The 70,607-nt window shown below is 55.7% G+C and overlaps 4 protein-coding genes across 4 annotated transcripts; all 4 read left to right on the forward strand.

The window, feature by feature from the left end:
- Positions 1-1,951: 1,951 nt before the first annotated feature.
- LOC121834291 (gastrula zinc finger protein XlCGF17.1-like) lies at positions 1,952-4,111 on the forward strand. Its single transcript, XM_042288064.1, has one exon. It carries the CDS (start codon positions 1,971-1,973, stop codon positions 3,042-3,044), a length of 1,074 nt encoding a protein of 357 aa, XP_042143998.1. The 5' UTR covers positions 1,952-1,970; the 3' UTR covers positions 3,045-4,111.
- A 32,437-nt stretch (positions 4,112-36,548) lies between these two features.
- On the forward strand, positions 36,549-37,915 carry LOC115330107 (the record flags this gene model as incomplete). Its single annotated transcript, XM_040207826.2, has 3 exons — positions 36,549-36,657; positions 36,726-36,904; positions 37,445-37,915. Coding segments are annotated over 3 exons (561 nt in total), but the record flags the coding sequence as incomplete, so codon positions are not given.
- Positions 37,916-37,997: 82 nt separating this feature from the next.
- LOC120838075 lies at positions 37,998-39,207 on the forward strand. Its single transcript, XM_042288063.1, has 2 exons — positions 37,998-38,011; positions 38,179-39,207. Exons 1-2 carry the CDS (start codon positions 37,998-38,000, stop codon positions 39,188-39,190), a joined length of 1,026 nt encoding a protein of 341 aa, XP_042143997.1. The 3' UTR covers positions 39,191-39,207.
- A 1,812-nt stretch (positions 39,208-41,019) lies between these two features.
- On the forward strand, positions 41,020-42,198 carry LOC120838076. Its single transcript, XM_040207828.2, has 2 exons — positions 41,020-41,030; positions 41,165-42,198. The coding sequence occupies exons 1-2, from the start codon at positions 41,020-41,022 to the stop codon at positions 41,829-41,831; spliced, it is 678 nt and encodes a 225-aa protein (XP_040063762.1). The 3' UTR covers positions 41,832-42,198.
- Positions 42,199-70,607: the final 28,409 nt, after the last annotated feature.

Consider the following 70,607-nt stretch of genomic DNA (forward strand, 5'->3'; position numbering starts at 1 on the left):
TTATTCTTTCCGATTGTTTATGCACATTCTCGCAGCCCGCTCTCCACTCCTCAGTTTTATCTGCCTCTAGGTTGTACAGCATGTTTCAAAAGCCACACGCTCCAGCAACTTCAGCTGGTGCTGTTTATGATAGTACTTATTATCTCGTAGCATATTCGGTCAACTTGTGTCGGAATTGCCCCGAAACGGTGTGCAGCGCTCGGAGTCGGTGACATTTCAAAGAGAAAATGCACTTCGCCGGGACGTCTTTTTTTGCACGCCGGTATGGGGCAGTCGCATGATAAGAGATTATGTGACCATCTACCTAGCCCTTTCCTCGGTTTTTGTATTTCTTTTCATTGTGTTTTTTTTCTCTTGCTCCAGGATTTCTCCCTGCATTTTTTGTTTGTTTTTCCTTTATTATTTGTGCTGAGATCTGGGCAGTGCGCACTAATGATGTGCTTCATGCTCTTGTGCTACAGCACAGCCCAAGCAGAGTCGTATTTCTCTTACCTGCTTCGGTTCTCATAAAAGCAGAACATCCGGCGCATATATGCGGAGCAAGATTTCACGTGTTTGTGTGGACAGCTTAAAAATTTGAGCGTAATCGCAATACGAGCGAAAGAGGGATAGGGTACGCAGCACGGCGGAGGCTGGCAGTGGCGCTTCGGCAACGGGTGTAATGCGGACGCTACAAGAGCTTCGGCTGTCTATACAATGCCGCGTCGTCCGCTCTGCAACATGGCCAACATGGCGACATCGGCATCGTCGATCGGTTTTAGGCGAGTAGTGTGTCGCACTTTACGCAAACAGCAACGTCAACGAGACAGTTTGCTTCCGTTTTTTTCCCGTGCATAACAAATATGAAGTATTTATTTTCTGGCATTTTTCCCAGAAACCCAAATTTGAGTATGACAAATGCACTGCCTAAAGACTCCTTTGTGGTAAGATTCTGTGCATTGCATTCATTGGCTTATTTATGAGGCATTTTTACAACCGGATAGCATTTGGGAATGCCCTGTAATCCTGGTGTATGGTGTGCACATGGCCTTTGAATTTTCTTTGGGTTAGTCACCTGTGGCCGGGACACATAGGGGGAAGAGGGCAGGTGACCTATTTGCCTGGGAAGCCCCGAAAAATTACATCATTGTTCGGTGCCCAGGTCTTATTCCTTTTCGAAGGAAGGGCAACCAAGAGCAGAAAGTGGCGAAACTCGCAGCATATATTTTCCCAGTTTGTTTCCAAAACTAGCTGTCCGTAGTCCAGACCATGAGTTTCTACGTTGAGACAGAATTGCATGGGGGGTGATCGGCCCCCTCCAATTTTGTCAATTTTGTCTGTATAGCGGGGCATCGATGTTAGCAAGACAAGATGGCATCTCATGCTGGAATTCTTTGAATGATAACTAGAAGGAAGTCAATAAGTTATTGTCTACTATAAAACCTCTTATCTAACCGTCTATTGAAATCTTGTTCTTGTTTCGCTCGCTGATTAATGAGGTATCCAGCCCCCAAAATATATTCAGATCCAAGTCCTATGTGCAAAACTACAGTAAAAATATATTGTCACGAAAAAAAAGAATAATTCTAAGAAATCAGGAAGAAGTTTTAAAGAACAAGCTTCTAAGCACCATGGCTATCAAAATTCTGATAGACATAACTAAATAATGACACGCATTCTGTGTGCAGTAAACAGAATATATGAAAACTATGACTTAGGGATAAAATTATAAGAAGGTTTAAAAATCAAATTTTCCTTGGATTTTCTTTTTTAAAGACTAGGAACTCCCCTTAATTAATGGAAACAGTTGTATTTGAATGCTTCTGGAAACTTAAATTCAAAGGGCAGCAACATATACTGCATAGCTTTAGGAAGACTGCATTAGTCACTACTATTGTCCAAACTAAGTGGCTATCTTGGTTGGCCATTTCTTGTGTATGCTAATACACATGAGCTTTTTCCTTGTAGGTGATGGAGCTGTGCAGTTGGGGATGACCAGCAGCCCATTGAAAGTCACCGAGGTCATCTCATTCAGATGCTGTTCCTGCACCTATGTCACCAGAGATCAGCGTGGAATCGTGAGCCACCTGGTGGCCCATGGCAATGAGCAATTCAACAGCCAGCGTTCTCCCGTGTCCCCTGAATCTAGATCCAAAGTGCCAAGCAACACCCAAAAGCACAAGAGTGATAAGTTTTTCAAGTGCAAACTGTGTCCTGAAGCCTTTGCTTGTAATTCAGATCTGAGAGGCCATAACCAAACACACACAGGTGAGAAGCCATTTAAGTGCAAGCTTTGCCCCCAAGCCTTTGCTTGGAATGCACATCTGAAAGTTCATAATCAAACGGACACTGGTAAAAAGCCATTTAAATGCAAGCTTTGCCCAAAATCATTTACTGTGCATTCATCTCTGATAAGGCATAATGCAATACACACTGGTAAGAAGCCATTTAAATGCAGGCTTTGCCCAAAAGCCTTCGCTTGGAATGCAGATCTGAAAATGCATAACCAAACACACACTCGTGAAAAGCCATTTAAGTGCAAGCTTTGCCCAAAATCATATGCTCTGAATTCTTCTCTGTCAAGACATAAGTCAAGACACACTGGTGAAAAGCCATTTAAGTGCAGGCTTTGCCCAAAAGCCTTTGATGAGAATGCAGACCTGAAAGTCCATAATCAAACACATACTGATGAGAAGTCATTTAGGTGCAAGTTTTGCCCAAAAGCCTTTGTCTGTAATTCAGTTCTGAGAGTACATACCCGAACACACACTGGTGAAAAGCCATATAGGTGCAAGCTTTGCCAAATAGCCTTTGCTCGGAATCCAGATCTGAGAAGGCATAACCAAATACACACTGGTGAAAAGCCATTTAAGTGCAAGCTTTGCCCCCAAGCCTTTTCTCTGAATTCCTATCTGACCTCCCATAGTCGAACACACAGTGGAAAACAATTCAAGTGCAAGCACTGCTTTAAAACCTTTTTTCATAATTCCAGTCGGAACCGCCATTATCAGACACATTGTTCAAAAACCTTACAGATGCGCACGTGCCGAGTGCTTTGCGGTTAACCTATAAGTTGAGCGTGCTATGCTTTGTAAGGTGTGTTATAATTTCACTCATGCACACTTGTATGCCATTTTCATTTAAATGTACATATACCCGAGTGCAAGATAAATCTCAAGGCATTGCTCAAATTAATGGTTAAGGTCGCCACACTGAGGCGCCTGTGCGTGAGAAGCCTTACATAGGCCAACTCCACCCGACGCCACTTTCTAAACGGTGTTCCCTAATCAGGCGCATGCCAACAGATGATGTTTTAAAAGCCAAATGGCATTTTCATAAAAACACTGGCAGCAACTAGCCCTTTCAAATGCCAGCAATATCTGAGAAGGTTTAGTTTTGAATTCCGGTGTGGCGGTTCACAAAGATTGTTCACACAGAACTAGACTGTCTGGCGTGATGAAATATGATGGAAATAATCCCTGGAGAAGGGGAACAAGAGGAACAAAGAACGAACACAAATTTCCATCATTCTTGTCCAGCTCGCTTGCACCTTTGCATTTAATTGCATTATTGTAATAACTGTCTGGCGTATTGCTGCCAAGTCTTTCTTCAAAATGCCACGGTTTGTCATCACACAAATGTATTGGGGAGTAGGGAATGATTCCTTGCCAGCTGCAATCTAGAGGCTGGGCAGTGTAATGGGTAACTTTGCTTAACGTGTTTTAGAGCAGTATACTCTTATGTTCTGCGTTTGAATGCACAGTGGGTCATGCTTTAGCTTTTGTTCCAAGTTCCTTTGCACTCTCGAGGTGTACTGCTTTGAGGTGAGTTCCATTATGTTCGTGCAAATGTCTTTATTGTTGTTTGATAGAGCTCCTGTTTATCTGAAAGAAACAAACCTGCAGAAAGTAAACTCCATAAGAAAGAAATTGAAATTCAGTTTTGCTGCAAAAATAAAGAAAACTTAAACTTGAGGAAGAAAACGAGAAGGGACGGACAGATACAAACTTCCAACTGGCAACAACATTTATTGACACCAAGAGTTTGCTTATATACACGAAAAGGAAGGGGGTGAAAAAAAAAGGGTGGAAAGGAAGAGCACTATGCCGTCAAGGGTACGTCGCTGTCGGAAACGGGGGGGGGGGGGGGGGGGGGGGGGGGGGAGAGGAGAGGAGAGGAGGGAGGGAGGGAGGGAGGGAGGGAGGGAGAGAAAAGGCCCTGAACTAAGAAATCTTATCTCTTTCCCCGAAAGGGCGATGGAGGGGGAACCCATGTTGTCATTGGATCGACACATGACGAAGGCTTCTAGTATCTCCCGATCATACCTCGAGGTGTGACCCCCGATTCTTGTAGTAAAGGGAAGCTAGGACGGCCGAGCAGGAAGTACATTCCGATGCGGATTAAAAGGTACTTTGTACTCGTCCGTCCCTTCGTGTTTTCTTCCTCAAGTTTAATTATCCCTACCAACCCGCTCGTTCTGTCCTTAAATAAAACACTGGCATTTTCAATTCTGAAGCTGTTGCTTCTTCCATCATTTGTAGCTTTGAGTGCTCAAGTAAGTGTGAAGGAACTTTTTCCGAGATTTTGTTTTGTTTTGGGGTCCTGTACCATGCGAATACCTTTCTGTGGCCTTTCTTTCCCTTGGTGGCGGACCGATTTTCAAGTGCGTGCTGTCACGCTGCACTTTCCGCTGCCAATTGGGACTTCGCTAGTTGAATTCCCGCACAACCCAGCAGGGCCCGTTTGCCTGAAGCCGGTTAACTTTAACCGTGTCAAAAAGTGTACTCCCAATTCTTGCTAGGTGCGTACAAGTACCTAGCCGAGCTTGACGAGGTTTTGATGTGTAATAGCTTCGTATATTATATTGCGGGTTGGTAGTGTTATGTACCAGACTATGTTTATTTAGAGCATAGTCTAGAACATAGAAATGAGATGCTGCTTCTGGTCAGTCGTCGATGGAATGTTCGAGAGCGCGCATCCTCGGCAGGTTGCCACGAGAGCACCGGAGCCAGGGAGCGCTGGCTGTTAGTCAACATACATAACACGCCCCTTTAAAAAACAAAAAAACAAAACAAAACAAATGAACTTAACACAAAAATTAAAAATTCCAAAGCCCTCGAGTTCTTCATTGTATGAATCTTTGCGGTTTCATCACTTTTCTACCTGCTCGGGTGTAGTAGTGCTGGTACGAGTCTGCTGCGAGTGGAGGGGGAGGGGGGGGGGGGGCGGCAGTGACTGTGAACTGGCTACAAGTGGAGAAGGAGCTGCGGCATAGTAATCCTCGGTTGTAACAGTCGCTGTTGGCGGCTGACTGTTAGCGGTTCGGATGTGATACCTGTTGCGCTTATACGTGGTGCCTTCCGGTGTCATCCCAGCGTATGAGCGGTGCTGGGGTCCCACAGAATTAATGTAGCCTGGTGTCCACTTGCCACAGTGCTGAAACCGCCTGAAGTGCGACCAGGGGCTTGGTTCTCTTATCCCCATGCCGATGCTGCCGTTCCTGACGAAAATGTAGACGAGATCGGGCCTCGGTGCAGCTGTAGTGGGGTTGCAGTTGAGTTGGATTAATCGGGATTAGTGTGCAGATTTTTTTGCCCATTAGGAGCTCTGCAGGCGACTTCAGTCCATCCATGGGAGTGCTTCTAGCATCCATAAGCACAACCAAAGAGGTATTTTCCATCTTCTACAGCTTTCTGAAGTGCGTGCTTTATGGTCTGAATGGATCTTTCAGCAAGTCCATTCGATCTGGCATAGTAGGGTAAGCTGGGATTGTAGGTGATGTCCCAGCTGGTGAGGAACTCTTTGAATTTTGCTGCATTAAATGGCGGTCCATTGTAACAGACTAGTTCCTCAGGTACTCCAAATCTGGCGCACACAGCTTTCATAGCGGCGATGACAGCTTCAGTGCAGGCGGACGCCATGAGTTGTAGTTCCACATACTTGCTAAAGTAATCCACGATGAGTAAGTCGATCTGTTAAAGTAGAAACGATCAGCTGCGATATTTTGCCACGGGCGGTCAGGCAAGTCACGATCAGCAAGTGGTTCATGTTGGTTTTGTCGCTGGTAGCGCTGGCAATGCTCGCACCGCTGGACCATCTGCTCAATATCTTTGTTCATTGAGGGCCAGTAAAGAGCCTCTCGTGCCTTTTTCTTACATGACACAATGCCACGGTGTGCTCCATGTAGTTTCTCTAGGGCGTCCTGCTGACATGATGTAGGTAGAACCAGTCGCTGCCCACGGCATATTAGGTCTTCACATATGTGCAGTTCATCTTTGCAATGCAAAAAAGGTTTTGCTGTCACATGAACTGAGCGCTGTTCCTTCCAACCTTCTCTTTGTACCTGGAGACTTGCTGCAGCATCTGATCTGCAGCTGTTGCCTGACGAATCTGTTCCAGTTTTGTCGTCGATGCGTTGACTAGTGTACAGATCCCCAGACTTTCTCCGGGCTCAGAGTCTCGGCATGAGCTTGTGTTGGCAGGTGCTCGAGAAAGCGCGTCTGCGACGGTGAGCTCTTTTCCTGGGACGTATGTCAGACGGACATCGTATCGCTGAAGCCGGAGAAGAAGACGCTGTAGCCGTGGTGTGATCTTCTCGAAGTCTTTTTGTTGTAGACCAATCAAAGGCTTATGGTCAGTCTGAACGGTTACGATTCTACCGTAGGTGTAATAATGGAAGTGCTCACATGCAAAAACTGTGGCGAGTAGTTCTTTTTCAATTTGTGCGTACTTCTGTTGAGTAGGGGTCAGAACGGCTGAGGCATAGGCAACTGGATGGCCTTCTTGCAGGAGAACACCACCAACTCCATATGAGCACGCATCTTCTGAAACTACAATGTCCCTTGTCTTGTCAAAGAAGGGCAGGACAGGTGTCTCGGTGATCATACGCTTGATTTTGATGAACTCTAACGTCAGGTTCTCATCACAGTGCCATGAGACGTCGGTCCTATTAGCTGTCTCAGGCGTGCCATTTCACTTGAGGCATTTGGTATGAATTTGGTAAGGTAAGTGACCATACCAAGAAATCTGAGCAGCTCTACCTTATTTTCGGGCACCGGCATAGCAATGAGGCCTCTATTTTCGCAGCGTCAGCTTGATTTCCGTCTGTCGTTAGCTGATGTCCCAGGTAGGAGATGGTGGACACTGCTACTTGCATTTTTTTTCGCATTGAGCTGGAGGTTGTACTTGCGTGCTGTCAGCAGAACTAGATGTAGCTGCTTAATGTGTTCGTTCATTGTTTTTGATGCGATGAGAATGTCGTCAAAGTAGGGGTAAACGCCATTGATCCTGGCGAAGATGTCATCCATGCCACGTTGTAGGAGTTCGGGTGCATTTTTTAGTCCGAATGGTAGCCGCAAGAAGCGAAACCGGCCCCAAGGAGTTGCAAAAGTGCAAATGTACGAACTCTCCTCAGACAGTGTCAGCTGCCAAAAAGCTGATTTTGCATGAAAGAGAGTGAACACAGTGCATTCACCCAAGTGAGCGAACAGTTCCTCCTGCATCGGAATGCGATAATGCGGACGTTTGATGGCGTTATTCGGCTGTCTGGCGTCAAGACAGATCAGTAGGCTGCCACCTTTTTTCGGTACGACTACTAATTAGGGGTTCACCCAATCTGTTAGCGCGGTGACCTTTGTGATGATGTTGTCATGTCCCATCTTGTCAAGCTCCGCCTTCATTCTCTCTATGATAGCTAGTGGAATCTTGCGGGGAGCAGCGATAGAACGTACTGCTCCGTCTTGGAGCGTGATTGCCTCAGTTCTCGGAAGCTGACCAATTCCAGTAAACACATCCTGAAAGTCCTTGATGATGTCAGTCGCGGCCAAATACTTGGCAGTAGGTGCTACAGCGTCGGTTGATTCGCTTGACGAGTCCAGGTGCCGAAGTCGCTGTATCAGCTGAAGATCCTGGCATGCCTCAGCACCAAGAATCGGGATAACATTAAGGTCCACAACCAGGTATCTCAAATTGCGGCTAAGGTCTCTTGTCTTTGTTTGCAGGATGCACTTGCCACTGATCGGCAGATAACCGCCAGTGTAGGTGGAGACCCTGACACAGGTGGGTTCTACCTTTGGTGGTTGATTCCATTCCTAAGAACATGCCTGGGAAGGACGTTTACGTCAGCCCCTGTGTTCAGTTTGAAGGTGACCTTGTTGTGAACATCAACTGTGGCCGTCCAAGAGGTTGTCTGAACGTTGTCCACTGTCAGCTGTCCCAGAAAGAAACCGTCGTTGTCAAGACTGGATATGTGGCTCGCTGGGCCAGATCTTGTTTGTCGACATGCAGATGCAAAGTGTCCAAATTTCCCGCACCGAAAGCAGCTGCTCCCATAGGCAGGGCAATTTTTAGGGGCATGCACCATACCACACCTCGAACATGGCCGGGTTGTAGGCGGGTGCTGTGTATGCTGTTGCGGTTGTGGCGGACGTTGTTGCTGTAGCGGCGGTTGCGTCGGGTAATTGTACCGGCGCCGTTGTTCGCGGTCAAAATTGCCATCTCGCCAATTCTTTCGATGCATCTCGTCCACCACTGTCTTAGGTGCAGTTGCCTGGAGATCCTTGACATGTTTTTTTTTTATATTTCTGCGGCTTTGCAGGTTGATATTATTCTCTCAAGAGTAAGGTTCTGCTCGGGGAAAAGCCGTTCGCGAAGTGCCGAGTCTTGGATTCCAACGATAATCCTGTCACCAATGAGCCAACCCCCCGTCCTGCCGAAGTCGCAACGTTGAGCCTGAAGTCGGAGCTCAGTGACGAAATCATCAATGGACTGGCCCGCCTGCTGTGCCATCGAGTTAAAGATTGCAGTTGCTTGGGTTACGTTCTTGTACGGTTGGTAGAGCGCGTCAAACTGCTCTGAGATATAATCGACCTTGTTGAAGGGGGCTGCGGCTTCTGCGGGTATACCCGCAGAAGCCGCAGCCACCGCCTCCAGCCTTATAAGGCTGGAGGCGGTGGAAAAGTCTGGTATATCCGAAGTGCCTGTGGTTCAAGTACATGGAGAAGGAGCGCTTTCCGTGCTGCTTTTGGTTTCTTGGCGTACTCGCAGGCTGTCTCGTAGATGAGGTAAGAGGATCGCCATTCCTCCCACGAGATCGCTGGGTTTTCCGTGTTGGGCTCGAACGCCGATGGCGGCTGGGTGAAGACACCTGCCATGTTGCGGCTGGTGCGTCGTTGTTGCGTTGCGTCGCTCGTGCGTCGTTGGTGGCTAGTGCGTCGGTGCGTCTACCGGTTCACTTCTGACACCATGTTATGTACCAGACTATGTTTATTTAGAGCATAGTCTAGAACATAGAAATGAGATGTTGCTTCTGGTAAGTCATCGATGGAATGTTCGAGAGCGCGCGCCACATCACTTCATCCTCGGCAGGTTGCCTCGAGAGCACCGGAGCCAGGGAGCGCTGGCGGTTAGTCAACATACATAACAGGTAGCTCGTGTCGCCTACTGGTTATAGCGAATATAAGTGGCTTTTGTGGAAAGCGTTTTGAAAAGGGGGTACCCGAATACGCACACTGTCGGGTTTTCGCGACGCAACAGGGCCACGCTTTAGCTTTAGAAACTGTTTTTGTTGCTCGTGGTGCAAATAATGAGTAAGGTAAGCCAAATCAACTCATCTGTGACAAATTGTTCAACGTTTGACTCTGAAGTCTAGACAAGCTTCGTTGAAATGTCCTTTCTGTGCGAAAGAGGACAACGAAGTTCAGTGTTAGAAACGATGAAAAATAGAGAGAATAAACTTTATTACACCACTCAAGTCCAAGTCATGAAAAAGAAGTGAGCAGTGATAGGTGACCGGTACACCGGCTGCACGGTTGGCAGCAGCTAAGAACTGTTCATAGAACCTTCTTTATGAAGCGAAAATTGCGTGCTTCGGCTCCAGTGGAAATTGGTATGCGGTCTGCCGATTGAGTCAAGACATTCCACTAAAATGCCAAGCCGTTACCATGTCGACATATACCGTGTCCTTTTAGGTTTAGGAATGACCAGAATCGAAAGAGAATCTAAAAAATGGGGCACAATCACTGCTCATACTAAAAGCCTTCAGCAACATTCATTGCTGACGAACTAACTCATAGTGTAGCGACTACGACATAATAGTTCCAAAGCGAGTGACGCTCGCTGAGGGTGGGGGGCACCACCATGCTTCCCTGTCGTCCCTGCCCTGACAGTCACGCAACCCAAAATTCCCCCTCATGGGGAAATGCGGTTGACTTTCTGCTACGGTTAAACTTAACCAGCTTCGAGCAAACGGCCTGGGTTTTGCTACAAGTTGAGATTGTACCCGTTTTCGATATTGTGTAATGCCTCTTGAGAACTGCGTTGATTAAAAGTGTAGAGAGCCTTGAACTTTCACGTCCGCACTCATTCCCCTTTCTTCACGACACTGGCTCTCGGAATCGTGTAGTATTTGTACGACACCTGCTTTGAGATATCACTCTCTCTATTGTTTGGGTTCTCGCAGTATTTTATTGCTTCGTGTTCTTGTTCCTGGCGGTTGTTTCTATGTTATAAATGTTAGACAGCTAATAGAAAAAAAGCCGGGAGTGCCGCAAAACAATTTGTAATTAACTAGTACTCCTACATATCCCCGCACGCAACCCTGCATGCTTTGCATTATGGGACCTCTTAGGTCATGAAGAGACGTGGCTTCAGTTTCAATTGCCCGATGGATGAAGTAATGAATGAAAAGAACGTTGGCGCCCACTTGCATTGCACCCATCCGTATTTGTGAGGGCTCCGTTGAAACACAGGCCTTGGCGAGGAGTAGCTCTCTGGCGGTCTGGCTTTCACTCCAGAGTGCGGCATGACCCTCCCTGCTTACGGGCCATTTAAGAAGCTTGGGCCATTCAGGAGACAATGGAACGGATTATCGGTCCAGTGCACTTCTTCAATGTGCTATCGTGGTTCCGTGTTTACCTGCGCACAAACTTTGACTCATTGGGAACCCCTACAAATGTGCTCCTGCATTCGATCTGTATTGGTAGGCAACTCCAACAGTATTCTAAAATTAAGAAAAGCAGTCGTGGGCATTTTACTGTATTGGTAGGCAACTCCAACAGTATTCTAAAATTAAGAAAAGCAGTCGTGGGCATTTTACTGTTAGTATGTAGCAGTGTTACAGTTACTGGGGCAAAAAAAAAGTAACCCAGTTACAGTTATAATCTTGGAAGAGTAACCTGTTACAGTTACATTTACTTTGCTAAAGTAATGCCGTTACTTCGTAGCTCACAAAAAATATAGGAAAACCTTCAGAAAGAATCTTCCTTAATATGCCTTTAAAGTAGCATAGATTTTTAATAAGACATTGTGTTGTTCACAGTAGTGAATCTGATCATCTTAAAGGGGCACTGACAGATCAAAATAATTTTTTACTGTTTCAAACGAGTGAAAACGATGCCTGGACATGACCCTCAAAATTCGAAACTTGGGAATTCAATAATTGTGAAGTAAAAAAAAAAAAAATTCCAAATGCCGAGTTTGAAGTTCGCGCACTCTCCGCGCCAGTGGAGTGGCGTCACATATTGAGGGCTCCTGCGAGTCGAGTGTTTTTCGCGCCTCCGCTCCGAAACGTGTCTCCGCGACCCAAAGTGAGGAGGTGAGGAGCGGAAGAGAAGGGCGCCGGCGTCATGGAAACTACCGTACCGGGAAACCGGTTTCCTGCGTGAGTGCCGTGCTGCCATCGCTTCTGTTGTGCCCCGGCGGTGTCACAACCGAAACTACGATACACAGACACCAAACCCAGTTGCTTTGCCCGTCGATGATTTCCTTTTCGAAGTCTGAGAGGTCGTCGGGCGTCTAAAAAAGAGCACTTCGTCCCATTCCCCGACTCACCGATCACCCTCGGCTACATGCGTCGAGCGCCGCCATGTTTTCCGAGGGAGGATAAAAATCCAGGAGGCGACATCACGACGGACTCCGATTTGTGATATTTCAAAAAGAAGGGCCGTAGTGCATTCGCTATTGCGCTACGAAACATGTGTTACGATTGCCGTTATTGAATCTTATAGAAATGTCGCCTGCAAAGCTTCTAAATTTCATGACTTTTGATGTCAGAAATCAATAGAAGCGAGGAGGTGAGGAGCGGGAGGGAGAAACGCATAAAAGAAAAAAGGCGCGCGCGCGTGGGAAATATATATTTTTTTTTTGCGATGCTGTTTTTTCGTGTTTATGGCTTGCATTGTTTTAGACAATAAAAACAAAAATACGACCTTTGGGGTGTCAGTGCCCCTTTAAGAAACTAAAATATTTTTAATAATCAATATTTACATGTTTTGTTCTTCCTTTTTCATTTTTTACCATGAATAGCTCTTTGAACAAGACCATAATTTAAGTAAGTATCTGAGTAAATCTACTTTATGATAAAGAATTTATATTTTCTCCTTTTACAAAATTACAGGCGACTTTAGTGTTTGCAAATTTTAACACAGCAGATACCTGCTGATGATCCATGAAGAAATTTAATATAATCGCGACTACCATAAGGTATGCACGAAAAGAACAGCACGCGTCTAGATCTTAACTATTTATCCAATCATAGTGCAAATTTACAATCGGTCAATTCTAATTTTAGATTGATTTGGTGAGGCGGAGTGGGACGGAAGCAATAGAAATCAAGCAAACGTGAAGTCAATCATAACATAAGTCATACCTTGCAATCAGCTTTGTAAATGTTTTCTTATCCTTGTTTCCTATGCCCCACGTCGGTCGAATCGTTTTTTACTGCTTGCGCAATATCTTTGATGACACACGAAGCTTGTTTTGAAAACTTGGAGAGCAATGTGCGGCAACATTTCTCCGTCAAACTTGCTGAACACGGCAGCGGTGCAAAATAAGCACTAATCTAGGTACGAACGACCACTGCGTGTAAATCCCAAATGGCTATTGCTATATTTTTTCCGCCACCTCTTAACCAGATCAAACACGTTTGTGCTCCTCCATCTCACCATCCGAAATAGAAGAGACCACCTGGAAAACCCTCGACGTGAATATCTATGAATCAACTGATGCCAAGTGTCCCTGATCCCGGCTAAGGGCGGTCTTTCAATTTCAAGAAAACAAACAAGCATAACGACACAGACGTTTCTAGTGAATACTCTTTCTCCAGTGATGGGACCCGAGAAAGGACAACAGTGGGTGACGGGAGCATGGCCGGGCTTGCAGAAAAAGGGAAGGAGAGAAAATGGGGCCTAAAGTTGAGAGCCCTTGAGAGCGCATCTGGAAGTTGGACAATTCGAATTAGAGGGAAAGGAAACGTATGATTGGCGGCAAGAAGACGAAATTCGGAAAATCGGTAGTGCCGTAAGCCTGTGGGTGTTTGTGGCCACAATCACACAAAAAAAAAAAAGAAAGAAACTACCCCTGCAAAGAGCACTGGCTCCCTCCGTTGGACGAAGAAAAGAAAAACGTTTTAGAGATGCCGCTCTCTGTTACATCTGCGTGCGCTGTGGGCGATGTACCGTACATTGCGGGTACGGACACCAAAGTCCCCATCCCCCCTGTTGGCGGAACCAGTTTGGCCAATCAGGGTAACCCAAAATTTATTTTATTTTTATTTTTTCCCCTCGTGCTTCAGACGGTTACTGCAGCAGTTTTTGCTGTGTCCTTATCGTACCAGGACTTGGGACTCTCTCACGATGTTGCGAGGCGGGTTGGTGGTCGTGTTTGCAATATTCTTGCACGTAAATCTGAGAAGTAACCGTATCGGCGTTACTCTTTATAGTTACTTTCGAAAAATAGTAACCTTGTTACACTTACAAATTGTGTTCACTAAGCAGTAACGAGTTACATTTACAAGTAACCTAAAAACTACCTAGTTACCGGTAAAACGGTGCTAGTAACCAGTTACCGCCCAAGCCTGAGGGAAAGTCACATATCCGAAAATGCAAGCACTATCTTTGGTCGTGACGGGATATCGCAAAGGGCGATTGGAAAATTGAAACCGAAATTGCTGCCCATGGGATCCCAAGATGCTTCCTGCAGCACTACGCCGCTATAGGATCGCTTCGATTTTGTGAAAGGTGTGCTCCGTCAAAAATGTTGCGCATGCAAATGAAATGTGAGAGGAAGCCACGTGCTGTTGAAGCATTGAAGATCTGCACTTTGGAAGCTTCGCTAGCCTTAACAACGTTACCAAGACTCAGAGTAATAGCTCCGACGATTAGGTTTCGTAAATACTGAACGCTCGACTATTTACCTTCGGTGTTGATGTCGCTGGCCTGAAATAAGGCGAAGCTTCCTCCGCAGGCGGTGCTTGGGGAGCTCTCTCAATGGAGCGACGGTCGGCGCCGAGCGTGGAAAGGTCGATCTTCTTTCTAGCATGTTCTGAGCCCTCGTAGGTACTGAGGAGGTTATACTTCATTTTTTAGAGCGAGGTGTGACCTTGCGAAGTACGGTCTGCTCGACTGCCTGGCTTGCTGACCGTTTCCTGTTTGGAAGCCTATGGCTAATTGAAACAGTCTGGAAGCTAGACTGTCAAACGGACCGCACGCTCTGCGAAAGTGAAATGTGATTTGAGACTCGAGCTTGCACTAAGCCTGGTCAGAACCACCGAGGGCTCGCAGCATGCCAGAGGCCGAGGGACCGTTTCTCGCCAAGCGTGGACCGCCGCTCCCTTGGTGCGGCCTGCTGCTCCGACGAAGAAGCTTCCCAAGCCCCGCCCGTGGAGGAGTTTCTGCCAATTTGCAGGCCAGCGACGTCAATGCTCATTCCTTTATCATATGTTTCGTACTAGTTTTTGTTCACTATTTCAGATCAGAGAAGAAACAAATGCAGTTTAGAAAGTGCGGAAACAAGAAATGTCCCGTCGACATACCCGCCACCGAGCGGTGGAAAAGGCGGCGCATACTAGAAATGGGTAGTGGGCTCAGGCCCCGACGAGCGGCGAGCGCAGAAAGGTCACGGATGTACGCGGCGGTGCCGCGGTCGTATGGACTGGGGGATCCGACCGATTCCGAGCGTTCCCAAGGCCTTCGGCGAGCAGTTTTGGTTTGCGGTTTGGCCCTTTGGCGGTGTGGCAGCGCGAAGTGGCTCCCGTTCTGAACTGATCTTTACCCCGTATTTGCTGCCGTTTCTGGCCAATCAAGTGTCATGCTGAATTGGTGTTTAATCGCGCAGCAAATGCAATGCGTGCCGCCCTGGCTGCCCGCTTCATACAGCCTAGCCAGAACGTGCTTTAGTGGCGCTCTTTTAAGCCGTCGACACGGAGTGCGGCAGCCGTGAGCGCTCGCTAAGTTCACTACCCCTCCTCTAGTTCACGGCCCCTCAAGCAACCAAGGACGTCATGAAGAGGTTATTTTTTGCTTGTTTTTGTCATTTTAATTTGCCTATAATTTTAAAAATAAAGCGAAATTCGAGAAAAGAAAAGTTTTATTAAGTTACTACGTTCAGTGCGCTCAGGTTCGGTGCAAATTAAAAACCAGTAAAAAAGCCCTTGCAGGGCCTCTTTAAGGGTCCTGTCCACCAAGCTGATTTACAGGAAGACGACACCAAGTCATCAACCCTTCTCCTGGCTGAAGACGACATCGCTCGTCTTACGAACACGAATAGGTGAGAGTTTGAAAAAAGCGCAAACTTCACCGTGGAGGTGATCGCCAGGAACACCTTTTGGACATCGGGCAAAAATAATTAAAAACACCACCTCCCTCCTCCTCCCCCTCTTTTGGGCCGGAACCACGCAGGAGGGAGTCCCAAATTGTCTCCCACTGTTGCCAGACTCTCCCTAGCTAGAAGAGCGCGACACCTCTATTTATTCGTCTGTTTCAGACAGCAGATAGCGCGCGTCTCGTTATGTCGTTGAACGCGCAACTTCTAGATGGCGCCAGTATCGAAGTGTGAAAGGGCTCGCATTATCCGCTGCGTGAAATAGATTCCCCAAAGGGGTCGCGTGACGCTGTTCGGGTGGAGTAAGTTTCTCCCCCTCTCGAGCGCGTTTCGTATGGCTCTGGTTATTCAGCTCAGTTGGCATCGCATCGGACTTAATTGATAATACGCGATGATCGGGTCCGGCCTCCGCGCTGTGCGATGCAGTAGGTGGCGCTGGTATCTGTTCGGAGGTAGAGTGCCTTCATGCACACACACTCACGTGCGTTGCTAGAGTGATGACATCTCAGCCATTTTGGTCCCCATAATTTTTTTTTAAAGTTTTCGTAAAATGCACATGCCGGCACGCGCAGTTACATTCCTTGGCGTGAGCACCGACACTCTTAGAAAAAAGGGTCAGTATAGTCCTCCCTAAAGGGAGGAACTCTCTTGCTACATATGTTCCTTCAGAAAGGGAGAAACTTTCGTCCCTAAAGCAGGGGAGCGAAAGTTCCTCCGTCGCCTGCACCTCATTGTGGCGGCCACGAATCGAGCAAATCAAGCTCAATAAGGCTTAACGAGAACACTAAGTCTGTTGTACGGAGCGAGAGGAGCAGAAAATAAAAACGTAACACGAGCTTTCCGCGAACTGTATTTATTTCCGAAGCCGGCTTCCCCCTGCAGGTAAAGAAACTTACGTTTCGAAAGCATGCAGTCACTCAGTCTTCTCATCGTCAGCACTGGGATGTTCAACGGAGACAACCGGCACCTAGTTCGCGCACTTTATGTCTTACCTTTGCTATTCCTCGAGCCACAATTCCTTCGTCAACCGTTGCGTCAACCGCACATCACGGAGGAGTGAAAAACATTCGCCCGCAAAACCAAAAACCGCTCTGAAAAAAAAAAAAAAAAAGCAAATCCCAAGCAACCTTTTGGCTTACCTCAGCACGGTAACACGAAATTATGGCGTAGCCGCGTAGCGTTATAGGATGTTAAATCGCTTGCCACCAGATGGCAGGGTCAAGGAGAGTAATCGCAAGAAGCTAGGCTAGGTGGCGCTAGGTACCGACCAATTCATGTTTTTACAAAATGTTTTTTTTTTTTTTTTATTTTCTTACGCCACATTAGCGTTTCCTTTTCTTCGGGAACCTCTAACACATGTATACATGTTACGCACACTACAAGCATCAGGTGCACATATTGAGCGCATACACATGCATGGCACATACAAACATCAATACAACAGCACAGTAACCCGCTCACTACTCCCGAGCTCTGCGTTTCCGTCTTTTATACTGGTCGTTTTGAACGTACGGAATTTTTCGGTAACTCCGTAAGCAATAAAAAATGTTCCGAGCATGTTCATTTTTTCTCCAGCAATGTCATACGTCTGAGACTATTTTTAATGGCTCAGGGGATGAATCTCTTATTAAAAAGAAAACGCTCCATCATGCCGTAATTATTTGAAAGCCAATAAATCAAGCCGCTCCAATGTGGTTCCAAGCCATGAGTTTGTTTTCCCGCACGGCCCTTCGTAGCCAGCATTTCTATTGCAGTGTTTGTTTTTCTATTTGTGCTGTTCGCGCACGGCTGCAATTGCCGTCTTGAATTAATCTTTGTAGTGTGGATATTCACTCAGCTGGAAGTGATGCTTCACGGGCAGAGAAATCGCTTTTCGATCAACTTGAATGCAGTCAAAGCCGCGACTTGCGGCAGGTGTTAAGTGTACGGAGCTACGCCGTTGCGAGCTCGAAACCTTCTAGCGCTCATCTCAGCGCGCCACTTGGAGGGCAGTTTCTACAGGAACCGTAGTATATTTAAACAGTAAAATAAAGGATAGCGTTTTTTTTTCTATTTTACCTGTTTTTTTTTTAATGCTAAACTTCCATTGTAAATATACGTACTTTCCGTCATAATTTCGTACTGTTCAGTCTTCTCCCCAGAGCGCAATCGCTCTTGGGGACCAACAGTCACACTGGTCACTGTACGATAGGAGCTTACCGTTCAAACTGACGTTCCAATATCACTATTCAAACGTCGATCGACTGCACCTAATCCCCTCAAGTGGTCTTAGACTCTTTAACGTAAAGCGGAATGTGATCCTGCGACACACCGCCCCCTCCGATCACGGCCCGAGCTGTGGCATCAATGCCCGACAGTTTACGTCATCTCATCTTGTTGTTAGACCACTGATACGCGAACACACGGTCACATCAGCGATAATTCCAGTCTTCTGTTCACAACCCACAACAATGCCATCACGATGTTGCTGACACGCAGAAATACAGAACCACGTTGACGATGTTGCTGACAAGCAGAAATCCAGAATCACGTTGAACGCCGGTTGGCACTCGTCACGGGACAACAGAACCGAACTCAGCACGGAAGGCACCCCGGCAGCCGGCAGGAAAACCTGCCTGCCTTGGACGCAGTTCTTGCGATTTCCATAACGTCGAAAACGTCGACACAGTTCCTTGTGGTTTCGCTACTGTAGTTCCGCGTGTGTCCCGCAAATCGGAGACGGCCGTCTTACCCAGTGTATGTAGCGCTGCTGGCATTGCTCCGGAACTTCGCTGTTTCTAGCGGCTTCGTTTGCTTGTTTGATAAAATTAGTGGTAAAAACGTCAATGCAACCGAAATGTTCTGCACGTTTGGACTAGAAGACGGAATTACAGGCGGCCTTCGCTGCCGCTGAAGCTCAATCAACTCAACATTAATTTATTAAACAACGTGCGCGATGTGCTCGAAAAACGAAACCGAAAGATGAGTCGGGAGGGCGAAAGCTTTCTCCCGTCTGCCTAGAGAAGGAGGAAAGCGTCTCGTACCTCCCATCTTGTGTCCGCTTGGGGGCGCGTCAGTAGAAGGGAGGAAGACGCGCCGTTGCTACCTTTTTCCTCCATTTTTTCTTATAGTGTAGCTCTTACTAGTGCTTTGACGGCACTTTGGTTCCCACCGTTTACTTATATGTTACAATTAGCACGCGCCGTCGGCATCGGGATTCTTCACCCTGAAACAGACGCACATCGAGGCACCCCTTGTCATAGGCGGAACGCCTGGTTCGCTGCCTGTGTTAGGGTGGAGCCATATTATCTAGAGTCACATAGCAGATACCAGAATCGAGCAGTAAGATGTGACCACTCCAGACAGTCGCGTGTGTATCATGACGCTATTGGAAGGCTTTGCTATTTACCGACTGATCGCGCCCGATCTGTGTTTTTATATATTACATGCACTCTAAGAAAAAAGTTGGCCTCAAGGGACTAACGGCAGCATTTGGTCCTCTGAACCTCCACTTGCCCCCCGTAAGGACCATCTGGTTCAAGCTAGGTACCGCGCGCAAAAGCTGGGGACTAACAGCGCTCGACTGGGACTAACCAATAGGCGTGCGCGAGCAAAAGCAGCCATTAGTCCCCCTCAGTCAGGGGGCATCTGTAGGATTTAGTCCCCGAAGGCAAACGCAATGTTCGCCGGGAGGCCGGATGATATTTCGCTCGTCTTGGGGATCGGCGAGACTCTGCCCAGCACGGCTGAAAGTGTTGACAAAATTTGGACGAAATTGGCGAATTTGTTTAATGTGCCACGAACGTTCAGACATTACATGGTAGAGCTTCACGCGTTGTTCGAATGCGAGTTAACGAAAATGTTGACTCTACTTCACCCTACTATCTCGTCAAAAATGATCTGTTGACATTTCACAAGTCCCATTCACGTAATTTGCCTTCGCGCAAAAAAAAAAAAAAAAAATGAGCATTAATCCAAACGCAACACCTCCGAATACTAACACTTTTTTTTTTTTTTCTTAAATGAAAATTAAGAGTTTGCAGAAGACGCGCTTTCAACACCGGAGGCTCGCAGTCAGAATAAATGGCCACTTCACTCGCTAAAACTGAGTTACTGAGAACAGGTCGAGCCTCGTCTGTGCGTCTCCCCGTAACCAACCTTTTTGGTAGTCCAATGTCGAACTCAAAATCCGCACTGACACACTTGATGCACGGCACGTTCCACTCAAAAAGCACATTCAGGGGCAGTATCCAGACGCCTTCATGCCATCGTCGTCGATGGTTCTGATAACATTCCAGATGAACAGCGGAGAACGAACCGCGCCCGGACGTCATTCATGGCAACACCCTGCTAATACAAAACAAATGCGAAAAAAAAAAAAAAGTCCCCCGAGAAAATTGAAGAGAGAGAGAGAAAGAAAAACAAAAGCGTGCTTGCTCGTAGGTCACTTGACCGACATGTTGAAAATGGCGACCTTCGACGTTCTCCCGTGTCCGTGTGTAGTGGGAGAGGGAAATTCGGGGAAAAGAGATTTCCCTTTCCCCTCCCACCAACTCTTTACCCCGCATTCCTCGCTCTCGTGGGGGGTTGGCAGATGGAGGGCAGAGAGGGCCGTCGGGAAAATGGGAAGGGGTCTTTGTTTGAAAAGAACCTGTTTTTAGAATAGCCTTCGTCAGGACTTAGAAGCTGGTCGTCTCCGATCATTGCGGGATCCGGTTTGGAATCGCGGTGCTGCAACACTGCACTTGATCTGTTCTGAATTCACAAGACAAAGGAACTCGATTAAGGTATGTCAAAGTACTTCAGTTTATGGTATATTCATTAACTGCGGCGTCAGAAAGTGTTTTATTTTGAGCGCGTTCTCTAGCTTCCAAAGCACGCGCCATGCTCTATTCTTTTTGGCACCATGGTTGCTTATTTTGTTACGCAGCACAGAGACCTGATATTCAATCGTATTGAGCAAAACGCCAGTTCTACCCATCGCTTATTTTTTGTGCTTTGCAGACCTTGGCAGGATCGCTTTACCATAAAGGCCTCTTTACACATGCAGCTGAGAGCTACAAGCATAGCGCTGACCTAGCGCTAAACGCGTGCTGACGGGAGCTTTCACCAGCTGTGTATCGCACCGTCAAAACTGTTGCTCATGGCAGACGAAAAGCAGCTCAAGACACGTGAGCAGCGCTACTTCAGCGCTTCGCTGCGTGTGAGAACCGGCTTTAATGGAGACATTAATTCGATTGTACAGACTTTTGCGTTGATGGCGGGAGCTCGTTCCGTCACTTTGAAGCATAGTTTGAGCACGCACACGCTGGGTCTGTAATTCGCAGCGAACGGTCTACTAAAAATATAATATTGCGCTGGTCTGCTGTCAACAGATCGCATGTTAGATGTGAACCATTGTAGCACCTTTGTAGACTATTTGTTATTTCAATATGTGTGTGTTATATCTCATACTTTTGCTGAGCGATCGGGTATTTCACGCTGCCCCTGTTGCTAATAATCCAAATTCCTCGCAAACAGGCGAGAAGCTGCAGGTGCCCCAATAAACGGTGCTTGGACCACGACCGGTTTGGACAGCCGTCCGAGTGTTCAAGCCATCGTCGACGCAAGTGCACCTCTTCGGAATCTGGCCTTATCGTGGAGTCTACCGCTCAGGAACTTTGACTTCAGTCATCCTTGAATGCGATGTGTATTTACGAGGCAATAAAGCTACGTTTAACCTGAACTGCACGATTTCGTTTTGGAAATTTGTGGCTCGGGACCAAATGCAAAGGATAAACCTTTAGTCCCAAGGGTCTAAATCCAACGGCGCAACGTTTAGACCCAGGGGTTCAAGTGCAAGGGCCTAACAGTTGGTCCTTAGGGTTCATTTGAAACGGTGTAACAGTTAGTCCTTGGGGTCCAAGTGCAAGGGCCTAACAGTTCGTCCTCGGGGTTCAATTGAAACGGTGTAACAGTTGGTCCCAGGAGACCAAGTGTAAGGGCCTAACAGTTGGTCCTCGAGGTGCAATTGAAACGGTGTAACAGTTAGTCCTAACGGTGCTAGTGCGAGAGACTAATGGAGGGGCGCAACTGTTACTCCCCTTCCCGTTAGTCCCCGAGGGGACTAATGGTTGTGGCAACGCACTTGCTCCCTTCGGGGACTAAGTCGCGCTCCCCTTTTTCTTAGAGTGCATGGTCTGGACATAGGCTTTGCTGCATTGGAGAGTTACTAGAGCAATATCATGCTATAATAACTGTAGCGTGATATCCCTGGAAATAAAATAAAAATGTTGGTCTCCTTTCTACGACGCTCTTTCTATAGACATGGGTTTTTATCTCAAGTGACGTACAGTACCGCCTTTTCAAAATCGTACTTTGCGGCGAGCGATTGAGAGTCAGCTTAACATTTTATTTTGGTCAGCACTACACGTTCAATGAAGACCTCGGGCGGCGAAGTAAATATGTGTTGCTCCCCAAAGTGTGTCCAAGGTGCGCGGTGACAATTGAAAATTGTATAGAAGGCGCACGACCGTCGGTTGGTACAATATGTGCATTAGATTCAGTTCTTGAATCTAATAATTTTTGCCAATGTCTTTTATCTGTATCGACAAATGACATTATCGAGTCCGTTGATAACCGTAGGTGGACTGAACCTACGGAGTGTGCGGTCTTTAGATAAATTTGCTTCGTTTACGTGAATTAAAAAAAAAAAAAAAAACGCAATTATTGACGTTAGCGCGATTGCGGCTTATCACTTCGAAATTGAGTGATTGCTTCGTCTCTGCGGAATCATCTAATATTCTGCCTCTGTTGAATTGTTTAATGTTCAAGCTCTTTCCCCACCATCAATGCAGCTTCGTGTATGTGTCGTGTCCTGTATTCTAGCTGTTTCACCACCATCATTAACCATGTACAGCCTCCAGATTTTTTAACGATATCGCCCGAAGGCCGGCCGGCCGGCAGATCGGCGCCTTATCGCGGCGTGAAATAGAAGGCCAACGAGACTACGCTCGTGCGGCTGGAGGCACACGCCTAGCCTCGCTGACTTGCTTTTTCACGCCGCGATAGGGCGCTGATCTGGCGGCCAGTCGGCCATCGCGCGATATTGTTAAAAAATCTGGAGGCTGTACCTACTAGCTCAAATGTGAATGTGTGCGCACTGCCGCTCCGTGTATGCGCGGCGCGGGTTTATTTGCTTGCTAGGACGACGTCGATGAAAACGTTCTAGAGGGCGACGTCAGGGACAATCTCTAGGACGAATTTTAGGGATTTCTCAAGGGCGACCTCTAGAACAACCTCCAGAACGACGTCTAGAACGACGTCCTAGAGGACATCTAGGACGACCTCTAGTCTAGGATGACCTCTAAAACGAGCTCAAAGACAACCTCTAGAATGACGTCAAGGATGACGTGAATGACGTCAGGTCCTTCGAAGAGAGTGCGAGTCTGAAGGAGTGCGTACTGCAGCCCCGCCTACGCGCGGCGCCTTCGTATGTGCGATGTTCACGCTCGCCGCGCGTACTCACAGCGTATTCGAGGCCAGATCCCGAATCGCGAAAACCGGGTGAAGTAGATAAAGAATGCTATCGCATTAAAAGAGCGCCATTCAAAAATGGTTTTTCTCCGTTGCCCATGAAAGCCTTGCCACTGGTGGTGCTATAGGAACGCTATGCTTCCGTACTGCTCGTCTGCAGGCAACCGTGGAGGCCACCGACGCCCCTATATCAATCAGTTGACAAGTTCCGCGGAACAGCGTCGTTCGAAAACAGTTGTTGTCTGTTGAGTATATACACGAGAGCAGGTACGCGTGTTTAGCGTTCCTAGCGCCACAAGCGGCAACGCTTCCAAAAAAAATTGGGTTGTGTGTGTGTTTATACAGCCTAGAACTTGGTCTGCCTCACAGGGGCGACGAGTCTCCCAGCTGTAGATGAGAAATTTAGCCAGTGCGGTACAGCCGCTAGCCTGGGGTCTTTAACGTGCATCACGCAGTAGTGATACACGACCGCACGCCGGTACGATGCTCATCCAGATCGAAACGGGCAGGGGTGGGGCTCGAACCCAGGGTCCCTGGGTTCTGCAACGCGAGCTTTCGCTCCACGTGCTCCGAGCTGGTGTGCGCTGGACCACTCGGCCACCGATACCCCCGGCAACGCTTCCACGGGCAACGGAGAAAGACTATATTCAAAAGACGCTCTTTCGAACGGATACTTCAACGAAATTTAAAATATACCCGTCGTGTTCAGAACTAGACTGAATATGATCCACAATATCTGTAAATGGCAATCGCACGTGTGTATTTTGCGCCTGATGCTGTATTTATCGTTTAAACGGCCCAGTCTGGCAAGCGCTGGGAGAGCAGCTAGCGGAGAGCACGTCATATCTCGCGCAATCCTGACGTTGTTTGTCTCGGGACGTGCAACGCTGCGGCGAGGCTAGTCGTTCCAGCCACCTAAGCGGTCGAAGCACGCCAGCGATCGGGCCACCGCAACTAGCACCAAAGCTGCTTTTGTGTGAATTTTGATTGACATGCTAATCTTCTATAATCTTGTAGAGGTAGAATAGCGACGTGTGGGACCACAAAAGAGAGTCCCGTTGAGTGTGGAGTTCCTCCCTCCCCTCTTTTCTTGTGCTAACCGTAAAGCAGTCGGGATGAGTCAGGCTCAACGGATGTCTAATTCTATGTGAGACAGTTTTCGTCACTGCCTGTCGAGGTTCCTAGACAGGCATTACAAACGAGGCTTTTGCGACATTCACCAGGTGCTCTTTACTAATCGTTTTATTTGGTTTAAAATTTTTTTTCGTGTCTTTTTTAACAAGTTATTGGTGTTCTCGATGTGATACTGTTCCTTTGAACACGTATAGACCAAAAAATAAGGACCGAAATTTCGCTGTAGCATCCGTTTTATTAGAAAGCATTAACTGTCCCATGGAGTGAACCGGCGTTATCAGCTCTTCAAGCCGACCCAAAGGGCACCTAAAGTCCCCTGTCCCATGGAGCGAAGCCTGTAGTCTGTAGCAGCGAAAGGGAGAATAACTTCCCCTTCCCTGGCGCGCGCCCTAGTTTCAAGAAACGCCACTCCATGGCGCTGCGGTCCCACACGCCAGGAAAAGGAACACGGTGGCGCACGCTCGGCCGATTCGGCTCCTATGGGCGCCGACGAACATGGCGCCGCCTAAAGCACGTACATCGTCGGCGGCCGGAAACCTCCGCAGAGCATTCCACGGCGTTCAATTGGACGTTTCTGCTTTCGCATTCGCAAGTCATAAGAAGTCCTTAATTTATCCTTGTCAATCAGAGCTGGGCAGTATCGAAGATACATGTATCTTCGATACTATCTTTCGATACAGTTGAGTATCTTGTATCTGGTATCGCTTGCCAGAAAAACATGTATCGAAGTATCGGTATCGAAGATACTTTTTGAAAGTATCGTGTATTGTAAAAATACCCGATACTTGCAAAAGTGCGCTTCTAAATCTAAGCTGCGTTTTCTTTCACTTGTGGACATCGCACGTCTAGTTTCGGTTTCGCCACACGTTTAGTTTCGGTTTCGCCTCCGGCGTCTGGCAACTAGAGCCTGCTGAGGTATGCCGCCGGAGGGCGCGGGCGTTTGAGTAAACAGTTTCGAGTTACACTTTCGGGATCGGAGAGACACGCCCGCACCGGGGCCAACGCGCTCATGTATTGCTGTACCTTGTGTAGTCAAGTATAATAAATAGTTTTATGTACCGGACATCTCCACTACATAATTGGTGACCCGGAGTTCCGGATAGCACACCTCGGTCACTCGACCCCAAGCAACCACCGGTGAGCAAACATGACTTCCACCAACGGTTCCGCGGCTGACACGGCCGCCCAGGCACCGCTTTCCCCCACCGTCTCCACCGTCGCTCTCAAACTTCCGTGCTTCTGGCCGGCGGACCCAGCCCTCTGGTTCGCGCAAGTTGAAGCCCAATTTGCGACGAGACGTATAACCTCCCAACAAACGAAATTCCACCACGTAATCGCCGCCCTCAACCCAACGGAAGCGGCGGAGGTGCGCGACATCATACTCTCTCCCCCGGCCGACCAGCCTTTCGACCGGCTGAAACTCGAGCTCGTCCGCCGCACCACCCTCTCCGAGCAGAAGCGCCTGCAACAGCTCCTGACTGCGGAGGACCTGGGGGACCGAAAACCGTCCCAGTTACTCCGCGGGATGCGCCAGCTGCTCGGGGAGAAAGCTTCGACGGTCGACGACTCGCTCCTTCGGCAGTTGTTTTTGCAGCGCCTACCAGCTAATGTGTGCATGGTGTTGGCGGGTGCCGGAGACATGACGCTTGACGATCTCGCTGCCCTGGCGGATAGGGTAGTGGAAGTTGCGTCACCCAGCATCTCTGCCATCGACAGCTCGGTTCAAACGCTTCCAGCCTCAAACGAAGTAAAGAACCTGGTTTCCTTCACGGAATTCAGAGCCCTGCGCGACGAGGTCCAGCGCATCGCGCAGTCACTTGCAACCCTGGAAAAACCACGGCCGAGACGCCCTCGCTCCTTTTCTCGCCCTCGTGGGTCGTCGCGCGCGCCTGAGAGTACTGGAGTTTGCTGGTACCACCACCGCTTTGGCGACAACGCCACCAAGTGCGTCCTGCCCTGCGCTCAACAGGGAAACACCCGGGCCACGCACTGAAAGCGGCCGGTGCCCCTGGCCTCCCGGCGCGCCGCTTTTCTCCATCTTCCACCTGCCCAACTAGCCAAAATGAGCAGCGGGGGGAGCCTTCAATGAACAGTTCTCATAATAACAAAATTAATTTGAAGAGTGAACATTTCGTGCCATCCCAAGCGCAAATTCAACCTGGAAAATTGTCTCACATATCAGGAGTGCCTTCTCAACCACGCCTATTTTATGTTGTGGACAAAGTATCCAAGACCCGCTTTCTGGTGGACACAGGTGCAGAGGTTAGTGCAATCCCAGCTTCCCGTGTCGATCGTCTGAGGCGCCCAAGCTACAACTTGCAAGCTGTGAATGCTACAAAAATTGCAACGTACGGCCAGCGCTCTCAGACGATGGACATCGGTCTACGCCGAACTTTTCGCTGGGTTTTCTTGGTTGCCGACGTCAGTCACGCCATCCTCGGAGCTGATTTCCTCCGCCACTTCGGTCTCCTCGTTGACATGCGCAACACGCGGCTACGAGATGCCACAACGCTCCTGTCCGTGCACGGCATCGCGGAGGCCACGGGGGCGGTGACTTCAACACTACTTCGACCGCAAGTCAGGTCAGACTTCGAGGATTTGCTGCGTGAGTTTTCTTCCCTGACGTCTCCAGTGACCACAACTCGCCCCATAAAGCACAACATCACGCACCACATCATCACGTCGGGACCACCCGTTCATGCACGCCCTCGCCGACTACCACCTGAGCGACTGAACGTGGCTCGGCGAGAGTTCGAGCACATGCTTGAACTCGGAATCGTGCGACCGTCCTCCAGCCCATGGTCGTCTCCACTGCATATGGTCCCCAAGTCCACCCCTGGAGATTGGCGTCCTTGCGGTGACTACCGCTCCCTCAACCAAGTGACCCAACCAGACCGCTACCCTGTGCCCCACCTGCACGACTTCGTAGCCACTCTTCACGGAGCAACGGTGTTCTCTAAGGTGGACCTTGTCAAAGCCTACCACCAAATACCAGTAGAAGAAGCTGACATCGCAAAAACGGCCATCACTACGCCGTTTGGGTTGTTTGAGTACACCCGGATGCCCTTCGGACTTCGGAACGCGTCGCAGACTTTCCAGAGGTTTATCGACGAGATAACACGAGGCCTGGATTTCTGCTACGCGTATGTCGATGACATTCTCGTCGCCAGCACTTCTGCCGAAGAACATGCAAAACATCTGCGACAACTCTTCGCTCGCCTCGAAGAATATGGTGTACTCATCAACCCAGACAAATGTCAGTTTGGTGCTAGTGAAATTAATTTTCTGGGACATCGCATCAACTCCGACGGTCTTCGCCCGCTCGGCGATAAGGTGCAAGCAATTCGGGATTACCCTCAGCCACTTAACAAACGAAAACTTCGGCAATTTCTGGGATTGATTAACTTCCACCGAAGATTCCTCCCAGGTTGCGCACGCACACTGCAGCCTCTGAACAATCTCCTGTCATCCCCGGGACCGAACACCGCTCCGTTGGAGTGGACGGACCAGGCCCAGGCCTCGTTCGTGCAGATCAAGGAAGACCTGGCGGCAGCTGCGCTCCTTGTCCACCCTCAACCAGATGCAGCTACACGCCTCATGGTGGACGCATCTGATGGCGGCGTTGGCGCGGTGTTACAGCAGCTTGTTGGTGAGACTTGGCAGCCTCTGGCATTTTTCTCCAAGTCCCTGTCACCTGCGGAAACTCGCTACAGCACCTACGGACGCGAGCTGCTGGCAGTCTACATGGCGGTCAAGTACTTCCGCCACTTCTTAGAGGGACGGTCATTTCACATCATGACAGATCACAAGCCCCTGATCCACGCCTTCACCACCAAAACGGATGGGCTCTCCCCAAGAGAAGTTCGACATCTGGCGTTCATATCGGAGTTCTGCACCGACATCCGCCATGTAAAGGGAACTGAAAACACCGCAGCTGACACTCTCTCACGCGCCAACGTGGGCAGCCTTTCGTCCGCTACTCCCATTGATTTTGACAAGATGGCAACGCTTCAGAAAGAAGATGAAGAGCTCAGAGATCTACGTGCTTCTTCAGCCACGCTAATTTTTCAAGACGTGCCCCTACCGACATGCACTCAGCTCCTCACATGCGACATTTCCACTGGCACCGCACGCCCGTTCGTGCCGAAGTCCTTTCGACGCTCAGTGTTCGACTCTCTGCATAACCTCTCCCATCCCGGAATCCGTGCCACACAAGCATTGGTGAAAGCCCGATATGTGTGGCCGGGCATGAACACGGACATTCGAGATTGGGCTCGCACATGCACCCAGTGTCAACGCTCTAAAGTGCAGCGTCACACTGTTTCTCCGCTCTCTCCATTTCTGCCGCCCGATGCCCGGTTCAGCGAGGTTCACATTGACATTGTGGGACCTCTGCCGCCCTCACAAGACTGTTCCTACATACTCACTTGTGTGGATCGCTTCACCCGCTGGCCGGAGGCTATCCCCCTGCGAGACATGTCCGCGGAAACCGTCGCTAAGGCGTTTCTGCAGACGTGGATTGCGCGCTTCGGTACACCTTCTAAGGTCACAACCGACCGTGGTCGCCAGTTCGAATCTGCCCTCTTCAGAGAGTTCCTAACGCTCTTGGGAACACATCGGATTCGCACCACCGCCTATCACCCCGCAGCTAACGGCCTGGTGGAGCGGATGCACCGGCACCTGAAGGCATCAATCACCGCTTACGGCGACCCCTCACGCTGGACCGAAGTGCTGCCACTCGTCCTCCTGGGCATGCGCACAACACTCAAGAGTGACCTGCAGTGCACCAGCGCTGAGTTGCTCTACGGCACTACCCTGCGGCTCCCCGGCCAATTCGTTGCAGCCAACATAGACGAGCAGCTTCCAGATCCCCTCCAGTACGTGTCACGCTTACGGACAATCATGGACAGCCTCCGTCCGACACCGACCCGTGCTAAACAGAGTCCTACCGTGTACCTGTTTAAGGAACTTGACACTTGTACCCATATATTCCTGCGCCGCGATGCTGTGAGAAAACCCCTCCAGCCGCCGTACGACGGCCCGTTTAAAGTCATTCGTCGTGGTACGAAACACTACACAATCGAAGTGCGCGGGCGATCAGAAGTGGTTTCGGTGGATCGATTAAAGCCGGCTCACCTCGAGCATTCAACTAGTGCGCCGGCGAGAAATTCTGCAGACTCTCCGACGACGCGTGGTGGACGAAGGGTTCGTCAACCCGTACGATTTGTGCCGTAACAATTTGTGCATGTATTAATTTAATTTTTCAACATTTCTGGAAGGGGGAGTAGTGTGGACATCGCACGTCTAGTTTCGGTTTCGCCACACGTTTAGTTTCGGTTTCGCCTCCGGCGTCTGGCAACTAGAGCCTGCTGAGGTATGCCGCCGGAGGGCGCGGGCGTTTGAGTAAACAGTTTCGAGTTACACTTTCGGGATCGGAGAGACACGCCCGCACCGGGGCCAACGCGCTCATGTATTGCTGTACCTTGTGTAGTCAAGTATAATAAATAGTTTTATGTACCGGACATCTCCACTACACACTCTTGTTCAGGGGAAGCTAGAGCATAGAAGGCCTCCGAAAAGACAACATCAAGTAAACAAATCTTGTGTCCGCGGCTAAAACAACAAACAAAGAAACACGATCGAAAGAAAGTCGAGCGGTTTCGCAATCTCTGCATGGGCATTGTCCTTTTTTTTGTGTGTCTATAGCAAACCCGGGTTGCACGGCCGCCCAGAGCACTACAGGAGCCAGACAGGAGGGCGCCGTCTGCAAAACGCTAGGCGGCCAGGCTGAGCTCTGTCCCTGGTTTTCTTTTCCGCGGAACTTCACTTGATATTGTCACGGGTGGTGACCAAAAACAAGAAATAAACAGAAGAAATAAACGTTTATTTTGGCGAACTTGTGGCAAAAATAAAAAGGGTACAAAAGGTAATAACAGAGCGTCGCGGGCGTCGAAGTCGGCGTGACAGCAGAGTCGAACGCTGGGGCGAGTCTGACTCCGCTCGCTTTGCGGAATCCCTTATGTACCCTCGTGGGTTTCTGGATCGTTCGGCGTAGAAGTTTCGGCGCGTAGAACATTCTAACCTCGAATCAGCAAGGCGGTTCTCGAATTCACTAGAACATCACATTACAGTGTCAACAAAAATTAGTAGCCGCGGCCAGGAATCGAACCCTGGCCTTCTGCGTGGAAGGCAAGCGCGACAACCGTTAGGCCACGCGCGCGCTGCCTACTTGGCCAGCTGCGCGCGCGGCATTACTCCCCCCTTTAAAAGGTGCATCGCCCCGATGCAACCCAAAAACAAAACAAAGCAAATAAAAAGAACGGCAAACTAAAGGGTCATTTGGAACGCCTAAGGTCCACAGTCCTATCGAGCGTAGCACGGCTTCAGTCGCACGACGTGGACGACTTCCGGTCGTGGAGGGCGGCGTGACGAAGTACGTGTTCCGTCGGGCATCACCTCGTAGTTCAGATCCCCGAGTCGACGAAGCACTTTGTAGGGTCCAAAGTAGCGCTTCGGGAGTTTCTCGCTGAGACCACGGCGGCGGATCGGTGTCCACACCCACACCCTCTCTCCGGGCTGGAAGTGGACGTCCCGACGACGAAGGTTGTAGCGGCCAGTGTCGACACGTTGTTGAGCCTTAATCCGGAGTCTGGCGAGCTGACGGACTTCTTCTGCCCTTTGGGCAACCACCTGGGCGTCGCCGCTTGTGTCGACTGCCGGTTCGTGGGGTAACATAGCGTCCAGCATTGTCGTTACCTTGCGCCCATGCACCAGTTGAAAGGGTGTCACTCCGGTGGTCTCTTGTACGGCCGTGTTATAGGCAAATGTGACGTACGGCAACACTTCGTCCCATGTCTTGTGCTCCACGTCGACGTACATGGAGATCATGTCGGCGATGGTCTTGTTGAGTCTCTCCGTTAGCCCGTTGGTCTGCGGGTGGTACGCCGTGGTGCGACGATGGCTGGTGTGGCTGAGACGAAGGACTTCCTGCGTCAGCTGGGCCATGAATGATGATCCACGGTCTGAGATTAGTACAGTACTTCGGGAGCGCCGTGCCGGAGTACGATGGACTCGATAAAAAACTTCGCGACTTCAACAGCCGTTCTTGATGGAAGGGCTTCAGTGTCTCGGCGTACCGCGTGAGATAATCGATCGCGACGATGATCCATCGGTTTCCTTGCGTCGACGGTGGGAAAGGTCCGAGTAAATCCATACCGATTTGCTGGAATGGGGCAGATGGCGGCGCAATAGGCTGAAGAAGTCCTGCCGGTCTCGTCGGTGGCTTCTTCCGTCGTTGACACTCGTGGCAAGATCGGGTGTAGTGGTGCACTGTCTTCGCAAGCTTGGGCCAGTAGTACTTTTCGCGTATCCTGGCAAGAGTCCTGCTGTAACCAAGGTGTCCCGCCGTCGGGTCATCGTGGCAGGCTTGAAAAATTTCTTCTTGAAGACTGGAAGGGACCACCAACAGCCACGCCGTGCTGTTGTCGCTGAAGTTCTCCTTGTAGAGCACACCTTGTCGGATGGAGAAGGTTGGCAGTGTCCGTACAAAACCGCGCGGAACGGCGCTTCATTGTCCCTCTAGGTGCTCGATGAGTGCTCGCAGTTCAGGGTCGTCTCGCTGGAGTGCTGCCATGTCGCTGACATCCAGAGCGCCGAGGAAACACTCATCGTCGTCCTCTTTGGTGCAGGAAGGACCGGCCTCGACTGGGGCCCTCGACAGGCAGTCGGCATCATTGTGCTTCCGGCCGGATTTGTACACCACGGTCATGTCGAACTCCTGCAGCCGTAGGCTCCACCGAGCGAGGCGTCCGGAGGGGTCCTTCAGATTCGCCAGCCAGCAGAGCGAGTGGTGGTCTGTGATCACGCGAAAAGGACTTCCATACAAATATGGGCGAAACTTTGTTATTGCCCAGACGACAGCGAGGCACTCCTTTTCAGTCGTTGAATAGTTCGTCTCCGCGTTAGACAGCGTCCGACTCGCGTATGCGATAACTCGCTCTGCACCATCCTGCACTTGGACTAGTACAGCACCCAGTCCGGTGTTACTGGCGTCGGTGTGGATCTCGGTTTCAGCAAACTGGTCGAAATGGCCAAGAATCGGGGGCGTCTGGAGTCTTCGTTTGAGCTCGTCGAATGACCTTTGGTGTTCTTCTGTCCACTCGAACTTTACGACGTCCTTCGTGAGGTGTGTCAGCGGTGCGGATAGTTTGGCGAAGTCTCGAACAAAGCGCCTGTAATAGGCACAGAGTCCGAGAAATCTTTTTACTGCCTTTTTGTCAGACGGCGGCGCAAATGCAGCTACGGCGCGGTCTTCTCGGGGCCAGGTAGGACACCTTTGTTGTTCACGACGTGGCCGAGGAACTTTAGTTCCCCATAAGCGAACCGGCACTTTGTTGGCTTGAGTGACAGGCCGGCGGTCTTGATGGATTGAAGCACGGCTCGAAGTCGTTTGAGGTGTTCGTCGAAATCTCGTGAGAATACCACGACATCGTCCAGGTAGACGAGGCAGCTCTGCCATTTCAGACCTGCCAGCACGGTGTCCATGACGCGCTGGAAGGTGGCTGGTGCTGTACAATGTCCGAACGGCATCACTTTGAATTCGTACAGTCCGTCGGGAGTGACGAAGGCAGTTTTCTCCCGGTCACGCTCGTCGACTTCAATCTGCCAGTAACCACTCTTCAGGTCCATCGACGAAAAATATCGGGAGTGGCGCAGTCGGTCTAACGTATCGTCGATGCGGGGGGAGCGGATAAACATCCTTCTTCGTCACAGCGTTCAGTCGACGATAGTCCACGCAGAACCGCAGGGTCCCATCCTTCTTCTTTACAAGGACGACTGGGGACGCCCATGGACTTCTTGAGGGTTGAATGATGTCGTCGTCGAGCATCTCCTGAACTTGATCTTGAATCACTTTCCTTTCCTTTAAGGAGACTCGATACGGTGACTGGTGGACAGGGAGTGCGTCGTGGTCAGTAATAATGCGATGTTTCGCCATTGGTGTTTGGCGAACTTTCGAAGTCGTGGCAAAACAGTCACTGTATTCGGCGAGGAGGTCAACCAGTTGCCGGCGCTTCGGAGCTGGGAGCTCGGGGTCGATGTCGAGCGGCGGCGGCGTCGTGCTCTTCTGCTGTGGCGACGAGGTTTCCTCGGAGATTGCGGTGACCACGGCTGGCGCTTGAAGCTCCTCGATGTGGCCCACGGTGGTACCCTTCGTTAGGTGCTGCGGTTCCTCTCGAAAGTTTGTCACAAGAACAGTTGTACGTCTTTCTTGAAGATCCGTCACGCCTCTTGCGACACCAATTCCTTTTTCGAGGAGCAGTTGGACGCTGCCTTCCAGAAGAGCTTCACCGTGCACGGCTGCGTCGGTTATAACGGTGACGAAAACACTCGACCGCGGCGGTACGTTCACATGGTCGGCGGTAACTCGGATCGCGGTTGACGTCGTGTTGATCTCCACCGGCGGCACGACGGGCTTTCGAAGCGTCAACTGGTTTGCAGCGAGGTCGATGACGGCGCCATACTCGCAGAGAAAGTCCATTCCGAGGATAACGTCCCTCGAACAGTCTTGCAGAACGACGAACTTCACAGGGCACGTCTCACCGTGGATCTCGACGCGAGCAGTGCACCTCCCGACTGGTGTGATGAGGTGCCCTCCGGCGGTTCGTATTTGAGGTCCATCCCACGGCGTCGTGACTTTCCGAAGGCGGCGGGAGAGCCTCCCATTCAAGACTGAGTAGTCTGCTCCGGTGTCCACGAGTGCCGATGCGTCGTGGCCGTCGATGATGACGTTCAGGTTGTTGGACACCGTTTCAGGAGCGTCGTTTCGGTCTCCGGTAGCGCTCGAGTGGGGGCCCTCCGACGTTTGTGGAGGATCTTGGCGTCGGTCGTTTTCGGCAACTCCACCTGCAGGGGTTGCCGTGCCTAGTTTCCCGGGCGAGGAGCGAGTGGCGACAGGCTTTCACGTCGGGGTAGGTGCATCGGCGAAGCTGGACGTCGCGGCGATGGCGACCGGAACTCTCGGCGGGACGCAGGCTCGGGGGACTGAGGTCGTTGCAGATACTCGTCGATCTCCCGAGGGCGTTCACCATACCTGGGGCGTGGGTCGTTTGGGTGGAATCCACGCAGCCCGAGTTGTCGGTATGGGCATCGCCGGTACAGATGGTCAGCTTCCCCGCAGTGGTAACACAGCGGGCGTCGGTCGGCCGTCCTCCAGACGTCTGTCTTCCTCGGCGCAGGTCGGTCTGGGTGAACGTGCGCCTGATCTTCCTGTCGTCGGGGATACTGCGGCGTTCGGGCGTCTCTTCGGGGTGGCGCCGCGGCTTGGCGGGGCGCTTGCGGCGGTCGTCGGGCTATGGCAGCGTAGCTCAGCGTCGGTTCCTCCGGTGCCACCGTGGTGACGGGAATCTCTGGTTGGAGCGCCCGTTGTACTTCCTCGCGCACAGCCTCGGCAATGGAGAGCGTCGCTGGACGACTTGCGGCTGGCAGCAACTGGCGGAGTTCCTCCCGGACGACCTCCCGGATAATTTCGCGCATGTCCGTACCAGGAGCGTTCTCGCCGCCAAGCAGCGCGGTTGCAGCGACACTTGGATGTCGCTGGTAGTGGGAAGCGCGCGCTTGGAGGGCGCGCTCGATGTTTGTCGCCTCGGTGACGAAGGCTTCGACGGTGCCCGGCGGGTTGCGCACGAGGCCTCCAAAGATGTCGTCTCTCACCCCGCGCATGAGGACCCGCAGCTTCTTGTCGTCAGTGGCTCGTGGGTCGGCACGGGCGCTCAGGTGGAGGACATCTTCTACGAAGCTTGTGACGCTTTCGTCGGGGCCCTGCGTTCGAATTCGGAGATCTTCTGCCTTCTCCCGTCGGTGTAGGGTGGCGAACGTCTGCTGCAACTCGGCCACACAGATGTCCCACGAAGTAAGCGAAGCCTCGTGATTCTCGAACCAATACCTCGCAGTACCCTCCAGCGAAAAGTAGAGGTTCTGGAGGCACTGCTCCGCAGTCCATCCGTTGTGCCGCGCCACACGCTCGTAGTGCTTGATCCAGTCTTCGACATCCTCGTGGATCTCGCCGTGGAAGGGAGTCGGCGTACGGGGAGCGGCGGGCAGGTAGACGACGGCAGCAGCGGCGGGGGTCGGCGACTGGTTGGCCAACGTCGGCTTCGTTGGCTGCTTGGTCCTGGGCGGCAGAAGTCCGAATTCCGGGTGTAGGCCTTGGGTGCTACGACTGAACCGGATCTCGGTAGTGCCTTCGTTGGTTCTTCGTGGGCTTGGCGTCGGACTTGCACTGCGGTCCCGCGGGGGGGTACGCGGCAGGGGCATGCGTTACCCCGCACCTCCACCAAAATGTCACGGGTGGTGACCAAAAACAAGAAATAAACAGAAGAAATAAACGTTTAATTTCGGCGAACTTGTGCCAAAAATAAAAAGGGTACAAAAGGTAATAACAGAGCGTCGCGGGCGTCGAAGTCGGCGTGACAGCAGAGTCGAACGCTGGGGCGAGACTGACCCCGCTCGCCTTGTGGAATCCCTTAAGTACCCTCGTGGGTTTCTGGATCGTTCGGCGTAGAAGGTTCGGCGCGTAGAACATTGTAACCTCGAATCAGCAAGGCGGTTCTCGAATTCACTAGAACATCACATTACAGTGTCAACAAAAATTAGTAGCCGCGGCCAGGAATCGAACCTTGGCCTTCTGCGTGGAAGGCAAGCGCGACAACCGTTAGGCCACGCGCGCGCTGCCTACTTGGCCAGCTGCGCGCGCGGCAATATTTCGGACTGTATGGTGCGCACTTCGCAGTCCCAGTCTTGGAGTTGAACGTTATTTGTTCCGCCGCGTCGACGGGCTAGCAATGGCAGACAACGACAATACTCCTCGCTATGCCATCTTGGACGGGAAGTATTTTACCGTGATTTCATCTAATGACGACAGAGTAGAGGCTGCCTGTTCGTTTTGTAAAGCGACCATCTGTGGCGCCTACTCGTCAACCTCGAATTTCAAGCTTCACTTAAAGGTAGGTGCAGAATCAACATAAATTAGATTTTTTGTTTGCTTGTAACATGCCAAGAAATGCATTGAGTCGAACAGAGTGTATCTATATGTATCTAATTTTTCAGTGCTGTCTTATGTATCAAAACGGTGCATTTGCATAGCTTACGGAAGTACGCTTTGTGTGATATTACTTGTGTGGCGGCTATATAATTAATCGATACTTATTTTGTTTCAGCGCGTGCATCCACAAGAGCTAAGAAGGTTCGATGAGTACAAAGAAGGGTGGAGAAAACAAGCAGTCAAGAGAAAGGCCGACGCCCCTGCTGACAAAATGCGCCAAACGAAACTGTTTTGCCCTCCCGGGAGTCAACTGACTCAGCCTAAAGTAGACAATCTGATCGTCAAGTTCGTTGTGGATGGGTTGCATTCATTATCGACAGTCGAAGAGCCAGGCTTCATACAGCTTGTAACAGGTGAGCTTTCAATTCTATGCGAAATCAGACTGCATTATAATTACACATTGTCTCTTTTTCTATTTTAGGCTTGCGCCCAGGGGCTAGTGTGATGTCGCGACGCTCCCTAGGTCGGCGAATTGATGAGGAATGGGAAAAGTTTCTGGATGACGCGCGAGAGAAGTTGTCTGGTCAAAGCTATGTTGCAACCACAGCTGACATCTGGTCCACTCACCATCGTAGCTTCATGGTTGTCACGGTTCATTGGGTAAGCGCTTTGTGTTTTGAATAAAACAAAATGTGTCCCTTTCCTTCACTACCGTGGCAAAGGCAGTGGTAACACAGAATGTGTACGCATTATTTTGGGGAGCTTCCATCAGCTTGCTGGAAACAGCGTCTCCGGAAGAAAGCCCTGCCAAAAGTAGCGCTCGAGCGGGAGTGGAACGCGTAGGTCACGTAGATTTTATGCTTCGCCCACGTATAAGGTGAATCGAAGCATATGGTTTCCTCATAGAGCGGTAGTACAGTGGTTAAGACATCGGATTCACAGTATGAGGGTCAGAGATTCGTAAAAAAGTCCCTAGTAGTTAAGACATCGGATTCATAATCTGAGGGACGCTGGTTCGTATCGGAGCGCTGCCGGTGTCTTTTATATTTCAATTTTCGTGTTCCGCACCTTCGTTACCTAGAAGGCGTCGCCGGAAGTGCCTGAGGCCATTCCTATAACATATTCTGTATTAAAAAGTAGAAGTTGTGGAAAATCATGATTAAGTAACTAATGAATGATAATATTTGTATATTTATTTAGATCGATGCTGACACCCTTTCTCGGAGGTCGCTCGCACTGGCCTGCAGGAGGTTTCCTGGAAGCCACACGTACGACAGGATAGCAGAAATGCTGGAAGACATTAGGCAGTCCTTCGACATCTCGCGGGAGAAGGTCGTAGCCACGGTCACAGACAACGCCAGCAACTTCGCCAAAGCCTTCAGGGAGTTCGGCTTTTGTTCTGAGATTACTGACCAGGGTAAGGGTAATGCTGTACTTATTATCAAACATTTTTTCAGATTTTTTAAGGACTGATTTACGTCTGTCTCAATAACCTAAACCCAAGTGGGTAACGTGCGATTACAAATGCAAGAAGTGTGAAAAATATCCGTCATGTTATGCACCGATTCTAATTTTCCTCTTGTCTGGTGCAGCTGACTTGGTTAATTTTTGTGATACATATAATTCTTCTTTTGATACGCAATACAAATAATTGAAGATGAAGCCACTGGAGCTAATGCAAACGAGAGTGTTTTTGATTATTGTACAACTGTTTTTCTTTTAGTTTCTATGAATATGTGTTATTCACCGTAAAATGTTTCCAGACATGTAATCTTGAGTGCTGTTTTAAGTATTTCGGCTAAATGTGCTCCTTTTTTAACTGGCAGATGATGTCACCGCCGACTTGTCCGTTGAAATTATGGTCGAACCCGACACCTGGACGATGCTGAAATCAACTTGCCTCGTCATCTTCGATGCGCATGTCACACGCCGAGTCTTGTGGCAACTTCAGATGCGAAGGCAGCCTTGTCGACACCGTCCTTTGAACGTGCTAACACATCGGTCATGTCAAAGTGTTCGGCTCTATGGAACTGCGTTCGAAGACCCAAGTCGTCTGAAGTTATTGTGGACATCCTAGGGCATCCTCTGAAGACGCCATGCGTAACACGCTGGAATTCATTGTATGACAGCATGAAAGACCTCCTTCGCTCGAAGGATAAACTGCGAGATGTCTGCGATGGACTAAATCTGCAGACATTCCAAGAAAGAGACTTAGCATTTATTGCCGAGTACTGTGAGATCCTGCAGCCCATCGCCTCCGCTCTGACGCTACTCCAAGCGCAGTCCGATTGCTTCTTCGGGGAGCTGCTGCCAACGCTTTTTAAAGTAAAATCAAAGCTTCGGAAGAAGGCTGGCATGGACTTCGTCTACTGCAGACCACTTTTGGATGCGGTTACATCTGGGTTCATTCGCAGATTTGACGAGCTTCTGCGAATGAAACCAAGTGCAAATGAAGCGACTGTTGCTGCTGTTCTTCACCCTTACTTTAAGTTGCGGTGGTTGTCACGAGAACCTCAAGATGTCCGCGAGCATGGCCAGCAACTCACAGAAAAAGCTGTAATTGACTTTGTAAATGCAACCAAGCATACCACGCGTCCTTTGGCGTGCGCGCCATCAACCTCTGCAGCCTCTGACGTATCGGCTGATGCATTCTTTTCTTTTGAAGCTCACTGCGGCACGAGCCCCAGTTGTCAGGAAGATCAAGTCAAACTTGAGTTCCTGAGCTACCTGCAAGATCCTCGAGTTGAATTCGATATGCTCCGCTCATACCCTTCTCTGAGAAGCGCCTTCATTAGATACAACACCCCAACGTGCTCCTCGGCTCCTGTAGAACGGCTGTTCTCCTTCGCGTCGCTAATCTTACGCCCGCATCGTGGCGGACTTTCAGACCGGCGTTTTGAGCAAATGCTTCTGCTTAAGGCTGCGGTCCCACGGGTGCCATCGTGACCGAAGGGTTTTTCAACCGCCAGGGCGGCGAAAACGGCAGCAAGCTCTTGCGCGACAATATAACAATAAAGCGACCAGAACGAAAAGACGCAAAACATGGTGCTAAATTGCTGCCTACTTGTACGTCTATCTAAAAGTGTCTGTCATTTCTTGAGGATTCAGAACGCAAGTAAACTCAAGGGACTAATATGAAAACGAGACAGACACCGACTGCCATGTCTGTCTCATATTTCTGTGTGTCCCTTCTTCTTACTTGCGTTCTAAATCCTCCTCATGAATGTTTAACCAACACACTCTCCTGATTCTTTCAATGCCTGTATTTGTTTTTCGAGCATCAGCCCCCGACAGCGACAGTAGGGAGTTTCAGTATATCGTTTTCATTGGATCGATACCACGCCATGCGCGCGCTTCAGAGCATGCTTCGATGTGGCAGCGCGAGCTCCCAATACAAATATCTTTCCCTGAAAACACGATCTACTATAACTCGTTAACACCACATAGTCCGTGTTTCTGAAAAAAACTTGCGGGGACTAAAACTCAATTATAGATAGAAGGTTTTGGTTTGGTAGATTCTGTGGATTTGAAATAGCGTGTATCTTTATACCTCGCTGCTCTCTTGGCTGCAATATTTTTACGGAGGTTTGTACGTTTGTGTAAACGTTTGAAAAAAAAAAGACGCAATATAACAAAGACAAGAATTCAACTAATACCTTTGTTAATTAATCTAAAGCAATAAGATACACCCATTTTAAAGTACTTCGGATGAGGGTTTAGCGATGTATCGAGGTATCTAAAATACAGTATTCAGTATCTGTATCGGAGATTAGTTTTGCACCTGTATCTTGTATCGGTATCTCAAATACAATTTTCGAGGGTATCGAGTATCGGTATCGAAGATGCAATTTCGAAGTATCTTGCCCACCCCTGTTGTCAATTTTTTGCGCAAACGCTTGCGCAAACTTTATGTTTAAAGGCTGGTTCACACAGCACCGCTTTCTTACGTTACGTATATGTCTGCGAATCATTCGTGTCTTGGTTATCGGGTGCCAGGCAATCTCCTTAAACTGGTAGACACACAGAAAAAAATATATTGGTGCGTGTGTGTTTATACAACCGGAAGTTAGTCTGCCTTAGTGAGCGTGTGGTGTCTCAGCTGTAGATGAGTAATTTAGCCAGTGCGGTACAACCGCTGGCTTGGGGTCCTTAACGTGCATTACGCAGTAGTGATACACGACCGCACGCCGGGACGATGTTCATCCATATCGTAGTGGGCGGGGGGCATTGAACCCAGCATCCTAGGGTTCTCCAGCGTGGTAGCCACACTTACTATAAAGCAAAGACTTTGACTTGTGGCGTTAGCATGCCGTCATCTCTGATAACGTAACGTAACGTAAGAGAAAGGGGTCTTTGTGAACTAGCCCGAACATAACACCAACAAAATAATCACTTTCCACCGCAGGCAGTGCGCATCCCACGTTCCATCGGTTCCGTTGCTTCTGCGCATAGAGGGCGCTGATAGCGTGATAAACGCCACCGGGGAGACGCGCACCAAAATGGCGCCTAGCGTTCTTGGAAGTCTGTGAGCTCATTCTGATATAGTAACGTTGAAAGCAACAGAAAATAACCGTTTTCGAATGCCGCCTTTCCGTGGAGCTTGTCAACTGATTGATCTGAAAACGTCGCCCGGAAGAGCATTCGATGTGCCCTCAATTCTTTCTCTTTAACTACTTCGGGACAAAAACTAGTGCTTTTGCATGATAGAGTAGAAGTCACTATAAAAAAAGTTAATCCGAAATTGTAGTGGTAGCAGGGAAGGTATGCGACAAAGTATGTCGCTTCCGTCAGTGGTTTTGCTTGTCAGCAATCGCTAGTGCTTCGGGAAATCACTACAAATGAAAGATTGAAATGTCGTTATAAGAATTTATCCTAGATAAGTTTGCTTTAATAACGTGGTTCGATTCGCTTTCACTCCAGGTACCTCTACACCCAGGCCGCCAGCTTAGTCAACATTCCGCAAGCGCTGCACACACGAACGGCTGCTAAAATGTTCCGGGTCTCGAGGCTTGTGGAAGCCTGCGACGCGTTCCTCGGAACGTCACTGCAGTCAGCCGACGTCTGCTACGTCTTGGAGTACACGATAGCAAAGGGAAGCACCAAGACCTTGGACAGTCTCATCGACAAGCATCTGAAAGAGAACGCTGGACAGGTTATAAAGGGCAAGGAGTTCATCGCCGCATCGGAGGGAACCGTCCTGAGAACATTGAAGAACCCCTGCTTGAGGTTAAGAGAATGCGACGTCGTCGAGGCTGTTTACTCATGGGCGACGGTGCGCTGCTCGCAAGCGAGCGACCAGACTCCGATCACCGCTCTGCGAAGGACCATGAGACCGTTCTTGCCGGAGCTTCGGTCGTTCTCATTGACTCCTCTGGAGTTTGTGGAGGGCCCGTCTTGCTGGCAGATCCTGACCAAGCGCGACACCCAGGATGTTCTCAGCAACATCATTAAACCCGGATCGGAGAGGTCACCTGAAGGCATTAGCGCGAACAGGGAAGAGCGAACGAACCCTTACGGCTTCTCTGCACTGCCGACCATAGAGGCGCCGCGAGTCTTCACTCTCGGCGGACCTCCATGTTTGAAATGACTGCTTTATTGGCGCACGGCGTGGCGAATCCAGAGATTCTTGTTATCGCCGACAGTGAGATTTCGCCGTCAGCCTAGAAGAGCGCCGATGAACCGATCACGAACCACGTAAAAGAAAAAAGTCACGCCCCGCTTTTCTTTTCTTTAGTTTCCACTGACTGGAAAGGTCTTCAAATGAATGCCAACGCATAAAGCCGCCGCTCCGCTGGTAATACATCGTTCAAAGGACTGTCTGAGGCGTGTTTTTTCATTGAAGGTCTTACACCGGTCATACAAGCACTGTCTGCATACATGTTTGAAGTATACGTGGGTGTGAAACAAGCTTGCTTCGAGCGTGCTCAAGGCGTGCACGCAAATAATTCTGTCACACATGTCTACAGCGAACGTCCCGCCTTTTGTATAAGATATACGAGCAGTCTGTCTAAGCCGCACTCGCACTGCTATACACCAACTCATTTCTGTGACGTCACGGCGCGGTGGTGGCGCGTCGGTCGCACTTCCGGTCTGGGGCTGTGGGCAGAAGTCCCCATGCCAGACGTGTATTTCTGCGTTGTTTTGAAGGGAACTAGCCAAAAACCTGCCTTCTCGTCAAAACGCCGGGACTGGGGCCGTACCAAAAGAGACGAGAAACGTTTGAAGGTCAGTTTTCACGTGCTCGGTTCGACCGAAAATCTGGATATGTGCCGTGAAAAGGGAAAAGCAGACGCCGTCGGACAACGATTGCTTGGGCGGGAAGCACTTTGAGTTAAATTCACGGATATTGTAATCATCAGATTTATTTGTTTTATTCCAACATGAACGACAGAAAACCATCAAGTTGTGCGGACCACCTGCGGACTACGTTCAGTGCGTCTTCAAGTTCAAACGGCCGCCTGATCGTTCGAACTGTCGTCTGCTCTTTCGAACGTTTCTGCTTGTCGTCTGCTCTCTTAGACGACGCCGGCCCGTAGATTAAACGTTGGCCCGGTACTTGCTATACGAAGTAAGCACAGGTCTCAAAAGACTTAAGTTTGAAGGTTGGTAACCAGGCTCGATGTAAACAGTAAATACAAGCAGATGTTGATCATTGTTACGAGTGACCATCACTGACTTGCTATGCCTAATTGACTTGGTCCGATTCTGCTTGCGATTTTCAGTACCGACGTCGACTATCTCAGCTACGGTTCATGCTTTTGCAGCCCGAGCGGCGTCGCGACTGAAAATTGCGAGTGAAATCTCATCATGCGAATCAGGTTTTAGCGTACATACTGCGGCGTCCACGCGGAATGAATCGCCACATGTCACATTATTCACGCGAAGTTTCGCGGTGTAACGAGCCTCGGTAATTTCGCTGACGCCGCTCAAGTAGTCAGACATCGCCATGAAGACGTAGAATCAACAATTCGAACGCGAAAAAAAGCAGGGGGACTCACACCGACGCCGACAACATCGCATTTCAATGGTTTGTTTATGGGCGACGGCGGGCTTCTTGCCCACACCCCCATCGCGCATGCGCGGCGCCGGTGGCGTCCGCTAGGGGCGCTCCGGTTTGTTTGTAAACCGGAGCGTATCTGAGAGGATTGGAGGATAGACTAGAGAAGAGTGGGCTTGGGTTCAACCTTTCTTACAGTAAGCTAGGCCAAAAAATTCAGCAATCCTTACCGGGATTGATGTATGCGGATGATATTGTACTAATGGCTAACAACAGGACAGAGTTGCAGGAATTAATGAGCATCTGTGGTAGGGAAGGAGAGGAATCAGGTTTAGAATTCAGTAGCGAAAAATCGGCAGTCATGATTTTTAACGAGGATGAAGTTGAGAGGCTGAAGATACAGAATATTACAGTTGAGAGAGCTAGTACAGCACTGTGCTGCAGTGCTGTACTAGTAGCACTGCTGTACTAGTAGCACTGTCTAGTACAGCACTGTGCTGCAGTGCTGTACTAGAGAGCTAGTACAGCACTGTGCTGAGAAACAGACAGCACTGTGCTGTCTGTTTCTCGCCTCTTTGTCCCTGTTTTTTGAGCGCTAAAATGTATTCCAAATTCCAAAACCAACTAGCCCAGCAATCGACTCTACTGATAGTAAATACAAGTATCTAGGAGTATGGATATGTGATGGTGCAGAATATCTCAGAGACCATGAAAAGTATATAATAGGTAAGGGCAACAGAAATGCAGCTGTAATGAAAAATAGAGCACTTTGGAATTACAACAGGTATGAGGTGGTGAGAGAGATTTGGAAAGGGGTCATGGTGCCTGGCTTGACTTTTGGAAACGCAGTGCTATGCATGAAATCCGAAGTGCATGCGAGACTAGAAATAAAACAGCGCGGAGTAGGTAGACTGGCTTTGGGGGCACATTGCAAAACGCCAAACCAGGGAGTACAAGGAGACATGGGATGGGCATCATTTGAGAGCAGGGAAGCGGTGAGCAAGGTAGAATTTGAGGATAGGTTGAGGCAAATGGACGGGGAGCAATGGGCACGAAAGGTTTTCAGCTATTTTTACATGAGGAGTGTAGACACAAAGTGGAGACAGCGCGCTAGGAAATTAAGAGGAAAGTTTTTGGGCTATAGCGAAGATACGGAAGAGCAAGTCTCAGTTAAGAAGAAAGTTAAGGCCACAGAAAGAGATTGGTGGCTAGAGGGAATGCAGACAAAGACGGCTCTGGAAAGCTATAGATTAAACAAAAGAGTTATTGCCAAAGAAAGCATTTATGACAATTCTAGGGGAAGCTCATTGCTGTTTGAGGCAAGAACGGGTGTTCTGCGAACCAGAACATACAGAGTGAAGTACCAGGAAATTGATACAGTGTGCACTGCTTGTGGAGAGGAGGACGAGACGGCTGAGCACTTGATACTCTACTGTAAAGGGCTTCACCCTATGCCTACCGAAGACAACATAGATTTAATAAAGTCATTGGGTTTTAGAGACAGCGAAGGGAGAGTGGATTTCAAGACTGTAGAGATTACCAAGCAAAGATTAAGTGAATGGTGGCAGAAATCGAGAGAAAACTAGGTATTTTCTTATCCACTGATGGCAAGGGGGTTTCATAGCCTCACTTTCTTTGCACTGCGGAGTGAATATAGATTTCACATTTAAATATTCTAAGCTTAAATGGTAAAACAAAATGGCTAGGTGGCGTAAGCTACCGCCCGATCCAAAGGGCTCAGCCGTATTCATCCATCCATCCATCCAAACATGAGTTGGTGTATAGACCCTTTCAGGCAACATTTCATGGGCGCCGCCTTCTTGACGTCACGTGACCCTGTCGCTATAGCCGCCCTTCAGTTTCTCGCCGTTCCTCCGCGTTGTGTGCGGCACCGGCCACTGCCGGAGCTTTGTTTTCGCGTTCTTTTACGGTCCGCGTTGAAATCGTGTGTTTTCTTTAAGTCTTTTCGATATTTCGGGCTTTCATTTTTTTTTCATTTGATATCTATATTTCAACATAGCTTTTGTATTTTCTTATTTATGAAATGGAATCTGACAGCGAATAGATCGACGATACAGGATTATGGCTTCAGAGACCATGTAAGTTCATCCCCTTCTAATGTTTTTCTCGCTAATAAAGGGCAGTCAACACCAATGCGACATATGCAAAATTCAACTGACGCAGTAAGGCAATCCAGTCGTGCTTCTCGCTGCATGTGCGCGCTCGTTTCCGTAAAGCCGACTCGCATGTAAGCGATTTTGCGTGCGACGAGACGAGCGACGGCGGCAACGACGAGAGTCAGCGACGAAGATTTCTCACTGTCGCACGTTGCATCGCTCGTTTTTTTTTTTTTTTTTTTTTTGGGGGGGGGGGGGGGTTTCTAGGAAACGTTGTTCACCGTCTTGGTCGCTTGCTCCCGTCGCTTCCATGCGGTTTGCCTCGTCGCGCGACTGCCCGAGCGACAGCAAAGCGTGTCACCGTTGCTTGTCTTGTTGCTCGCCGAATCGCTTGCATGCGGTTTATACTTAATATCGAGGCGCCAATGGTTCAATGCTGTGTGCATGGAAATTAATCGAGTACAAACCGCATGTAAGCGATTTGGCGAGCGACCAGATAAGCGACGGCGACCCGCTTCGCTGTCGCTCAGTCAGTCGCGCGACGAGGCAAACCGCGTGGAAGTGACGGAGCAAGCGACCAAGACGGTGAGCGACGTTTTCTAAAAACCCCCAAAATAAACGAGCGATGCGACGAACGACAGTATTTGTAAAAAAAAAAAAAAAAAAAATCTCAGTCGCTCGTCTTGTCGCACGCTAAATCGCTGACATGCTTTACGGAAACGAGCGTGCACATGCAGCGAGAAGCACGACTGTGATAGCCTTACTGCGTCAGTTGCGATTTACATATGTCGCAATAGTGTTGACTGTCCTTTATTAGCGACAAAAACGTAAGAATGGGATGAACTTACATGGTCATTGAAGCCTCATAATCTTGTATCGTCCACCCATTTGCTGTCCGATTCCATTCCATAAATAAGAAAATACAAGAGCTATGTCGAAATATAAATATCAAATTATTAAATGAAAGTCCTAAATATCGAAAAGACCTAAAGAAAATACAAGATTTCAACGCGGAACGTAAAAGAACACGGAAACGAAGCTTCGGTAGTGGCCTGTACATCACACAACCCGGAGCAACGGCGAGAAACTGAGGGTCGGCTATGGCGGCCCGGAAAGCGCGCGAAGGGCGCGCCGACTGGTGGCAGTTCGAGTAACTAACTGGCTGAAAGCGTCTATAATGCGCACATTTGTGCCTGTCTCACATGATTCTGTATTTCAATTATGTTTGGAAGTAATATTGGAACCATGCAGATATGTGTGATCCTGAATATTTGCTACTCTACCTTAATTTGATTTGTCGGTATCTCCTACTCGTTTTCTCAAATACATTTTTCAATATTTGCACACAAAAAAAAAAGATGTAGTCTCGGGAGCATTTTTAGGGAATAGTAATCCGCACACCGTTAGCGGAGAGTTGGACCGATCGCAAACTTGAAGTGGAAACGACCGAAAGAAGAACAGGAAACAAGCCAGGACCTAAGACGCAGACTCAAAATGCTAACAGAGCAACCAATAAAAAAAAAGATAAAATATACATAGAAAATACGCCCTTGTATGTTTGATTTTGTTGATCTGCGATGACCCGACCCTTTCATGAGCATAGCGAATGCAAGAAGGCTGGAAACAAGACACGAGCAGGATGAGCTCTCAAAATGCAAACAATGCGTCCTCCCAAAGTTAAGTACGCCTTGTTGAAGGGGTTCCTAGAGCCTAGTGTGAAGAAAGGATAACCAAATTGACAACCGCGAGAAAGAGAGTGCTTCTTCGTGCTCATCTGTTCCATTCCCTTTGAAGGTTAGCCATCTTTAATTGCAGCATTTATGGTACCCTGCTTCAAGAAGGCGCGTCAAATGCCATGCCTACTATATGTCACCCGTCCTCGTTTTTCAGTCCTTCTTTCGCGTATAATATCAAATTTGTTTAAAGTGAACTCCGGATATAGTGACTTCAGACGCTTAGTAAAACGACGCTTCCAAGGTGTGCATTTTAAAACCACCGGGAGATGTGATTACCTCTTTTGCTCCTGTGTGTTTAAAATGTCTCGTAACATGCACCCGCGATGTACACTCCTTGTAGAGGGGTTGCATAGAATATCACTGCAATTCTATTTTTTCCTGTTCCGTGCAAACAAAGCAATGCATTGTCACTGAAGTCGACACAAATTACGTCATGCGGAAGTATCGTCGGAAGTAATTGAATTACATTTCGAAGTATTTCTTCTGTACAGTCGAGGTATTTTGCGGGGAAAGTATCTCAAGTATGTACTATAATTACTCGCTGGGCGCCTACCACTAGAAAGCAAGCAACTTTTTTAATCAAAACCTCTAAACGGGACCTCGCATTACCAGAACATTTTGTGAATTCACTATTTGGTACGTCGTTGTAAAAGAATTCAATTTCTTCCAATTTTTCTTGCAAGACTGCATGAGGATGTAGATGTTTAGTAGAAACTGAAGGTGAAAAAACTCAAACCAAATAAAAGAAGTTGTTAAAAACTGTATAATGTTTTCCTCTTTTGCAGCAAGTTGACGGCAGTCGATAATAATAATAATAAAAAAATACCGAGTGAGATTTTATATTTTTTTACATATTTCCAGAGTTTTTTTTAGAGATCCCCTGAAGTTCCTCGTTGAAAGACGAGAGCGGTTTTGTTTTATATCCTTCAGGTTTATTTTTATATTCTTTGCTTAAACGATTTAATTTATAAAGAGCGTGTTTGTTCTTAAGTCTGCTTGTCACGATCGTGAACCGGAGGAGGAAAGAGAAGAAGACGAGAAGGAGACCGATGCGTGGTGTGGGGAAAAAGGAAAAAAAGAAGAGGTGTGGAACGAGCATCAAGAGGAACGAGACAGCACTGGTCCGGTGAACAGCACAGCGACTGCGGCTACGCTCCGGAGGAAGTCCACCCGTGGCCCGCTCCCGGGAGTCCACCGTTAACCAACGGGGCGACTTCGGCTACGCTCCGGAGGAAGCCCACCCGAGGCCCGCTCCCGGGAGTCCACCGTTAACCAACGGGGCGACTTCGGCTACGCTCCGGAGGAAGCCCACCCGAGGCCCGCTCCCGGGAGTCCACCGTTAACCAACGGGGCGACTTCGGCTACGCTCCGGAGGAAGTCCACCCGAGGCCCGCTCCCGGGAGTCCACTGTTAACCAACGGGGCGACTTCGGCTACGCTCCGGAGGAAGTCCACCCGAGGCCCGCTCCCGGGAGTCCACCGTTAACCAACGGGGCGACTTCGGCTACGCTCCGGAGGAAGCCCACCCGTGGCCCGCTCCCGGGAGTCCACCGTTAACCAACGGGGCGACTTCGGCTACGCTCCGGAGGAAGCCCACCCGTGGCCCGCTCCCGGCAGTCCACCGTTCCCCAACGGGGCGACTTCGGCTACGCTCCGGAGGAAGCCCACCCGAGGCCCGCTCCCGGGAGTCCACCGTTAACCAACGGGGCGACTTCGGCTACGCTCCGGAGGAAGTCCACTCGAGGCCCGCTCCCGGGAGTCCACCGTTAACCAACGGGGCGACTTCGGCTACGCTCCGGAGGAAGCCCACCCGAGGCCCGCTCCCGGGAGTCCACCGTTAACCAACGGGGCGACTTCGGCTACGCTCCGGAGGAAGCCCACCCGAGGCCCGCTCCCGGGAGTCCACCGTTAACCAACGGGGCGACTTCGGCTACGCTCCGGAGGAAGTCCACCCGTGGCCCGCTCCCGGGAGTCCACCGTTAACCAACGGGGCGACTTCGGCTACGCTCCGGAGGAAGTCCACTCGAGGCCCGCTCCCGGGAGTCCACCGTTCCCCAACGGGGCGACTTCGGCTACGCTCCGGAGGAAGCCCACCCGAGGCCCGCTCCCGGGAGTCCACCGTTAACCAACGGGGCGACTTCGGCTACGCTCCGGAGGAAGCCCACCCGAGGCCCGCTCCAGGGAGTCCACCGTTAACCAACGGGGCGACTTCGGCTACGCTCCGGAGGAAGCCCACCCGAGGCCCGCTCCCGGGAGTCCACCGTTAACCAACGGGGCGACTTCGGCTACGCTCCGGAGGAAGTCCACTCGAGGCCCGCTCCCGGGAGTCCACCGTTCCCCAACGGGGCGACTTCGGCTACGCTCCGGAGGAAGCCCACCCGAGGCCCGCTCCCGGGAGTCCACCGTTAACCAACGGGGCGACTTCGGCTACGCTCCGGAGGAAGCCCACCCGAGGCCCGCTCCCGGGAGTCCACCGTTAACCAACGGGGCGACTTCGGCTACGCTCCGGAGGAAGTCCACCCGTGGCCCGCTCCCGGGAGTCCACCGTTAACCAACGGGGCGACTTCGGCTACGCTCCGGAGGAAGTCCACTCGAGGCCCGCTCCCGGGAGTCCACCGTTCCCCAACGGGGCGACTTCGGCTACGCTCCGGAGGAAGTCCACCCGAGGCCCGCTCCCGGGAGTCCACCGTTCCCCAACGGGGCGACTTCGGCTACGCTCCGGAGGAAGCCCACCCGAGGCCCGCTCCCGGGAGTCCACCGTTAACCAACGGGGCGACTTCGGCTACGCTCCGGAGGAAGCCCACCCGAGGCCCGCTCCCGGGAGTCCACCGTTAACCAACGGGGCGACTTCGGCTACGCTCCGGAGGAAGTCCACCCGTGGCCCGCTCCCGGGAGTCCACCGTTAACCAACGGGGCGACTTCGGCTACGCTCCGGAGGAAGTCCACTCGAGGCCCGCTCCCGGCAGTCCACCGTTCCCCAACGGGGCGACTTCGGCTACGCTCCGGAGGAAGCCCACCCGAGGCCCGCTCCCGGGAGTCCACCGTTAACCAACGGAGCGACTTCGGCTACGCTCCGGAGGAAGTCCACTCGAGGCCCGCTCCCGGGAGTCCACCGTTCCCCAACGGGGCGACTTCGGCTACGCTCCGGAGGAAGCCCACCCGAGGCCCGCTCCCGGGAGTCCACCGTTAACCAACGGGGCGACTTCGGCTACGCTCCGGAGGAAGCCCACCCGAGGCCCGCTCCCGGGAGTCCACCGTTAACCAACGGGGCGACTTCGGCTACGCTCCGGAGGAAGTCCACCCGTGGCCCGCTCCCGGGAGTCCACCGTTAACCAACGGGGCGACTTCGGCTACGCTCCGGAGGAAGCCCACCCGAGGCCCGCTCCCGGGAGTCCACCGTTAACCAACGGGGCGACTTCGGCTACGCTCCGGAGGAAGCCCACCCGAGGCCCGCTCCCGGGAGTCCACCGTTAACCAACGGGGCGACTTCGGCTACGCTCCGGAGGAAGTCCACCCGAGGCCCGCTCCCGGGAGTCCACCGTTAACCAACGGGGCGACTTCGGCTACGCTCCGGAGGAAGTCCACCCGAGGCCCGCTCCCGGGAGTCCACCGTTAACCAACGGGGCGACTTCGGCTACGCTCCGGAGGAAGCCCACCCGTGGCCCGCTCCCGGCAGTCCACCGTTCCCCAACGGGGCGACTTCGGCTACGCTCCGGAGGAAGCCCACCCGAGGCCCGCTCCCGGGAGTCCACCGTTAACCAACGGGGCGACTTCGGCTACGCTCCGGAGGAAGCCCACCCGAGGCCCGCTCCCGGGAGTCCACCGTTAACCAACGGGGCGACTTCGGCTACACTCCGGAGGAAGCCCGCCCGTGGCCCGCTCCCGGGAGTCCACCGTTAACCAACGGGGCGACTTCGGCTACGCTCCGGAGGAAGCTTACCCGTGGCCCGCTCCCGGGAGTCCACCGTTAACCAACGGGGCGACTTCGGCTACGCTCCGGAGGAAGTCCACCCGAGGCCCGCTCCCGGGAGTCCACCGTTAACCAACGGGGCGACTTCGGCTACGCTCCGGAGGAAGCCCACCCGAGGCCCGCTCCCGGGAGTCCACCGTTAACCAACGGGGCGACTTCGGCTACGCTCCGGAGGAAGCCCACCCGAGGCCCGCTCCCGGGAGTCCACCGTTAACCAACGGGGCGACTTCGGCTACGCTCCGGAGGAAGCCCGCCCGTGGCCCGCTCCCGGGAGTCCACCGTTAACCAACGGGGCGACTTCGGCTACGCTCCGGAGGAAGCCCGCCCGTGGCCCGCTCCCGGGAGTCCACCGTTAACCAACGGGGCGACTTCGGCTACGCTCCGGAGGAAGCCCACCCGAGGCCCGCTCCCGGGAGTCCACCGTTAACCAACGGGGCGACTTCGGCTACGCTCCGGAGGAAGCCCACCCGAGGCCCGCTCCCGGGAGTCCACCGTTAACCAACGGGGCGACTTCGGCTACGCTCCGGAGGAAGCCCGCCCGTGGCCCGCTCCCGGGAGTCCACCGTTAACCAACGGGGCGACTTCGGCTACGCTCCGGAGGAAGCCCGCCCGTGGCCCGCTCCCGGGAGTCCACCGTTAACCAACGGGGCGACTTCGGCTACGCTCCGGAGGAAGCCCACCCGAGGCCCGCTCCCGGGAGTCCACCGTTAACCAACGGGGCGACTTCGGCTACGCTCCGGAGGAAGCCCGCCCGTGGCCCGCTCCCGGGAGTCCACCGTTAACCAACGGGGCGACTTCGGCTACGCTCCGGAGGAAGCCCACCCGTGGCCCGCTCCCGGGAGTCCACCGTTAACCAACGGGGCGACTTCGGCTACGCTCCGGAGGAAGTCCACTCGAGGCCCGCTCCCGGGAGTCCACCGTTAACCAACGGGGCGACTTCGGCTACGCTCCGGAGGAAGCCCACCCGAGGCCCGCTCCCGGGAGTCCACCGTTAACCAACGGGGCGACTTCGGCTACGCTCCGGAGGAAGCCCACCCGAGGCCCGCTCCCGGGAGTCCACCGTTAACCAACGGGGCGACTTCGGCTACGCTCCGGAGGAAGTCCACCCGAGGCCCGCTCCCGGGAGTCCACCGTTAACCAACGGGGCGACTTCGGCTACGCTCCGGAGGAAGTCCACCCGTGGCCCGCTCCCGGGAGTCCACCGTTAACCAACGGGGCGACTTCGGCTACGCTCCGAAGGAAGCCCACCCGTGGCCCGCTCCCGGCAGTCCACCGTTCCCCAACGGGGCGACTTCGGCTACGCTCCGGAGGAAGCCCACCCGAGGCCCGCTCCCGGGAGTCCACCGTTAACCAACGGGGCGACTTCGGCTACGCTCCGGAGGAAGCCCACCCGAGGCCCGCTCCCGGGAGTCCACCGTTAACCAACGGGGCGACTTCGGCTACGCTCCGGAGGAAGTCCACTCGAGGCCCGCTCCCGGGAGTCCACCGTTAACCAACGGGGCGACTTCGGCTACGCTCCGGAGGAAGTCCACCCGTGGCCCGCTCCCGGGAGTCCACCGTTAACCAACGGGGCGACTTCGGCTACGCTCCGGAGGAAGCCCACCCGAGGCCCGCTCCCGGGAGTCCACCGTTAACCAACGGGGCGACTTCGGCTACGCTCCGGAGGAAGCCCACCCGAGGCCCGCTCCCGGGAGTCCACCGTTAACCAACGGGGCGACTTCGGCTACGCTCCGGAGGAAGTCCACCCGAGGCCCGCTCCCGGGAGTCCACCGTTAACCAACGGGGCGACTTCGGCTACGCTCCGGAGGAAGTCCACCCGAGGCCCGCTCCCGGGAGTCCACCGTTAACCAACGGGGCGACTTCGGCTACACTCCGGAGGAAGCCCGCCCGTGGCCCGCTCCCGGGAGTCCACCGTTAACCAACGGGGCGACTTCGGCTACGCTCCGGAGGAAGCCCACCCGTGGCCCGCTCCCGGGAGTCCACCGTTAACCAACGGGGCGACTTCGGCTACGCTCCGGAGGAAGTCCACCCGAGGCCCGCTCCCGGGAGTCCACCGTTAACCAACGGGGCGACTTCGGCTACGCTCCGGAGGAAGCTCACCCGTGGCCCGCTCCCGGGAGTCCACCGTTAACCAACGGGGCGACTTCGGCTACGCTCCGGAGGAAGTCCACCCGTGGCCCGCTCCCGGGAGTCCACCGTTAACCAACGGGGCGACTTCGGCTATGCTCCGGAGGAAGCCCACCCGAGGCCCGCTCCCGGGAGTCCACCGTTAACCAACGGGGCGACTTCGGCTACGCTCCGGAGGAAGCCCACCCGTGGCCCGCTCCCGGGTGTCCACCGTTAACCAACGGGGCGACTTCGGCTACGCTCCGGAGGAAGCCCACCCGTGGCCCGCTCCCGGGAGTCCACCGTTAACCAACGGGGCGACTTCGGCTACGCTCCGGAGGAAGCCCACCCGAGGCCCGCTCCCGGGAGTCCACCGTTAACCAACGGGGCGACTTCGGCTACGCTCCGGAGGAAGCCCACCCGAGGCCCGCTCCCGGGAGTCCACCGTTAACCAACGGGGCGACTTCGGCTACGCTCCGGAGGAAGCCCACCCGAGGCCCGCTCCCGGGAGTCCACCGTTAACCAACGGGGCGACTTCGGCTACGCTCCGGAGGAAGCCCACCCGCGGCCCGCTCCCGGGAGTCCACCGTTAACCAACGGGGCGACTTCGGCTACGCTCCGGAGGAAGCCCACCCGTGGCTCGCTCCCGGGAGTCCACCGTTAACCAACGGGGCGACTTCGGCTACGCTCCGGAGGAAGCCCACCCGAGGCCCGCTCCCGGGAGTCCACCGTTAACCAACGGGGCGACTTCGGCTACGCTCCGGAGGAAGCCCACCCGTGGCCCGCTCCCGGGAGTCCACCGTTAACCAACGGGGCGACTTCGGCTACGCTCCGGAGGAAGCCCTGCCGAGGCCCGCTCCCGGGAGTCCACCGTTAACCAACGGGGCGACTTCGGCTACGCTCCGGAGGAAGTCCACCCGAGGCCCGCTCCCGGGAGTCCACCGTTAACCAACGGGGCGACTTCGGCTACGCTCCGGAGGAAGTCCACCCGTGGCCCGCTCCCGGGCGTCCACCGTTAACCAACGGGGCGACTTCGGCTACGCTCCGGAGGAAGTCCACCCGAGGCCCGCTCCCGGGAGTCCACCGTTAACCAACGGGGCGACTTCGGCTACGCTCCGGAGGAAGCCCACCCGAGGCCCGCTCCCGGGAGTCCACCGTTAACCAACGGGGCGACTTCGGCTACGCTCCGGAGGAAGTCCACCCGTGGCCCGCTCCCGGGAGTCCACCGTTAACCAACGGGGCGACTTCGGCTACGCTCCGGAGGAAGTCCACCCGTGGCCCGCTCCCGGGAGTCCACCGTTAACCAACGGGGCGACTTCGGCTACGCTCCGGAGGAAGTCCACCCGAGGCCCGCTCCCGGGAGTCCACCGTTAACCAACGGGGCGACTTCGGCTACGCTCCGGAGGAAGTCCACCCGAGGGCCGCTCCCGGGAGTCCACCGTTAACCAACGGGGCGACTTCGGCTACGCTCCGGAGGAAGCCCACCCGAGGCCCGCTCCCGGGAGTCCACCGTTAACCAACGGGGCGACTTCGGCTACGCTCCGGAGGAAGCCCACCCGAGGCCCGCTCCCGGGAGTCCACCTTTAACCAACGGGGCGACTTCGGCTACGCTCCGGAGGAAGTCCACCCGTGGCCCGCTCCCGGGAGTCCACCGTTAACCAACGGGGCGACTTCGGCTACGCTCCGGAGGAAGCCCACCCGTGGCCCGCTCCCGGGAGTCCACCGTTAACCAACGGGGCGACTTCGGCTACGCTCCGGAGGAAGTCCACCCGAGGCCCGCTCCCGGGAGTCCACCGTTAACCAACGGGGCGACTTCGGCTACGCTCCGGAGGAAGTCCACCCGTGGCCCGCTCCCGGGAGTCCACCGTTAACCAACGGGGCGACTTCGGCTACGCTCCGGAGGAAGCCCACCCGAGGCCCGCTCCCGGGAGTCCACCGTTAACCAACGGGGCGACTTCGGCTACGCTCCGGAGGAAGTCCACCCGTGGCCTGCTCCCGGGAGTCCACCGTTAACCAACGGGGCGACTTCGGCTACGCTCCGGAGGAAGTCCACCCGTGGCCCGCTCCCGGGAGTCCACCGTTAACCAACGGGGCGACTTCGGCTACGCTCCGCAGGAAGCCCACCCGTGGCCCGCTCCCGGGAGTCCACCGTTAACCAACGGGCCGACTTCGGCTACGCTCCGGAGGAAGTCCACCCGAGGCCCGCTCCCGGGAGTCCACCGTTAACCAACGGGGCGACTTCGGCTACGCTCCGGAGGAAGTCCACCCGAGGCCCGCTCCCGGGAGTCCACCGTTAACCAACGGGGCGACTTCGGCTACGCTCCGGAGGAAGTCCACCCGAGGCCCGCTCCCGGGAGTCCACCGTTAACCAACGGGGCGACTTCGGCTACGCTCCGGAGGAAGCCCACCCGAGGCCCGCTCCCGGGAGTCCACCGTTAACCAACGGGGCGACTTCGGCTACGCTCCGGAGGAAGTCCACCCGTGGCCCGCTCCCGGGAGTCCACCGTTAACCAACGGGGCGACTTCGGCTACGCTCCGGAGGAAGTCCACTCGAGGCCCGCTCCCGGCAGTCCACCGTTCCCCAACGGGGCGACTTCGGCTACGCTCCGGAGGAAGCCCACCCGAGGCCCGCTCCCGGGAGTCCACCGTTAACCAACGGAGCGACTTCGGCTACGCTCCGGAGGAAGTCCACTCGAGGCCCGCTCCCGGGAGTCCACCGTTCCCCAACGGGGCGACTTCGGCTACGCTCCGGAGGAAGCCCACCCGAGGCCCGCTCCCGGGAGTCCACCGTTAACCAACGGGGCGACTTCGGCTACGCTCCGGAGGAAGCCCACCCGAGGCCCGCTCCCGGGAGTCCACCGTTAACCAACGGGGCGACTTCGGCTACGCTCCGGAGGAAGTCCACCCGTGGCCCGCTCCCGGGAGTCCACCGTTAACCAACGGGGCGACTTCGGCTACGCTCCGGAGGAAGCCCACCCGAGGCCCGCTCCCGGGAGTCCACCGTTAACCAACGGGGCGACTTCGGCTACGCTCCGGAGGAAGCCCACCCGAGGCCCGCTCCCGGGAGTCCACCGTTAACCAACGGGGCGACTTCGGCTACGCTCCGGAGGAAGTCCACCCGAGGCCCGCTCCCGGGAGTCCACCGTTAACCAACGGGGCGACTTCGGCTACGCTCCGGAGGAAGTCCACCCGAGGCCCGCTCCCGGGAGTCCACCGTTAACCAACGGGGCGACTTCGGCTACGCTCCGGAGGAAGCCCACCCGTGGCCCGCTCCCGGCAGTCCACCGTTCCCCAACGGGGCGACTTCGGCTACGCTCCGGAGGAAGCCCACCCGAGGCCCGCTCCCGGGAGTCCACCGTTAACCAACGGGGCGACTTCGGCTACGCTCCGGAGGAAGCCCACCCGAGGCCCGCTCCCGGGAGTCCACCGTTAACCAACGGGGCGACTTCGGCTACACTCCGGAGGAAGCCCGCCCGTGGCCCGCTCCCGGGAGTCCACCGTTAACCAACGGGGCGACTTCGGCTACGCTCCGGAGGAAGCTTACCCGTGGCCCGCTCCCGGGAGTCCACCGTTAACCAACGGGGCGACTTCGGCTACGCTCCGGAGGAAGTCCACCCGAGGCCCGCTCCCGGGAGTCCACCGTTAACCAACGGGGCGACTTCGGCTACGCTCCGGAGGAAGCCCACCCGAGGCCCGCTCCCGGGAGTCCACCGTTAACCAACGGGGCGACTTCGGCTACGCTCCGGAGGAAGCCCACCCGAGGCCCGCTCCCGGGAGTCCACCGTTAACCAACGGGGCGACTTCGGCTACGCTCCGGAGGAAGCCCGCCCGTGGCCCGCTCCCGGGAGTCCACCGTTAACCAACGGGGCGACTTCGGCTACGCTCCGGAGGAAGCCCGCCCGTGGCCCGCTCCCGGGAGTCCACCGTTAACCAACGGGGCGACTTCGGCTACGCTCCGGAGGAAGCCCACCCGAGGCCCGCTCCCGGGAGTCCACCGTTAACCAACGGGGCGACTTCGGCTACGCTCCGGAGGAAGCCCACCCGAGGCCCGCTCCCGGGAGTCCACCGTTAACCAACGGGGCGACTTCGGCTACGCTCCGGAGGAAGCCCGCCCGTGGCCCGCTCCCGGGAGTCCACCGTTAACCAACGGGGCGACTTCGGCTACGCTCCGGAGGAAGCCCGCCCGTGGCCCGCTCCCGGGAGTCCACCGTTAACCAACGGGGCGACTTCGGCTACGCTCCGGAGGAAGCCCACCCGAGGCCCGCTCCCGGGAGTCCACCGTTAACCAACGGGGCGACTTCGGCTACGCTCCGGAGGAAGCCCGCCCGTGGCCCGCTCCCGGGAGTCCACCGTTAACCAACGGGGCGACTTCGGCTACGCTCCGGAGGAAGCCCACCCGTGGCCCGCTCCCGGGAGTCCACCGTTAACCAACGGGGCGACTTCGGCTACGCTCCGGAGGAAGTCCACTCGAGGCCCGCTCCCGGGAGTCCACCGTTAACCAACGGGGCGACTTCGGCTACGCTCCGGAGGAAGCCCACCCGAGGCCCGCTCCCGGGAGTCCACCGTTAACCAACGGGGCGACTTCGGCTACGCTCCGGAGGAAGCCCACCCGAGGCCCGCTCCCGGGAGTCCACCGTTAACCAACGGGGCGACTTCGGCTACGCTCCGGAGGAAGTCCACCCGAGGCCCGCTCCCGGGAGTCCACCGTTAACCAACGGGGCGACTTCGGCTACGCTCCGGAGGAAGTCCACCCGTGGCCCGCTCCCGGGAGTCCACCGTTAACCAACGGGGCGACTTCGGCTACGCTCCGAAGGAAGCCCACCCGTGGCCCGCTCCCGGCAGTCCACCGTTCCCCAACGGGGCGACTTCGGCTACGCTCCGGAGGAAGCCCACCCGAGGCCCGCTCCCGGGAGTCCACCGTTAACCAACGGGGCGACTTCGGCTACGCTCCGGAGGAAGCCCACCCGAGGCCCGCTCCCGGGAGTCCACCGTTAACCAACGGGGCGACTTCGGCTACGCTCCGGAGGAAGTCCACTCGAGGCCCGCTCCCGGGAGTCCACCGTTAACCAACGGGGCGACTTCGGCTACGCTCCGGAGGAAGTCCACCCGTGGCCCGCTCCCGGGAGTCCACCGTTAACCAACGGGGCGACTTCGGCTACGCTCCGGAGGAAGCCCACCCGAGGCCCGCTCCCGGGAGTCCACCGTTAACCAACGGGGCGACTTCGGCTACGCTCCGGAGGAAGCCCACCCGAGGCCCGCTCCCGGGAGTCCACCGTTAACCAACGGGGCGACTTCGGCTACGCTCCGGAGGAAGTCCACCCGAGGCCCGCTCCCGGGAGTCCACCGTTAACCAACGGGGCGACTTCGGCTACGCTCCGGAGGAAGTCCACCCGAGGCCCGCTCCCGGGAGTCCACCGTTAACCAACGGGGCGACTTCGGCTACACTCCGGAGGAAGCCCGCCCGTGGCCCGCTCCCGGGAGTCCACCGTTAACCAACGGGGCGACTTCGGCTACGCTCCGGAGGAAGCCCACCCGTGGCCCGCTCCCGGGAGTCCACCGTTAACCAACGGGGCGACTTCGGCTACGCTCCGGAGGAAGTCCACCCGAGGCCCGCTCCCGGGAGTCCACCGTTAACCAACGGGGCGACTTCGGCTACGCTCCGGAGGAAGCTCACCCGTGGCCCGCTCCCGGGAGTCCACCGTTAACCAACGGGGCGACTTCGGCTACGCTCCGGAGGAAGTCCACCCGTGGCCCGCTCCCGGGAGTCCACCGTTAACCAACGGGGCGACTTCGGCTATGCTCCGGAGGAAGCCCACCCGAGGCCCGCTCCCGGGAGTCCACCGTTAACCAACGGGGCGACTTCGGCTACGCTCCGGAGGAAGCCCACCCGTGGCCCGCTCCCGGGTGTCCACCGTTAACCAACGGGGCGACTTCGGCTACGCTCCGGAGGAAGCCCACCCGTGGCCCGCTCCCGGGAGTCCACCGTTAACCAACGGGGCGACTTCGGCTACGCTCCGGAGGAAGCCCACCCGAGGCCCGCTCCCGGGAGTCCACCGTTAACCAACGGGGCGACTTCGGCTACGCTCCGGAGGAAGCCCACCCGAGGCCCGCTCCCGGGAGTCCACCGTTAACCAACGGGGCGACTTCGGCTACGCTCCGGAGGAAGCCCACCCGAGGCCCGCTCCCGGGAGTCCACCGTTAACCAACGGGGCGACTTCGGCTACGCTCCGGAGGAAGCCCACCCGCGGCCCGCTCCCGGGAGTCCACCGTTAACCAACGGGGCGACTTCGGCTACGCTCCGGAGGAAGCCCACCCGTGGCTCGCTCCCGGGAGTCCACCGTTAACCAACGGGGCGACTTCGGCTACGCTCCGGAGGAAGCCCACCCGAGGCCCGCTCCCGGGAGTCCACCGTTAACCAACGGGGCGACTTCGGCTACGCTCCGGAGGAAGCCCACCCGTGGCCCGCTCCCGGGAGTCCACCGTTAACCAACGGGGCGACTTCGGCTACGCTCCGGAGGAAGCCCTGCCGAGGCCCGCTCCCGGGAGTCCACCGTTAACCAACGGGGCGACTTCGGCTACGCTCCGGAGGAAGTCCACCCGAGGCCCGCTCCCGGGAGTCCACCGTTAACCAACGGGGCGACTTCGGCTACGCTCCGGAGGAAGTCCACCCGTGGCCCGCTCCCGGGCGTCCACCGTTAACCAACGGGGCGACTTCGGCTACGCTCCGGAGGAAGTCCACCCGAGGCCCGCTCCCGGGAGTCCACCGTTAACCAACGGGGCGACTTCGGCTACGCTCCGGAGGAAGCCCACCCGAGGCCCGCTCCCGGGAGTCCACCGTTAACCAACGGGGCGACTTCGGCTACGCTCCGGAGGAAGTCCACCCGTGGCCCGCTCCCGGGAGTCCACCGTTAACCAACGGGGCGACTTCGGCTACGCTCCGGAGGAAGTCCACCCGTGGCCCGCTCCCGGGAGTCCACCGTTAACCAACGGGGCGACTTCGGCTACGCTCCGGAGGAAGTCCACCCGAGGCCCGCTCCCGGGAGTCCACCGTTAACCAACGGGGCGACTTCGGCTACGCTCCGGAGGAAGTCCACCCGAGGGCCGCTCCCGGGAGTCCACCGTTAACCAACGGGGCGACTTCGGCTACGCTCCGGAGGAAGCCCACCCGAGGCCCGCTCCCGGGAGTCCACCGTTAACCAACGGGGCGACTTCGGCTACGCTCCGGAGGAAGCCCACCCGAGGCCCGCTCCCGGGAGTCCACCTTTAACCAACGGGGCGACTTCGGCTACGCTCCGGAGGAAGTCCACCCGTGGCCCGCTCCCGGGAGTCCACCGTTAACCAACGGGGCGACTTCGGCTACGCTCCGGAGGAAGCCCACCCGTGGCCCGCTCCCGGGAGTCCACCGTTAACCAACGGGGCGACTTCGGCTACGCTCCGGAGGAAGTCCACCCGAGGCCCGCTCCCGGGAGTCCACCGTTAACCAACGGGGCGACTTCGGCTACGCTCCGGAGGAAGTCCACCCGTGGCCCGCTCCCGGGAGTCCACCGTTAACCAACGGGGCGACTTCGGCTACGCTCCGGAGGAAGCCCACCCGAGGCCCGCTCCCGGGAGTCCACCGTTAACCAACGGGGCGACTTCGGCTACGCTCCGGAGGAAGTCCACCCGTGGCCTGCTCCCGGGAGTCCACCGTTAACCAACGGGGCGACTTCGGCTACGCTCCGGAGGAAGTCCACCCGTGGCCCGCTCCCGGGAGTCCACCGTTAACCAACGGGGCGACTTCGGCTACGCTCCGCAGGAAGCCCACCCGTGGCCCGCTCCCGGGAGTCCACCGTTAACCAACGGGCCGACTTCGGCTACGCTCCGGAGGAAGTCCACCCGAGGCCCGCTCCCGGGAGTCCACCGTTAACCAACGGGGCGACTTCGGCTACGCTCCGGAGGAAGTCCACCCGAGGCCCGCTCCCGGGAGTCCACCGTTAACCAACGGGGCGACTTCGGCTACGCTCCGGAGGAAGTCCACCCGAGGCCCGCTCCCGGGAGTCCACCGTTAACCAACGGGGCGACTTCGGCTACGCTCCGGAGGAAGCCCACCCGAGGCCCGCTCCCGGGAGTCCACCGTTAACCAACGGGGCGACTTCGGCTACGCTCCGGAGGAAGTCCACCCGTGGCCCGCTCCCGGGAGTCCACCGTTAACCAACGGGGCGACTTCGGCTACGCTCCGGAGGAAGCCCACCCGTGGCCCGCTCCCGGGAGTCCACCGTTAACCAACGGGGCGACTTCGGCTACGCTCCGGAGGAAGTCCACCCGAGGCCCGCTCCCGGGAGTCCACCGTTAACCAACGGGGCGACTTCGGCTACGCTGTGGAGGAAGTCCACCCGTGGCCCGCTCCCGGGAGTCCACCGTTAACCAACGGGGCGACTTCGGCTATGCTCCGGAGGAAACCCACCCGTGGCCCGCTCCCGGGAGTCCACCGTTAACCAACGGGGCGACTTCGGCTACGCTCCGGAGGAAGTCCACCCGAGGCCCGCTCCCGGGAGTCCACCGTTAACCAACGGGGCGACTTCGGCTACGCTCCGGAGGAAGCCCACCCGTGGCCCGCTCCCGGGAGTCCACCGTTAACCAACGGGGCGACTTCGGCTACGCTCCGGAGGAAGTCCACCCGTGGCCCGCTCCCGGGAGTCCACCGTTAACCAACGGGGCGACTTCGGCTACGCTCCGGAGGAAGCCCACCCGAGGCCCGCTCCCGGGAGTCCACCGTTAACCAACGGGGCGACTTCGGCTACGCTCTGGAGGAAGCCCACCCGTGGCCCGCTCCCGGGTGTCCACCGTTAACCAACGGGGCGACTTCGGCTACGCTCCGGAGGAAGCCCACCCGTGGCCCGCTCCCGGGAGTCCACCGTTAACCAACGGGGCGACTTCGGCTACGCTCCGGAGGAAGCCCACCCGTGGCCCGCTCCCGGCAGTCCACCGTTCCCCAACGGGGCGACTTCGGCTACGCTCCGGAGGAAGCCCACCCGAGGCCCGCTCCCGGGAGTCCACCGTTAACCAACGGGGCGACTTCGGCTACGCTCCGGAGGAAGCCCACCCGAGGCCCGCTCCCGGGAGTCCACCGTTAACCAACGGGGCGACTTCGGCTACACTCCGGAGGAAGCCCGCCCGTGGCCCGCTCCCGGGAGTCCACCGTTAACCAACGGGGCGACTTCGGCTACGCTCCGGAGGAAGCTTACCCGTGGCCCGCTCCCGGGAGTCCACCGTTAACCAACGGGGCGACTTCGGCTACGCTCCGGAGGAAGTCCACCCGAGGCCCGCTCCCGGGAGTCCACCGTTAACCAACGGGGCGACTTCGGCTACGCTCCGGAGGAAGCCCACCCGAGGCCCGCTCCCGGGAGTCCACCGTTAACCAACGGGGCGACTTCGGCTACGCTCCGGAGGAAGCCCACCCGAGGCCCGCTCCCGGGAGTCCACCGTTAACCAACGGGGCGACTTCGGCTACGCTCCGGAGGAAGCCCGCCCGTGGCCCGCTCCCGGGAGTCCACCGTTAACCAACGGGGCGACTTCGGCTACGCTCCGGAGGAAGCCCGCCCGTGGCCCGCTCCCGGGAGTCCACCGTTAACCAACGGGGCGACTTCGGCTACGCTCCGGAGGAAGCCCACCCGAGGCCCGCTCCCGGGAGTCCACCGTTAACCAACGGGGCGACTTCGGCTACGCTCCGGAGGAAGCCCACCCGAGGCCCGCTCCCGGGAGTCCACCGTTAACCAACGGGGCGACTTCGGCTACGCTCCGGAGGAAGCCCGCCCGTGGCCCGCTCCCGGGAGTCCACCGTTAACCAACGGGGCGACTTCGGCTACGCTCCGGAGGAAGCCCGCCCGTGGCCCGCTCCCGGGAGTCCACCGTTAACCAACGGGGCGACTTCGGCTACGCTCCGGAGGAAGTCCACTCGAGGCCCGCTCCCGGGAGTCCACCGTTAACCAACGGGGCGACTTCGGCTACGCTCCGGAGGAAGTCCACCCGTGGCCCGCTCCCGGGAGTCCACCGTTAACCAACGGGGCGACTTCGGCTACGCTCCGGAGGAAGCCCACCCGAGGCCCGCTCCCGGGAGTCCACCGTTAACCAACGGGGCGACTTCGGCTACGCTCCGGAGGAAGCCCACCCGAGGCCCGCTCCCGGGAGTCCACCGTTAACCAACGGGGCGACTTCGGCTACGCTCCGGAGGAAGTCCACCCGAGGCCCGCTCCCGGGAGTCCACCGTTAACCAACGGGGCGACTTCGGCTACGCTCCGGAGGAAGTCCACCCGAGGCCCGCTCCCGGGAGTCCACCGTTAACCAACGGGGCGACTTCGGCTACACTCCGGAGGAAGCCCGCCCGTGGCCCGCTCCCGGGAGTCCACCGTTAACCAACGGGGCGACTTCGGCTACGCTCCGGAGGAAGCCCACCCGTGGCCCGCTCCCGGGAGTCCACCGTTAACCAACGGGGCGACTTCGGCTACGCTCCGGAGGAAGTCCACCCGAGGCCCGCTCCCGGGAGTCCACCGTTAACCAACGGGGCGACTTCGGCTACGCTCCGGAGGAAGCTCACCCGTGGCCCGCTCCCGGGAGTCCACCGTTAACCAACGGGGCGACTTCGGCTACGCTCCGGAGGAAGTCCACCCGTGGCCCGCTCCCGGGAGTCCACCGTTAACCAACGGGGCGACTTCGGCTATGCTCCGGAGGAAGCCCACCCGAGGCCCGCTCCCGGGAGTCCACCGTTAACCAACGGGGCGACTTCGGCTACGCTCCGGAGGAAGCCCACCCGTGGCCCGCTCCCGGGTGTCCACCGTTAACCAACGGGGCGACTTCGGCTACGCTCCGGAGGAAGCCCACCCGTGGCCCGCTCCCGGGAGTCCACCGTTAACCAACGGGGCGACTTCGGCTACGCTCCGGAGGAAGCCCACCCGAGGCCCGCTCCCGGGAGTCCACCGTTAACCAACGGGGCGACTTCGGCTACGCTCCGGAGGAAGCCCACCCGAGGCCCGCTCCCGGGAGTCCACCGTTAACCAACGGGGCGACTTCGGCTACGCTCCGGAGGAAGCCCACCCGAGGCCCGCTCCCGGGAGTCCACCGTTAACCAACGGGGCGACTTCGGCTACGCTCCGGAGGAAGCCCACCCGCGGCCCGCTCCCGGGAGTCCACCGTTAACCAACGGGGCGACTTCGGCTACGCTCCGGAGGAAGCCCACCCGTGGCTCGCTCCCGGGAGTCCACCGTTAACCAACGGGGCGACTTCGGCTACGCTCCGGAGGAAGCCCACCCGAGGCCCGCTCCCGGGAGTCCACCGTTAACCAACGGGGCGACTTCGGCTACGCTCCGGAGGAAGCCCACCCGTGGCCCGCTCCCGGGAGTCCACCGTTAACCAACGGGGCGACTTCGGCTACGCTCCGGAGGAAGCCCTGCCGAGGCCCGCTCCCGGGAGTCCACCGTTAACCAACGGGGCGACTTCGGCTACGCTCCGGAGGAAGTCCACCCGAGGCCCGCTCCCGGGAGTCCACCGTTAACCAACGGGGCGACTTCGGCTACGCTCCGGAGGAAGTCCACCCGTGGCCCGCTCCCGGGCGTCCACCGTTAACCAACGGGGCGACTTCGGCTACGCTCCGGAGGAAGTCCACCCGAGGCCCGCTCCCGGGAGTCCACCGTTAACCAACGGGGCGACTTCGGCTACGCTCCGGAGGAAGCCCACCCGAGGCCCGCTCCCGGGAGTCCACCGTTAACCAACGGGGCGACTTCGGCTACGCTCCGGAGGAAGTCCACCCGTGGCCCGCTCCCGGGAGTCCACCGTTAACCAACGGGGCGACTTCGGCTACGCTCCGGAGGAAGTCCACCCGTGGCCCGCTCCCGGGAGTCCACCGTTAACCAACGGGGCGACTTCGGCTACGCTCCGGAGGAAGTCCACCCGAGGCCCGCTCCCGGGAGTCCACCGTTAACCAACGGGGCGACTTCGGCTACGCTCCGGAGGAAGTCCACCCGAGGGCCGCTCCCGGGAGTCCACCGTTAACCAACGGGGCGACTTCGGCTACGCTCCGGAGGAAGCCCACCCGAGGCCCGCTCCCGGGAGTCCACCGTTAACCAACGGGGCGACTTCGGCTACGCTCCGGAGGAAGCCCACCCGAGGCCCGCTCCCGGGAGTCCACCTTTAACCAACGGGGCGACTTCGGCTACGCTCCGGAGGAAGTCCACCCGTGGCCCGCTCCCGGGAGTCCACCGTTAACCAACGGGGCGACTTCGGCTACGCTCCGGAGGAAGCCCACCCGTGGCCCGCTCCCGGGAGTCCACCGTTAACCAACGGGGCGACTTCGGCTACGCTCCGGAGGAAGTCCACCCGAGGCCCGCTCCCGGGAGTCCACCGTTAACCAACGGGGCGACTTCGGCTACGCTCCGGAGGAAGTCCACCCGTGGCCCGCTCCCGGGAGTCCACCGTTAACCAACGGGGCGACTTCGGCTACGCTCCGGAGGAAGCCCACCCGAGGCCCGCTCCCGGGAGTCCACCGTTAACCAACGGGGCGACTTCGGCTACGCTCCGGAGGAAGTCCACCCGTGGCCTGCTCCCGGGAGTCCACCGTTAACCAACGGGGCGACTTCGGCTACGCTCCGGAGGAAGTCCACCCGTGGCCCGCTCCCGGGAGTCCACCGTTAACCAACGGGGCGACTTCGGCTACGCTCCGCAGGAAGCCCACCCGTGGCCCGCTCCCGGGAGTCCACCGTTAACCAACGGGCCGACTTCGGCTACGCTCCGGAGGAAGTCCACCCGAGGCCCGCTCCCGGGAGTCCACCGTTAACCAACGGGGCGACTTCGGCTACGCTCCGGAGGAAGTCCACCCGAGGCCCGCTCCCGGGAGTCCACCGTTAACCAACGGGGCGACTTCGGCTACGCTCCGGAGGAAGTCCACCCGAGGCCCGCTCCCGGGAGTCCACCGTTAACCAACGGGGCGACTTCGGCTACGCTCCGGAGGAAGCCCACCCGAGGCCCGCTCCCGGGAGTCCACCGTTAACCAACGGGGCGACTTCGGCTACGCTCCGGAGGAAGTCCACCCGTGGCCCGCTCCCGGGAGTCCACCGTTAACCAACGGGGCGACTTCGGCTACGCTCCGGAGGAAGCCCACCCGTGGCCCGCTCCCGGGAGTCCACCGTTAACCAACGGGGCGACTTCGGCTACGCTCCGGAGGAAGTCCACCCGAGGCCCGCTCCCGGGAGTCCACCGTTAACCAACGGGGCGACTTCGGCTACGCTGTGGAGGAAGTCCACCCGTGGCCCGCTCCCGGGAGTCCACCGTTAACCAACGGGGCGACTTCGGCTATGCTCCGGAGGAAACCCACCCGTGGCCCGCTCCCGGGAGTCCACCGTTAACCAACGGGGCGACTTCGGCTACGCTCCGGAGGAAGTCCACCCGAGGCCCGCTCCCGGGAGTCCACCGTTAACCAACGGGGCGACTTCGGCTACGCTCCGGAGGAAGCCCACCCGTGGCCCGCTCCCGGGAGTCCACCGTTAACCAACGGGGCGACTTCGGCTACGCTCCGGAGGAAGTCCACCCGTGGCCCGCTCCCGGGAGTCCACCGTTAACCAACGGGGCGACTTCGGCTACGCTCCGGAGGAAGCCCACCCGAGGCCCGCTCCCGGGAGTCCACCGTTAACCAACGGGGCGACTTCGGCTACGCTCTGGAGGAAGCCCACCCGTGGCCCGCTCCCGGGTGTCCACCGTTAACCAACGGGGCGACTTCGGCTACGCTCCGGAGGAAGCCCACCCGTGGCCCGCTCCCGGGAGTCCACCGTTAACCAACGGAGCGACTTCGGCTACGCTCCGGAGGAAGCCCACCCGAGGCCCGCTCCCGGGAGTCCACCGTTAACCAACGGGGCGACTTCGGCTACGCTCCGGAGGAAGCCCACCCGAGGCCCGCTCCCGGGAGTCCACCGTTAACCAACGGGGCGACTTCGGCTACGCTCCGGAGGAAGTCCACCCGTGGCCCGCTCCCGGGAGTCCACCGTTAACCAACGGGGCGACTTCGGCTACGCTCCGGAGGAAGCCCACCCGAGGCCCGCTCCCGGGAGTCCACCGTTAACCAACGGGGCGACTTCGGCTACGCTCCGGAGGAAGCCCACCCGAGGCCCGCTCCCGGGAGTCCACCGTTAACCAACGGGGCGACTTCGGCTACGCTCCGGAGGAAGCCCACCCGAGGCCCGCTCCCGGGAGTCCACCGTTAACCAACGGGGCGACTTCGGCTACGCTCCGGAGGAAGCCCACCCGTGGCTCGCTCCCGGGAGTCCACCGTTAACCAACGGGGCGACTTCGGCTACGCTCCGGAGGAAGCCCACCCGAGGCCCGCTCCCGGGAGTCCACCGTTAACCAACGGGGCGACTTCGGCTACGCTCCGGAGGAAGCCCACCCGTGGCCCGCTCCCGGGAGTCCACCGTTAACCAACGGGGCGACTTCGGCTACGCTCCGGAGGAAGCCCTTCGAGGCCCGCTCCCGGGAGTCCACCGTTAACCAACGGGGCGACTTCGGCTACGCTCCGGAGGAAGCCCACCCGAGGCCCGCTCCCGGGAGTCCACCGTTAACCAACGGGGCGACTTCGGCTACGCTCCGGAGGAAGCCCACCCGAGGCCCGCTCCCGGGAGTCCACCGTTAACCAACGGGGCGACTTCGGCTACGCTCCGGAGGAAGCCCACCCGAGGCCCGCTCCCGGGAGTCCACCGTTAACCAACGGGGCGACTTCGGCTACGCTCCGGAGGAAGCCCACCCGTGGCTCGCTCCCGGGAGTCCACCGTTAACCAACGGGGCGACTTCGGCTACGCTCCGGAGGAAGCCCACCCGAGGCCCGCTCCCGGGAGTCCACCGTTAACCAACGGGGCGACTTCGGCTACGCTCCGGAGGAAGCCCACCCGTGGCCCGCTCCCGGGAGTCCACCGTTAACCAACGGGGCGACTTCGGCTACGCTCCGGAGGAAGCCCTCCCGAGGCCCGCTCCCGGGTGTCCACCGTTAACCAACGGGGCGACTTCGGCTACGCTCCGGAGGAAGCCCACCCGAGGCCCGCTCCCGGGAGTCCACCGTTAACCAACGGGGCGACTTCGGCTACGCTCCGGAGGAAGCCCACCCGAGGCACGCTCCCGGGAGTCCACCGTTAACCAACGGGGCGACTTCGGCTACGCTCCGGAGGAAGCCCACCCGTGGCCCGCTCCCGGGAGTCCACCGTTAACCAACGGGGCGACTTCGGCTACGCTCCGGAGGAAGCCCACCCGAGGCCCGCTCCCAGGAGTCCACCGTTAACCAACGGGGCGACTTCGGCTACTCTCCGGAGGAAGCCCACCCGAGGCCCGCTCCCGGGAGTCCACCGTTAACCAACGGGGCGACTTCGGCTACGCTCCGGAGGAAGCCCACCCGAGGCCCGCTCCCGGGAGTCCACCGTTAACCAACGGGGCGACTTCGGCTACGCTCCGGAGGAAGCCCACCCGTGGCCCGCTCCCGGGAGTCCACCGTTAACACACGGGGCGACTTCTGCTACGCTCCGGAGGAAGTCCACCCGAGGCCCGCTCCCGGGAGTCCACCGTTAACCAACGGGGCGACTTCGGCTACGCTCCGGAGGAAGTCCACCCGTGGCCCGCTCCCGGCAGTCCACCGTTAACCAACGGGGCGACTTCGGCTACGCTCCGGAGGAAGTCCACCCGAGGCCCGCTCCCGGGAGTCCACCGTTAACCAACGGGGCGACTTCGGCTACGCTCCGGAGGAAGTCCACCCGAGGCCCGCTCCCGGGAGTCCACCGTTAACCAACGGGGCGACTTCGGCTACGCTCCGGAGGAAGTCCACCCGTGGCCCGCTCCCGGGAGTCCACCGTTAACCAACGGGGCGACTTCGGCTACGCTCCGGAGGAAGCCCACCCGTGGCCCGCTCCCGGGAGTCCACCGTTAACCAACGGGGCGACTTCGGCTACGCTCCGGAGGAAGCCCACCCGAGGCCCGCTCCCGGGACTCCACCTTTAACCAACGGGGCGACTTCGGCTACGCTCCGGAGGAAGCCCACCCGTGGCCCGCTCCCGGGAGTCCACCGTTAACCAACGGGGCGACTTCGGCTACGCTCCGGAGGAAGTCCACCCGTGGCCCGCTCCCGGGAGTCCACCGTTAACCAACGGGGCGACTTCGGCTACGCTCCGGAGGAAGTCCACCCGAGGCCCGCTCCCGGGAGTCCACCGTTAACCAACGGGGCGACTTCGGCTACGCTCCAGAGGAAGCCCACCCGAGGCCCGCTCCCGGGAGTCCACCGTTAACCAACGGGGCGAGTTCGGCTACGCTCCGGTGGAAGTCCACCCGTGGCCCGCTCCCGGGAGTCCACCGTTAACCAACGGGGCGACTTCGGCTACGCTCCGGAGGAAGCCCACCCGACGCCCGCTCCCGGGAGTCCACCGTTAACCAACGGGGCGACTTCGGCTACGCTCCGGAGGAAGCCCACCCGAGGCCCGCTCCCGCGAGTCCACCGTTAACCAACGGGGCGACTTCGGCTACGCTCCGGAGGAAGCCCACTTGTGGCCCGCTCCCGGGAGTCCACCGTTAACCAACGGGGCGACTTCGGCTACGCTCCGGAGGAAGTCCACCCGTGGCCCGCTCCCGGGAGTCCACCGTTAACCAACGGGGCGACTTCGGCTACGCTCCGGAGGAAGTCCACCCGAGGCCCGCTCCCGGGAGTCCACCGTTAACCAACGGGGCGACTTCGGCTACGCTCCAGAGGAAGCCCACCCGAGGCCCGCTCCCGGGAGTCCACCGTTAACCAACGGGGCGAGTTCGGCTACGCTCCGGAGGAAGTCCACCCGTGGCCCGCTCCCGGGAGTCCACCGTTAACCAACGGGGCGACTTCGGCTACGCTCCGGAGGAAGCCCACCCGAGGCCCGCTCCCGGGAGTCCACCGTTAACCAACGGGGCGACTTCGGCTACGCTCCGGAGGAAGTCCACCCGTGGCCCGCTCCCGGGAGTCCACCGTTAACCAACGGGGCGACTTCGGCTACGCTCCGGAGGAAGCCCACCCGTGGCCCGCTCCCGGGAGTCCACCGTTAACCAACGGGGCGACTTCGGCTACGCTCCGGAGGAAGTCCACCCGAGGCCCGCTCCCGGGAGTCCACCGTTAACCAACGGGGCGACTTCGGCTACGCTCCGGAGGAAGTCCACCCGTGGCCCGCTCCCGGGAGTCCACCGTTAACCAACGGGGCGACTTCGGCTACGCTCCGGAGGAAGTCCACCCGAGGCCCGCTCCCGGGAGTCCACCGTTAACCAACGGGGCGACTTCGGCTACGCTCCGGAAGAAGCCCACCCGAGGCCCGCTCCCGGGAGTCCACCGTTAACCAACGGGGCGACTTCGGCTACGCTCCGGAGGAAGTCCACCCGTGGCCCGCTCCCGGGAGTCCACCGTTAACCAACGGGGCGACTTCGGC

Source organism: Ixodes scapularis, unplaced genomic scaffold, assembly GCF_016920785.2.
Source record: "Ixodes scapularis isolate PalLabHiFi unplaced genomic scaffold, ASM1692078v2 ptg001056l_1___fragment_4___debris__unscaffolded, whole genome shotgun sequence".
Classification (NCBI taxonomy): domain Eukaryota; kingdom Metazoa; phylum Arthropoda; class Arachnida; order Ixodida; family Ixodidae; genus Ixodes; species Ixodes scapularis.

Bases quoted from the DNA above. Each gene is read 5' to 3' on its own strand.
- LOC121834291 (XM_042288064.1), top strand. From the start codon at position 1,971: ATGACCAGCAGCCCATTGAAAGTCACCGAGGTCATCTCATTCAGATGC.